At 39.8% G+C, this 72,089-nt stretch overlaps 2 protein-coding genes across 3 annotated transcripts; one reads left to right on the top strand and one right to left on the bottom strand.

Annotated features, from left to right (window-relative positions):
• Positions 1–18,339: 18,339 nt before the first annotated feature.
• On the top strand, positions 18,340–54,114 carry NRDE2 (NRDE-2, necessary for RNA interference, domain containing). Its single transcript, XM_068398712.1, is given in 24 exon segments — positions 18,340–18,431; positions 25,991–26,099; positions 28,122–28,340; positions 30,276–30,425; positions 31,912–32,374; positions 32,579–32,981; positions 36,638–36,771; positions 38,797–38,917; positions 40,979–41,154; positions 41,850–42,228; positions 42,758–42,765; positions 43,270–43,326; positions 43,328–43,403; positions 43,406–43,485; positions 43,487–43,651; positions 43,653–43,712; positions 43,714–43,755; positions 43,757–43,868; positions 43,871–43,992; positions 43,994–44,177; positions 44,180–44,201; positions 46,465–46,603; positions 52,587–52,658; positions 53,326–54,114. Coding segments are annotated over 24 exon segments (3,495 nt in total). The 5' UTR covers positions 18,340–18,352; the 3' UTR covers positions 53,449–54,114.
• Positions 54,115–57,100: 2,986 nt separating this feature from the next.
• PSMC1 (proteasome 26S subunit, ATPase 1) lies at positions 57,101–66,593 on the bottom strand. Of its 2 annotated transcripts, none has more exons than XM_068398977.1 (11): positions 66,527–66,593; positions 65,659–65,712; positions 64,708–64,804; positions 64,196–64,320; positions 63,128–63,313; positions 62,798–62,926; positions 61,756–61,852; positions 61,393–61,582; positions 59,871–60,022; positions 58,235–58,389; positions 57,101–57,412 (listed from the first exon to the last, which is right to left on the bottom strand). In XM_068398977.1, exons 1-11 carry the CDS (start codon positions 66,527–66,529, stop codon positions 57,278–57,280), a joined length of 1,323 nt encoding a protein of 440 aa, XP_068255078.1. In that variant the 5' UTR covers positions 66,530–66,593; the 3' UTR covers positions 57,101–57,277. The 2 variants fall into 2 exon arrangements, with proteins under 2 accessions (XP_068255078.1, XP_068255079.1); XM_068398978.1 differs by lacking the exon at positions 66,527–66,593 and adding an exon at positions 66,055–66,158.
• Positions 66,594–72,089: the final 5,496 nt, after the last annotated feature.

Here is a 72,089-nt window from a genome sequence, read left to right as displayed (position 1 = left end):
TGTCACAGGAAGCTCAGAGGTTGATACACGGAAAATACTGTTCTGGGTCAGACTTGAGATTCACTGGGTCAGTATCTTTCTACAGCTATGGCAAGATTAGGTCCTTGAATGAAGGACTCGCTGCTGGTAACAGGAGACAGTCTGTCCCCATAAAAGATTGTATTCTAAACTGTAACAGTAAGGGATTTTCTTAAATTTGAAGCGTGACATGTAATAAGGCTTCCAGAATTATTGTGAACAACCACAGCTCTGGGTAGTTTGTTGCTCATCTACATTTTTAGAATTTACTCAGTTCTTAACCTCCGTGGGTTTCTGTAGCAATATGTTTCACCATGCAATTACTCATTGATTTGGCAAATAGTACTCAACTACATTACTTCTACAAAAATGATACAAGATTTTATGTACCATTACAAAGGAGGCAGTATTTCAGCTCTCATGTTTTGTCTGAGAAATCAACACACAGTAAACTGCCGTCAGCTGACTATCAAAAGATAGTCAAAAGCTTGAGAAATCATATTGGGATTCTGATGTTAATTTGCAGTGTCAACATGTCTTAAGCTGGATGCTTAGTGTTTCACTCAAACATAATGTTTTCTGGGTTTTCTAATACTTCAAACAGCTTTTTCTAGTTATTTTCAGCTTTCCTAATTATGTGTATTTTTTTTTACCTAAATGCATATATAAATGAGTATCATTTAGTCCAGGATTTGTTCTACTCCTGTTTAACAATAAAAGCCTGCACAGATGGCTGCAAAACAGAACCTTCACACACAGCCAGATTTGTGCTGATTTCTTGCTTAAGGGAACTTGGTTCAAAATGCTGTACTGCCAAATCCATCCCTGCAGTAATTCTCTTGGCTTCAGTGGATGGCCACATGGGATTGCCTGTGATATCTGGCTAAGCTAAGAGATTCCATGCAATTCCAAAGGGATTTGTTTGACAATACGAAAAAATGAAGTCTGAAGAGCATGCTACTGTGTTGGGCGTTGGACAGTTCAACCATTTTGTTCAAAGTAGGGGCCATGGGAGCCACATGCCATTCAGAAACCACAAGAAACAATTAAAATTTACTTTGATTTAGATAACGGGCAGTAGAAAATGTTGTACTCAGGCTGGGTCACATGCAGGTCCAGACAATAGGAGCGTCAAACAATGCAGCTGGTTTTCTGAAGATTTAGAAATAATTTCAGAACTGAGGAAGTGATCTGGAAACTGCTGTAATTCTGTGTGGCATCAGAAATGCTGGAAGGAAGATTTTTAGAATAGCTACCTACAGAGAGTCTGGGAACTACAGGTAAATAAATTGCTCCTACTCATCTGAATTTCTTTGTGTTCCATAAATCAGGATGTTATGCCCATTCTTCCTAAATAAAGGGGATCCTATCAAATGTCATCAGTTTCTTTTCCTAATGGAAACAACCTTAAAGATGTGGAAAGCTGGCTGACTCTTTGAGCCAAAAAGAATTGGCATTACTAGAGTACATAATATCACACATTGCAACACAGGAACAGGCCAACAGCCTGTTTGGCTTCTTTGTTATTGCTTACATGGGGCAGACAAAACACACAAAAATGAAGCTGACTGATTTAATGAAATTGTGCACCTTCTCTGAATATTTTCAAAGAATTAAAATAATTAGTTTTGGATTTTTGATGTTCCGTTAAAGGCAAAGTGATAGCTATTACATTAGAGTAAAAATACTTGTGTTCACTTGGAAGTTGGCCTGCTTTTCTATGGCAAACTATATTCTTTTAAAATAATCCAAGTGGTAAACACATTTATGGAGCAATATAAATAATACAGAATAACCAGCTGCAAAGCTACTATCTAGCACTAAAATGTACTTCCACACTGAGAGGAGATTGTTGTATCATAGTTTGTAGGGAACTACTGTGCTTGTAAGCTTTGTGGTAGCGCTATAACAGACAACCAAGAAAGTCGCTTTGTAACTTCAGCTGGATCCTCTGTGTCATCCGGCTCAGTCAGGCTGGAGCTGAGCCAAAGACGGAATGCTTCTCAACATCCTACTCCTTATTGTAATGTTTCCTGTTTTCTTTTGCAAGTAATACTGGTGGTGTCACCTATGACATTTTGGCCTTTTCATTCTGCTCCCAGAAACTGGCCAGGCTTCTTGCTGCTGATGTTTCAATGCTGTCTCCTTGGTTCCCTGCAGGAGAGTTTGCTGGGTCAGATATCCAAACTGGATCCGTGCATGTGTATCGTATTCACCTGACCTAAAGGGCCTCCCATAATCCCGCGTGCTGGGGATCATTTCAGCTGTCTCCGCATGAAGTCAGCCGCAGCTGGCCTGAAGCCCAGCTGGGTTTGAGCAGTCTCTGAGGGGAAGCGGTGAGGTGTGACTGCAGCACGCTGTCTGTCACTCCTGGTTCTGGGAACACGGTAAGGAGAAGCCTCAGCTGTTTCTTCACCCAGACAACTTTGGTTCGACAGAATTTATGATCTCTGGCTCTGCATGAAAGGTGCATGTATTGTTTTCAGGCTGGGCACAGTCTTGCAAGAGACATTTGTACAGTGGTGGGCCTCAGCTAATACCTATGCCAGATACAAGGTGGTTTTACATTTGTGGCACAGATAATCTGAAACGTAGATAATCTAATCATAGATAATTGAGCATTGGCTCAATGGGCATTACAAGCCTGCTTTCACTTCTGATCTTGCATAGGCTGTTCTTTTACTGCTGTCCAAGCAGCAGTATCAGCTTGAGGTATTCCCGCTTCCCTTTTTTGTTCCCTCTTCTGTCTGTGGCATGCCACCCATTCAGTTGTGATAGCACAGCTTTTCAAGATCAGTAATTATTTTTTTTTAATCCAATCAGTTCCTTGATTTAGTGCTGACAACCTTTTAATGAGCCTAATTTAAGAAGCCCTACAACCAATTGTGTTGGCACAGCTGAGGGGTAGAGGGGGTATTAGAAGGCTTTAAGCTACTATTGCCTTTTTTTATCGTGAAACAGTAGCCACAGGGCAGCTGTACTCCTGTAATTCCACTAATTTTAATAGCTGTACCATTGTAAATTAGGAATCATCTCAAATAAAACAATGCTTCCAAGATCACTAAACATGTTTGCCCTGAGAAGGTGAAATATTAAAAAATGAAAAATGGTGGTAGGTAGCTGGAGATTTGGGGGAAGGCTTTTTCTCTCCTGCAAATAAAATAATTTAGGAATGGCATTAATAAATAGAACTATTCCATTTTAGCACAGGAAAATGGTATTCCCTTTGTTTTAGTACTGAACCACCACTTAAAAAACTGCAAGGTTGCAAAATTACAAACCACACACAGCACTCTGTGAAAAACTAGATGGCTTCACCAAGCCGCGTACCACTGTGCGCGTCATGGCTTGTTGGGAATGAAAAACAATAGAGCCTCGAGCTTCCCAGTCATCTTTGTCAGCGACTTCAATGGGGAAAAGGCTACAAATAAAGTGGCCGCAGGGGGCTCTCAGCCCCACAGGCATGGTGTCACAGGGCCAGAAATTGCAGAGAAATAAATCCCCACTTGTCCATGCTGCTGCCTCCTCTTGCTCCACCCCACTTGTGGGGAAGGAAAATGGTATGGGGTGAGGGGGAGAGAGATGATCATCAGGCTTCAGAAGTAATTTCTAGGAGTGGCATATGATAGGTCTAACAATGTTTTTTCTTGAGAGGGTGAGAATCCTTGTGTGCAGAAAACATCATTGAAAAGGAAAAGAAATCCAAACAAAGGGAATAAATACAGAGCAGGCACTTTGCCAAGGAGCAAAAAAAAAAAATTCCCTTGACAAGCAAAGGAACTGATGGCTGTTGAGCTGTTTCCTCTACAGGGAAGAAAGATGTCAGAATCTGCCGCTGGAGAAATCTCCCACCCAGTCCGGCTATCAAAACACAGCTGGCAACCCCAGGAAAAGAGGTCCCTGAACAACAGAGATCACCTGATTTCTCCTGATTTGAGAAGAACAAATTCTATTATCAGGAAACTCTTGGTTTGGTTACAGCTATTAATTTACAAATGGCATTCAGCAGCTCTCATTTTCTAACTCTAGCCTTTCTTATTACTTTCCTCCCTCCCTTTCTTCTTTAGCCTCTCCTTGCACCCCTCCCCAACTTATCTATGTTCCTGACAATTCACTGAACATATTGTGCTAATTATCTGAATGTGCTTCTCTCTGGGCTTGTCTGCAACTGCTAGTCCTATTAATTTACCTTTCTCAAATAGTTATTTACTGAATAGCAATAAAAAGTAATTACTTCTGGCAGCCAAAGAAAACCCATGATCTTAGCATTTTAAAATAGAATGCTTTCTAGATTAGGTCTTAAAGTCTTCAGGGTTCATATTTCTGTAGCGGTACTCTAGTACAGGGTAATCATTAATGATTATGGCTGTTCAAGGACTTCCGTAATGTCAACATTTGAAGTTTTTGTCCTTTCCAGTATATTGTTACTAATTTGTTTGCTAACAAATTTGGGACACCAACTCACGAACCCAAGGTACAGTGTTCTATAAATGAACTTGGATGAACCTAGCAGAGCCTGCTTTATGCAGCTCTTCCTAAATGAAGGCTGCTTTGACAGTGTTTAGAGGTTCCACAGTTCATATGAGGCTACTGTATGCTTCTGCCAAAGGCCATAACATAGTTTGGGGTGGAGTGCAGCTTCCCCTTTCAGTATGTAGGTGCCAGAAGTTTTTGATTTACGCACATGGTGTGCTTTCTTCATTAAAATGGCAATGTGCTTAGCTCAAAAGAAGTACTTCATTCTAAAACTCACTGGCATCCTTTTGGTAGCAAAAGTAGTAGAGTACCATTTCAGTTTCATTTGGATTTTAGGACTTTGAACAGTCCTAAATATCAGGAATCGACAGTTACAGTTCCTGGGAAATACAGCTGCAGTGTTTTATTCCTTCCAGGACTAGATTGTCTACTGTGGTTGGCTATACTTTAAAGATCAATGAAGTTGTTCTGGATATACTGATGAACACTACTAATAATTTCTTAGTCATTAATAAATTGTGTAAATATGTTCCGGTATGTATTTATGTTAGCTGCATTTCTCTTTACTTCTATATGGATTTTCTATATTTTTTTTAATATATGATTTCTAGTTTGGAATAATAACCTAATAGAATTGCTAGGCTAAAATATACAGAGAACTGCTCATATCTAATACAGATAATAACGAAAAGAGCAGATAGAAATTAATGGACTAAGGCTGTTTATCAAAATAAAGTGTATGGAATAATAAACTGTCACTGAAGCATTTTAGAGTTTTTCCATATTTAAATGATACTCTTCCAGTTGTACAAGAAATTTTGGACAAATAATAGTAAGTTATATAAATTCAGTAGATTTTTACTTTTTCTCACTCTTTTACCCTTGTAATTATTTTTGACATGACCTCACATTGCTCTAGAGAAAGACTTTATTCCTATTTCTACATGCTCCTCACAACTCTTTCTCTGGTGGCTTTTGATCAAGAGGAATAATACACTTGAAGTACTGAGATTTTATTGGGTAATTTTCCCAATACTTTTCCCTCAATAAAGCAAAGCTTTTCACTTGTTTGAAGAGGAAAGGAGACAATACTAAATGGAGCTTTTAATTATTTTTCTGGTCTAGTATTTTAAATCATGAGCAACCTTTGTCCTATAAAGTTCTGGGATCAAGTCTCATAGGTTTCCAGAAGTGTTTAAGTAGGATAAAGGTTAGTGTTTCCTTCCTTTTGTATTTTAACCTGCTCTATCACAAGACCTCAAATAGCAAAATGAACTATTTTTCTTCAAATCTATAGTCAGGAACAAGATAACCTATGAAAAAAACATCCAGCAGGTGCATACGAGGTATTCATCTGTTTGAACGGAGGTGCAGAGAAGCTCACATTCATTTCAATGGAAGTGGAACTGTGGCTTCATTTGTTAGAAATACAACCAGAACCTGTACCTCACCAATAATCTATCAGATGGCTATGCATATGTTGAGATACGTTTAGATGAGTAGTAAATGCCGTTGCTGTCCTTTTAGTCTAATGGAAGGACTCTCTGTATTCAGAAATTCAGCAACAAAACATGCTGAGAGGTATCCGCAGTGGTCCTATACAGATCTGTCTCTGGACTTGTGCTGTGCATCAGACATGCCTAATTTTTGCTTTGAGCTAGACACATTGGCTTACCTTGTCTGATATTTAACCTCAGAAATACTCCAGCTTCTAGCTAATTGGTAGTGTGGTTTGGAGCAGTAGATAAGGTTATTTTTTTCCACCTGCAAATTCCTAATTCCTCTAACAATGGACAGTGGAAAAGAATCCAGTCCCCGACCTGGCAGTGGTTGAAAGATGGAAATGCTTCTTTAGGAAATGGGAAAATCCACAATGCAAGATTGATGGACAACATAATATGGACTGTGCGCCTAAGCTTTGTTATCTAAGTATTGTTTTCCATGAACAATTAATATTCTAGAGGAAACACTTGTTATGTTCTGTATCAACCCGCAGCGTAGTTACAGCAGTAGTTTGCTAAGGCCTTGAGCAATGATGTCAGAGGGTCTTGCAGGGAATATGCTGCCTGTGAGCTATGAGTGGAGGAAAAACTACAGCAGATCACACTATATGTGGGAGTACATCTTATGGAAGAAAGATTGTTTCTATATTTTGTTTGTTAATTTGACCTGTGAATGAGAAATGGGGCTTTTTGTTTGCACTCCGTTTCCAACTAAGTGAATAAGAAATGCTTTAGGTTGACTATACCACTTTGTGTCCTAAATTTGTTAACAAATGTGACCAGCACAATCAATTGAAGAGGAAAGATCCGTAGCGTTTTGATCTATAGTGGGAAAAGAAATGCTAGAACCACTCCAGTTACCTCAAAAAGGTAACTGAGACTGTGTTATTAGAGAGGGGTCAGCAGAATGCTTGATTTATTGACCTATGTATTGACAAATTGATTTAGAAGAATTTGAGGAAGAGTATTCCACATTATTTCAATCATAACATAGAACATCTTTTAAGCAAACAACACTGGTTATAGAAATCAATCTTCTGGCTTCTTTATTCATGGAGTCACTCATTACAAGCTCTGGAGCACTTTTTTTTGCTGGCTTTGGTTTCCACTGCTTGACCTCTCTGATAGACTAATAGATATGAGTGACAAAGGATAAGATAATCTTTCACACTCCATATATTTATCAATCACATTCCTTCACCCATCTGAACCACACATAACATTTCTTTTGCATGCTGTTGAGGTCTAGCCTGGACTGATGTGGTGATGGTTGTTCCTTTGTCTTAGTAATGCCTTAGTTCCATCCCATTGATATGTCCAAGCTTGTATTTCTGAGGGTGGATTTCATGTGCTGCCAAAAGTGAAGTAACGAAAAGAGGTAAAAAGTCCTCTGACCAAAAAGGACTTACTTATGGCCAGATGGGTAGAAAGTATTTTAGATAATGGCTGCAGTTGTGACAATGAACTCAGGGTTCATGAAAACTCAACAGCTTTGAACAAAATTGATGATCTGAGAGAAAATGATGAAGAATCTGAGGGGAATTAAAAAAGAAAGTAACATTTATTAAGGGAGAAAAGAGTATTTGGGATGGACAGTGAGATAAATAATTGTTGTACAACGCTGAGTGAGTGGAAAAAGAAAAGGAACAATATGTGACTGACCATTTGTGAGCAAATGGTCATGTGTGGTGATGATCATGCTGAGTCTGAGTACCAAAAAGGGAATATGTATATATGGGAGACAGATTTAGGCTGTAAGCTATTTGACAAAGGGTTGTCATCTGGTTTTGTGCATGTCTAGATGTGGAATAGTGGTTGTGTGAGAGAGAATTCTAGAGGAAGGGAGAATTCATACATGATCATAGCATGGGTCAGCTTGGAAGGGCCTTCAGAAGGTCTTCTAGTCCAGCCTCCTGCTTATGGGGGAGAGAAGACTGTTGCAAACATTTTGTTGAAGTTGTGCATATTCATGTTTGTGGTACAGACTGAGTAGCAGATTTTTAACATACTCAGTTTTTTGGAAATGTGTAAACTTCAAACTGTTCCACTCCTGTATATGTGTATAAAATAAGCTATGAAACACATAAATTGTATAGACATGTATATATTTTTTCACTCATACCCTGATGAAGGTACATGGACATTCAAATTATTCTGGCTCAGGCTATTTTATTGCACTAAGAACTAGGTTTGAATTACCATCATCCTTACTTTTCTTCCTAATGCATTTAATGCATGTACAGCTGTTTTTTTTCCAGCCTTCTGAGACAAAAGAACTGCTTTTATGCAATTTAATGGGTGTAGGAAAACACTGAGGGACAGGTAAGGTGAAAAAGAAGTGCATGGAAGAAGCACGGTCGTACCTTTGAGGAAGGACTATAAAAATAAAATTGACATCTGTTCTCTACATGAAAATTAGATTTCCTAATGCTATTATCGCGCTTACCGAGTGTACTCACCTATGCATTCTCCTCTTCTCAAGGTTGTGCAGCATATTGCTGCTCTTCAGGTTGAAGGTAACAGCACTTCAGTAGAATAACTGCAGTTTGTATAAAAGGACTTTCATTGCTAATAAGATAGAGGATTTCATTTTAATAAATAGATAGTTGATTAGTCCCAGTTAATATATAATTGTGACTTAGTGATGCCATCCATAATTTAGGTATGTTAGATTGGTGTTTTTATAGGCGTAATAATCCTCAGTGTGCTGAAAGAACAGTGTGATAGTCCAGGACAGCAGGATTACAGTTCATTATGTTGTAGATTTTTTTTTTTTCACTGTGTATATATCAACTAGTTTCAAAGCCCATTGTATCGGTTGCCTAGTGACAGAAATCAGCATTCTGTCAGAGAGGTGACATTGCATGCAACTCAAGCATTACACAAATTGTCTGGTAATAAAACTTTTCAATACCAATAATGGATACCTATGTGATATTATTTACAAATTGAAATTTTCTAGAAAAATGGGGGAAAGTTTGTGAACTTGATGGCAGCTGAATTAATGGAATTTTGCAGCACAAATGGAGATCAGAGAAAGGAAAATCTCCTGCAAGCATCGCAGCTTAGTTGTTGGTGAAACACAGGGATGAGGGAGATTTCCAATGAGGTTGAAGAGAGATTCAAAAATGCAGATGTACAGTGGAAAACATGAGCTACTAATACCAGTACAGCCCAGATACTTGTGCAAGTGACAACCAAAGCATTTTTTTTTAACTGGGTACAAACTGTTGCTATTTTAGACTAATTTTAGGTAGGTAGTAATGATGGGGAATGGGGAGAGAGCTGGTTGCATTTGAAGTAAAAAGAGAGCAGTCCTTCCTCCATCCCCACACGGCTGAAAAATCCAAATTCAATGGAAGAATAAACAAAGCAGTTTAAACAATTAAAGTTTTGAAGGTATTTTTTAATACTGTAAGAACAAATACTTGTAGATTGGACATAGTAATTGAGGTATTTGAATGGACTGAATAAATCAGAGGCTTAAACATGACAGAGATCTGGAATTTATCTAACTCAGAGATGCAAAAACCATCTGGAATTTACATTCCAAGTATGAAAGCGGGATGAGTAACCGCCTCAGCAGAGTAAAAACAAGGCAAAGGTCTGTACAGAATGGAGAAGGGAAATAAATGAATGAAGAAAGCTATGACTTGGAGACTTGGAGGTGCAGAACTCAAGGAAGATTTGCCAAACTGAACCCAGAGCTAGATCTTGCAAAAGAGTAAAAAAGCAAGACTATTTAGCGACGTAGGTAGCACATTGCAACTAGCACAAAAAGAAGGAGGAGCCCCAGAGCACTGAGGTTATATATACTCTAGCTACATTCCCCACCCTAATGAGTAATTTTTGCAGCTTTCAGAACAGACAAAGATGTAGAAAGGAAAGTCAAAGCTAAGTTTGCTGTTAGAAGAGAATATACACGAAGTGAAAAGAACCATGGCATGGAAGTTAAACTAGGAGAGCTCAACTTGCTCAAATGTGGAAGCATTACTGACTAATGGAGGAACTAGGGCATGAAGTTTTATGGCTTGTGGTAGGAATTTTAATCCATCTGTTGTATTGTGGTGGTGCTATATAGCAAGCTTCTCTTTTCTTTTTATAAATATTTAATATATTTGCAAGTATTCTGCTAGTCTACAATACCACACAAAGCTTTAAAACAAATTCTGAAAATAATGAACACTCTGGATATAAATGGAAAATGGGATAAAATGCAGTGCAAGTTTCCTAAAGGTAGATCATGAGTGTACTTCAATGGCAGCAGAATTTTTATGGAGGAAACCTGCTAGATCCAATTGATTTTTATCTCACTAAAGCACTTGACAATGTAGTACTTCTGAGATTATTAGTTGAAATGGGAAATAGCACAAGAAATATAAGTTAGATAAAGAAGTGGCTAAAAGAGGGATGACAATAGGTCTGTGCTGGAAAGGGCACTATGAGACCAGAGAGGGATTTCAAGTGGGGCTCATTATACCAGCATTTGGCCCAATCTTAGTTAATAAAGGCAATGGCACAAAAATAAGAGCGTTCTAATTAAACTTGCTGATGGCAAAAACTGAGAGGCCTTGCTCACAGCAAGCCATATCAAGAATTTCATTCCTAGAAAACAGGTGAGCTAGCAGCCTGGAGTAACAGAAGTAAAGCTAAATTTAATACAAAATACAAGGCCATGTCCTTGGGGATTAATAACAAGATTTTCTGGTATAATAGGGGGATTCATCCAGGGGAAGCAATAGATTGGAAATGCCCGAGTGTAATTATTGATCGTGGTCATTGTGAGCCACTAGTATGATTCAGCCAACTAAACAATAAATGCAGGGCTGTAGAATATTTTCAGTAGAGAATGAGAAGTGGGCCATTCTGTAGAGTACCACTGCATCTGGAATACTGTGTACAATTCTAGTTCAGAATATGAACTGAGAAAAGTGCACAAAATTCAGTGGACTGAGCAACCAATCTTACAGAATTTTAAAATTGCTTAATGGAAGAAAGGTTGAGTGGCATATGATTACTGTCTGTGTATAGGGTACATCCAGGTTAGCGCCCTGGTGAAGCAAAGAGCTATTTTAAGCCATAGGAAAATGCTGGCCCAGAAACAGATGGATATAAACAGAGCATGAATGAAATTAAGGAGGAAGTCAGGATGTTGCTAAGCATCAGAAAATTGAGGTTCTGGACCGGTCTTGCAACAGGAGTTGTGGGTAGAAAAGCCCAACAAATTTCAAAATGGAATATATGAGCAGACATATGTGGTAAGGTTTTTTACAGAGAAGGCTGAACTCAGTGACTCAGACCATCCCTTCCAGACCTATGTTCACAAAAGGTTAGAGACTAGGGATAAATGGCTAGATAAACTTTATTTGGGGGAGAAGTCTAATGAGAAATTAGCATGGATTTTACATAAGAAACCATGAAACCCAGGGAAAATGCAGAATAATTGCTAACTGCAATAGAAAGTGGGAAATCCCGTCTGTTAGACAGTGCAGCCTATTTATTTTTTAAATACTAACTATTTAAGCATGCTGACTGTGTTTCATAGGCTGTATTTTGAAAGTTCATCAGGGATATGACCCCTCCCCCAAATTAAAACATCTGATCCTATGATCCCAAGACACAAAAAACCCACCCCATTACATTAACTGGAAGCTTCACCTGTGGCTGCACGATAAAGCCACAAAGCCACCTCAAAATGCTGCAGTAAGTTGAACGTTTTCTGTTGGAATGGCATGTAACACTTACTTGTTTTGATTTGAGAATAAACGAAGTATGTGAAATGCATTTTTCTTACAGGTAGATCTATTCCTGTGTTGTTTTAAAAAGAAGGATGGTGGGCCTGAAGGGGACAAGATATAAAAATAGGCCAAAAATAAGGGTGGGGGTGGAGTGGTTTTTTTGGTTGGTTTGGTTTGGTTTGGCTTTTTTCAGGAATCTAACTCCTTGCCTCTGTTTTTCCACAAAAATAAACTGGATAAAATTGCATGGTTTTGGATATATAGGATGTTCTGATCATTCAGAATTTCTTAAAATTCTCTAGTCTTCATCCTTGAGAAAGCTTGTATAAAATGCTAGTGGGCACCTCTAGCAAACAGAATGCTCTGCTTATGTCTGCAAAATACCTCCTTCCTCTTTGGTCACAGCAAAATTCTCAGTAAATGTACTGGGAACAATATCAAGACCCTCATGTTTTGTAATCTGTATAGAAATACAAGTTTATATTCACATATGCATACATGAACGTACAGCAGAAGTTAAAATACTTTACAAGTCTGAGGTTTATGTCTAAAAACCTAACAGGCCTATCTAGAGTATGGCTTTGAAACAAAAGTTTTTCATATTAATTTGGTTGCTGTTTCTGTTTTGTATTATGGAAGTGTATACATATTTCATACGTGCATACCGGGTCAGTCTGACCATGGCTGTAGTTCAGAGTTCAAGGCCAGCACTGCCATGCAGCTTGAGTAATCAAGTGCAAAAATCTCCTTTAGGTTTTTGACTTCTAGAATCAGAATGTATATCTGAACTGAACCAGTTATCTTTATTACATATGTCCATCACAAACATACCTGTAATAGCTGATCTACCCAGCAAACATTTGATAACCCAGCAAGCTTATCATAACTGAAGATTTTACAGATAGAACTTGGATCAGTAAATAAATCACCAGATTTATTAAAGCATTAGAAAGACAGCCTGACAGCCTTTGTAAAAATATTAGCAGTAATGCATCTCTGAATACAATCAACTTATATATGTTTATTTTCTATTTAATTTTATCTGTTGAAGGAAAAATGTTTGCACCACTTCTGTGTAATTTTATATCCCTGTTTTATTAATAATTTAAACTGCTAAGATTTTATTCAGGTATTATTTATTACATTGTAAGAAGAAGGCAGCAGCAGAATTGCATATTTTCAATGAGCCATAACACAATTTTCAAAATCTCTGTATAAAAGATTCTAGGAAGTATATACATACTGACCTACAAAATAGGTACTTAGAGGGTAAACTATGATACATCAAATTTAATAGCAGTATTATACAATATCCTCACCTAGAATACTTACTGTATATGTAATATAATATGTAATTAAAAACTGATGAAAAAGTTATTGGAATTTGTTGCTAAATACGAGTCAGCTCATTTCCCTTTAAAAATACAATAGAAGTGCTTTTGAAAGACAGACGTAAAATTATTATATCTTTGTATCAAACTATGTTCAGTTTTGTTCTGTCAGTTTTGAGGATTGGAAGAATAGTATCGAGACATTTAAGAGGAATTTTTTCTTAGAAGATGTCTTCTTGAGCTGCCTCAAACAATGGCAAAGCGTGAGATGATGGAGAGCTCTACAGTGTTTCCTCTGTGAAATGTTCCAGCCATGTCACGCCTGATGTTCACGGCATGAATCTCTTTACCTGGGAAAGAAAGCAGGCAGGGAGGAAAGCCAGCGGCATGGCAGTGGTGGCTGCCAGGCCACATCCAGACTCACAGAAGGCCCCAGTCTTCTCCCTCTTCAAGTGAATGGCAGAGGTGGGACGGGTGAAGGGGTGGGAGCTGGGGAGCTCTGGCCCTGGTCCCTGCAGCTCCTGGTCCCCAGGAGCTGCCAGCCCACACAGCACCCTGACAGCAGGGTAGAAAGAGGAAATAACAGAGCTACGGGGACCTTATCAGGCATCATTGAAGTCCCAAACACGCGATGCTCCTGCAGGAGATCATCTCTTCCACGTTGTTCTCCTGGTGAGGCCAGCTATGGGACGGTGCTGAGGTTACAGCCCAGCAGCAGCACGCCACACCTGGCAGAGCTGAAACCAGAGCTCTTGCATTTCTGCCTGCCGAGCAGGTTTCAATAAAAAATTAGCCTTGGTAAAATTACTCAGTAGATCTCAATACATCTGAGTAGCGCTGGCATAGACAAAAGGATTTCTTAGTGAAAGAAACCTGAGAAGGGGCTGGGAAAATGTAGAGGAAGGCTGGAAACTTGGCATGCCATCAGAACAGGAACCTGTGTTATTGGAAACCCCATTGGCTCCATAGGTCTCACTGCAGGGAGATAAAGCTATAGCACCCTCCTTTTACGTTTGCCCAGTTCCTCTCACTGTTGGAAGATGCTAAATGTGTCATATTAAAACCCCGTATTTTCTTATTAGAGTAAGCTGCATAAGCGTTCTTATCGTGATACAAATGCATCATCCCATGATGCTGGCAGCACTCGGTATGTCAAGGAGGTTTGCAAAGGCTGGTGGAGCACAGAGGTGGAAGCCTGCTAATCCATCTGTAGGGGTCATTCAGGGAAGCCAAAGAAGGTGCCCGTGAATACATCCAATTGTCCCTCTAGCTCTGTGGTCAGAATTCATTTCGTATCCTCCCTAATGCGACCTCTGCTCTTACAGTCTTTCAAAATTTTACAACATTTTAGGGATGCTTATTTCTTTAAATGAGTGCAACATAGCCCTTACTCAAAATGGTTGCCTTTATTTCTGATGCTTTTATTCAAAGTACCCACTGTGTATGCTTTAAATCACACTGCTTATAGTGCTGTATTATAAGGCTTGTTCTGTAGGTTTTTGCATATGAGAACAAAGCCCCCTTTGTGAAGAGGAGGGTCTCTTGACAGCTTATAGAGAGATGAACCTTCTCCTAGCCGGAGCTCCTCAATCATCAGAGTGGAAGGAAAAACTAACTAACTACAGGATTTACTAAAGAGGAAGTAGAAAGTGTGGAGAAGCAACAGAAAATATGAAAGATATGAGAGGCCTGATATCACATACAGTGTGGAGAGCGTGACAGAGCAGAATGTGAGTGTGTGAGGCCAAGAACCAAACTCGCCTGCTGTGGCCTTTCAGGCCCTGGTACGGGGCTCCGAATTACTGCATCATATGGCACCCATTTCACAAAAGTCAGATTCACAAATATCTACTACAATTTTATTGTAATAAGGAAAATGTTATGGACCTGATGAGAGGGGATTTTTTGTCCCTAAGTATAATGTTATGATTTTTGTCAAAATATACAAAAGAACTCAAGTCCCAAATCTACTGATAACTATCGCTCTCACATCTGCGTAGGCAGTTCAGTACATTATTCACTGTAAGGCTTTCCAAAAAAGAAAAATCTTTATCAAAGAAGAAAAATCCTTAAAATGGATTATTAATAAAAAATATTAACTATACCAGACTTTAATATGTTAAATAGGTAGATGCTATGTAAAAAGCAGACCAGAGAGTTCTTAAGTAAGGAACTTGTTGGTTTCTCTAGCTAGTTTGTTCCTTCTTATTAAAAAGGAACTCTTGTCGTATACAGCTGCGGTGTTTTTGTCTGTATTGTAAAAGGCTTGTGGTTTGCTGTTACTAGGATAGAACTGCAGAAACAATGCTGAGTGTTTCAGGTAACTTTATTCTAGACACCAAGAGGTGTTTTGGTCAGGTTCTTCACTAAATTCTATGAAAAGGCTTGGTTCATTTATATTTATATATATTTATTTATAATAGTACTTTTGGCCTGTAACGGCTTAGTAAAGTATTCATATAACATTATTCAAATGCATTTTGCAGAATTTTAAGACAGAAGCTGCAAAATAAAACTTGTGAGACGTGGCGCTAAAGACATTGCAGAAAACTACAGTTCATCAGAATGGGCATTGCTCACTCAGTAAGTCAAGGAAATGTCAAAGTCAAGATTTTACTGCAAAGCCAATTTCTAATAATGATAAATAGGAACTACTTTTACAAATAAATGTATAAGTCGAAAAGCAACTTCATACAAGTTTAACCTCCACTTGTGATAATGAGAAATATTGCCTGCATTTATGTGATAGTGTTAAATATGTTTTGTTGGGTTTTTTTCAATATATATGTGGCAACAATAACAAGACCCTTTGTTAATTTATCCCTCTCTTTATCCATAACTGGGGTTAATTTCCAGGGACACAGAGCATAAATCTGTATTTAGGATTCTTATAAACTCTCTCTTTGGTCATTTGCTTTACTCTCAAAAAGCACATTTTCTGTATTGTCTTTGTTGAGAAGTTGTTAACTACCATCACTATGAGCAGCTGAGAGACAACATGAATAATGACATTCAGCAAATAAACTGAATGCTTTTGTGATGAAATCCATTTAGTTTATTCTGCATCTAGAGCATCAGTATCTTGAAAGGGCTATGAGTCTGGTTCATAAGAGAATAGGGAAATAATTGATTTTCTTTAGATAGGTGGTAGTTTTCCCAGTGCTGAGGTGTGCAGAATAAATGCATTTACAGATTTCAGTAACTATATTATAAGAAATATTTCCATGAGCAGGAGAGTTCCGACTCAACTTTCCCAGTAGATTAGATTCCTGGTACAAACTGCGTGCACACTGGAGTTTTCCTCCCACTGAAAATCCTGCTCTGTGTTGCCACCTGTTTTCATGTAATTTGCAGTAATGTAATAACCTGTAACCTCCTGTTAAATTTGGTTGAAATTGGTCACGAGTTCTAGAACTACCTGGAGAAATTATCCCAGGCAAACAGAAAGGCAAATGCTTGTTCAGGTAGCATAATTACATAGGTTTTCTCTTCTCAGAAAAAAGGCTAAAAAGTGCATGTGACAAGATAATAATTTTTTAAGTTGTTTCTTCAGAATTTGGTCACAAATTGGTAATGTGCTTCTTTTAGATTTTTTCCCTATCTTGTGTATCAGTTCTAGGCAGACATATATTTCTATATATTACATACTTGCATTTTTCCACATTCTAATACTTTATTGCAAAAGTTGATAGATGTTAACAGACTTGAACAAAAACATTGCTCCACATCAGTATGTGAGCGTACATTTTAAAGCCCATCCTTTCCAAGCTGGCAATCAGGCCCCACTCATTTAATGACTTCCAGACTATGAGTGTCCATGACTACTATTTTGTTCTGAATCCTCTTCTCTTTGTACTTATATTCTTCTCTCTTGTTGATAAAAACGAATAGCATTTTATAGATTAATAATAAATTAAAGGTAGGAAACAAGGATTAAGAAATAGGTTTATGGTTTTTTAAAGGAAGAAGTCACCAGTTGGATTCCTTGGGATCTGACTGTTCAACATCTGCAAAAAGGCTGCAAACATCAGTGAACATAGAGTTGACAAAATCTGCAGATGGTGCAAAAGTATTCAGGATAATCAACTGGAAAGCTGACTGAGAAAGGCTGCTGAAGTATTTAAAAAATAAATTATAAAATGACCAAAAAAAATCATCTCGGTAAGTGTGAAGCGGCGTGTATAGGGAAGCTAATCCTAACATCCATACACAATAGTTACTCATTATCTTTTGCCACTCAGGCATGGGCTCTTAAGAAACATCGTAGCTCAGGAGAGGCCAAAAGGCAAACAGAATGATCAGAAGGTATTGGGAAAGGAGCAGAAAACCAACCAGTCATTATAATTCCATGTAATCCCTAAACCCATTGTACACCTATAGCTTCATCACTACATGAAATTCTGGTTGTGCAGTAGTATTACTGTAGGAGTCAGAAAAACTAAATCATTCAACAAGGAGAACATTATGGAGTGGCTTTAATATACGAAGAAAAAAGGCAGACTTTTCAGTCCAGAAAGGAGAATACTTAAGTGAAATATCTTAACAGCGCATAAAATTTTGCAAAGAAAGTGAATAAGGATGCTTATTTTTTCCTCACAATGCAAGACTTGGGCACTGGGCTTGAGACAAAAAGGAAATACTGTTTCAGACAACATGTAATTAAAAAGTAGAACATCTTGCCCAAGAAGGCGCAAAGTGTAAAAGCATAACAAATTTTTTTTGGAGTTCCTTTGTGGAGAGCAGCCTCATGGATACTGTTAAACATGATGGGTGACTCCCTGGTCAGGAGGCTTATAAAGGACTCACTGACGGCAGGAGGTTATTTCTTCCCTAAGCCCTCGCTACTGGTGTTTGAGACAGGCTGGCTGGGCCTTCAAACATACAGTGGATACTCAGAGGAAGGAAGCATGGCTTCCTACAACGTTCCCCTTTACACAGCTGAGCGTTCCAGTCTCAAGGAGATGCTGCTCAGGGTGTTCCCTCCCAGTAAATCCCATGAGGAAGAAAACGTGGTGGGGAAGGAAAGGAAACCCCATTCCGGCCTCTTCCCTCCTCCAGTCTCCTTCGTGACGGCGGCAGAAGGCGCAAGATACGCGGAGGCCTGGAGAAGGGGGGACGCCCGCATCAGCCCTAAGCCTCTCCTCCCTCAGCGCTCACCTGGCCTCGCCGCCATTTGAGGCGGTCGGGCGGACGGACTACATCTCCCAGTGTGCTCGGCGCCGCGGCGCCATCTTGCCTCGCCGCTCCGCGGGGCAGTTCGGGCAGAGTAGTGGCGGTAAGCTGAGACATGGCCCTGTTCCCGGCTTTTGCCGGTGCCGCCGAGCCCGGGGAGCCCCCAGCCGGCAGCAGCGAGGGCTCCAGAAAAGGTAAAGTCCCGAGAAAACCCTCATTCCCCCAACAGCCCTCCGCGGGCCGCCCCTCGGGAAGCCTTTCCGCTTCCAGTCGCCTTCACAGGGAGCCTTTTACACCGTGCCGGCCCTTCCGCGTACCCCATCGGGCCTGCTCCGGCCGCCAGCCCGCCCGCCTTCCGAAGGGGAAGCCCGGCCTGCCCGTGCGTTGCGGACGGGGCGCGCTCCGCCCCCGCCATGGAGTCGCGGCGTGGGCGGTGCTGCCGCTGGTGCCCAGGATCCCGGCGGCGGCGATTTGTGCTCAAGGCCTCTGGAGGCCGGGGAGCGCGGCAGAGGCGCCCGCCCACCCGGGCAGTCCCGCTGCGGAGCGCTCTGTCACCGCTGTTCGGAGCGGGGTGAGCCCCGCAGCCCGGGCTCCTCCCGGCTGTGCGCAGTACGAGCCGTGCACAGGCGTGCTCTGCGCCACGCGGGTCGCTGCCGGGTTGAATAAAGTTACCGTACTTAAGAGCAAAGTTAGTTTGCGTGAGGTAACCTTGGGGAGAACCCGAAATAGGGACGTTCCCATAAAAGTGTTGCTGGCTTCTTGGCGGGTTCACAGGTGTGTTCAGATTTGCTTCCAGCTATCTGCTGGTAGATGCTGGAGGCATGGCTGTACAAATACTCATCTTTGAGGAGTGTATCTTAACTTTGTGTGTGTGGTGGTGAAGGTTTGCTTTATGCAGAAAACGAGGGGTTTTTTTCTTCCCGCTAGCCTTGGATAACTTAAAAAGTGTTTTCTCATTTCTTTGCTTATTAAGCCAGAACCAAATTTTAGTTTGCAAAGGGTATTTTTTTTGGAAGGTCATGAGTGAGATTGTGATTCAGTTTATCATTTTGACTGTCATGGTTGCTAACAAGTTACACTTCTATTACATGAGTAAAGAACCCTGTATCGGGTATTGCCAAACTCTGAAGTATGCACAACATTTATTAATTCTACTAGGGAGATGTTTTGAACTATGCGTTTTGCTTGGCCACTTCCCACCACCCTTAGAGTCTGCCAATTCTCGAGACACCACAGCAAGGGGAAACTCTTAAAGAGAATTGTTTTACCTAGGCTAAATTTCTTGTGTATTTGATCCAGTCAGATATGGTGACTTTGAAGCTTTGAGCGATACAGGCTGGGGTTTAGCTTCTTGTTCTAACCAGTTCTTGCGTTACCCCTGATGGCATTGCAGCTGTCAATACTCAGTCTGCCAGTACAGAGGTGTTATAGCCACATTCAGGAGCCTTTCTGGTAATTACACTTGGTGCAGGGGATAGTGGATGTAGTAAGATCCTGAATTATAGCTTCTAGGAAGAGAAGAGCTGCTCTGCCAGGCAGAGGTACAGTAAAATTCTCTAGTAGTAAGACCTTGCTTATATTTTAAAACTCTGGGAATTTAGCCTTTAGGTTTGTTATGCATAGTCTGTGTCACTGCAGACCACCTGTCTGGAAGATCAAATTACACAGAAAAAGATGTTAAGACTGACTTTGGGATCTAGATTTGTTATTAGCACTGTTTGAGAGTTCTTAACAACTCTCACTGTTTGAGAGTTATGTTTTGGTCTACTGGAAGTTTTTCGTATAAGAATTACTGACAAAACTTTAAGGAACAAAATTTGTTTTATGTTTTAGCCAATGTTGTACTTTGTTTTTAACGAGCACATTTTAGTATAAGTTATAAAAATTAAGTATTAACTCAGAACCACATTTATGGTGGCCTATATCAAATTTCACACGTTCAGCTTGTGAGAACTTGAGAACTTGACAGGCAACTTTGGTATCTCTCTGATAGATGACTCCTCAGGGCTGATGTGAAGCCAAAGTCCATCATAATACAGAGATCATAGGGTATGTTGTATTCAACATGATATGCAAAACTGAGGTGTCTTTTGCCATCATTTAGGACTGTTTCATAATGTTATTGTAAAAGTTGAGGTAATAATGTAAATATGCTGGCCATGTTTCATTCCTCCGACCACCTCTGTCTCATACTCTTACAAACCTTCCTAAACCATTTATAAGTGTAAGTGCTGCCTGAAACTAAAGTATTGCTGTACACTCTTCCTATCCTGCTAGATTGCTGACTTGCAGCAGCCTCTAGAGTGCAAAGTAATTTAGTATATGGTTTCTTAGAGTTATGTTGTCAAGCTTAATTAGTTTTTGGTAGAAGATAAATTACAAATTTATCAGTAGCTGTACTGAACAGAGCAGTGGTAATAATTAACCCTATTCACAGTAGTAAGCATTATGCACAGCATGATTCACAGTCTGAGCTATTCTGTAGGTAAGACAATGCAGTGATTTTTGCTGAAAGCAGATTTTCAGGATTCTGAGAGGCAACAAAAGGCTTTGCATAACTCTTAAAAATTGTCTCTGTAGACATGCACTGTAAATTTTTAATTTTTCTTTTACTTGAGAAGGTATAAAAAGAATGCCATTGGATTGCTTCTGCTGTTGTGCTCATGGATGTGGATGGTAGAGTAGGACAATAAGAAGTACATGCATGTTATCACAAAAGAAGTCTTTTATATCTTTTATTCTTTATGTTCTTTAAGAATGTAAATCTGGTCTGTGAAAATGATAAACTTTTTAGGCACCTGACCAAAAAAAAAGCAAAAAAAAATGAAAAGGTAGAATTTTAAAGTCTGGAATGCATTTTGATGTTTGAAATGTTTGTATCCAGCTAACTGATTCACTGGAGATTATTTACAAGGAGGTTTGGACTTACATGTTGTGTAATGGAAAAAATTGTTCAGTTCTTTCCAGAGTATTAGGTCAGTTTGATTAAATTGTTCAGAAAACACTGTAGTTCGAGAATTCTAAACATTTCCCTGGTGTGTTCACAGAGGCATATTGGCTGTGCTACAGGGACTGGTTCTTGCAGTGTGATTCTTCGATGTTTTAAAAATGCAATTTGATCTTACCCGCTCAGGTAGAACCAAGCTACAGGCACAGTCAGGGGATTAATGTTTGTGGCTCCATTTCTCAAGGTGTGTTTTCCTCGGAGGCGCTAAAACAATAGTTTAATAATGTAAAAAGTAAACCTTATTCTCCTTGTGCTCACTTTTGTAATCATATTGCACCAAGTTAGTGAGTGACTTCACATCTCTAAGGGAATAACAGATACTTTCAGGTAAGGTTAAGTCAAAATGACATCTTGGAAGTTCGTTTCTAATAGTTAATGGCAGTAATAGACATTATTTTGTTATACTTAAGGCAAATGCCTTATGGAAATGAATCTCAGGCATGCTTGCTATGCATCTGTCTCATACTTCCTCAGTATCTCTCTCTTCCTCCTCAGGAGTTTTAACCTTTTCAGTCAAATTTGTTGTGGTGGGAGAGAGAAATGGCAAAAGTAGAGGAGGTCTGTGAAAATCTACGTTTGCTTAGAAAGGATACATCCAGATTAAGTGCCACTGCTGAGAGAGAGGCTGTAACGTGAATTGAACTGTTACTAGGGTAGGTGGGCTTGGCAGTGAGCGTATGTACGTTAGCCAACTAATAAACATCTTTGGAGATCACAATCTGACACAGCGCAGGCTACCTTTTGCCCAGCCAATAATTAAGGGATGTGGCAAAGTACTGTAGAAGGGTCTAGAGAACCCAGATAATTCCTGAAGCTGTGGCAGTGGTCGGGAGTGTAAAGGATGGAGGACACAACTCAGAAATCCTGGCTTCATCCTTTTGAGAGCTGCAGGATTCATTTGCTGGGAGGAGGAGGGAAATGACAATTTTGCCAACTCTCTCTTTATTTAAGAATGTGGTTCTGGTCTTAGAACAGCCTTTTAAACAGACAAATATAAAGATAACTGCTTTCTAATCTTCTGCCAGTTCAGGTGTAGCCTCTTCTCTTTAAAGTGTGTTTTATGCCTCAGGGAAGTTTATACGGTTGATCTGGACCGTTGTACTTTCTCTGAATTTGTCTGTGTTTAAGGAAGACCAGAGTGTGACCAGCGGAAAAACATTGTAGGGTTTCAGTTTGCTTCTGTGTTCCTTTACACCTCATCTTCATTACCAAAATGAGCAGAAATAATTGATTATAAGGAAGATAATAATTTTAAAAATCAGTATCACATTTAATAAATATACTTCAAAAATCTCAAGTATATAGTGGCTCTTCGTATACTGTGTGACATATATTGAATTATTAACTCCAGTTTGATTACGCAGTTATCAGGTGTGTGAATTCATTTAACTCCTGTGTGTTTTAAATATATAATGGTTACAGAATTATCCTTGAGAAACATTTTGGTATTTCATGGAAAATACTAGATACAATTCTTCTAAGAAGTCATTCTGATTTTAGGTTTGTTCTTAATACATCTATTACAGGATCGTAATAAGAAATTAACTTATTGTTGCATAATGCTTTATTCCCCAGCAGGGGGAATAATTATTTTGATAGGCGAGTGAAATGTTGCTTGGATATTATCCAGCATAAATCTTTCTCCTTTAAGCTCACGAAAGGTTTTGGAAGAATGCTTTGTGGTAGATTTACAGTTTTAGAATCATAGACACATACTTAAAATGAAGGCGTTTGTGCCAGGGTGGATTAATTTAAATTAAATAGTAGATTTTTATCACATTTTAAATAGGCAAGTAAGGAGTGCAGTTTTAAGATTTCCATTTTAATTCTAATTTTACATTAATATATCTTAAGTATTTTCCTAGAAGGGAAAAAAAATATCTCATGTTGATTTACAGCAATGTAGGGTAGTGTATTTGCCTTAGGTTTGGTGAATCTGATTGCCAGGCAGAAGGTCACAATAACATACATATATATTTTTATTTTTAGGGCTACATACAACATTTTGGTGAGCTGGGGAATGGTGCCTGGCAGTGTTCTGCAGCGTATTGGTTGGGGTGCTCGTGGGAAGTGTGTTTTGGTCACAGAATCACAGAATCAACCAGGTTGGAAGAGACCTCAGGGATCATTGAGTCCAACCGTTGCCCTGACACCACCCTGTCAACTAGACCATGGCACTAAGTGCCATGTCCAGTCTTTTCTTAAACACATCCAGAGATGGTGACTCCACCACCTCCCTGGGCAGCCCATTCCAATGTCTAATAACCCTTTCTGAAAAGAAATGCTTCCTAACGTCCAACCTGAACCTCCCCGGCGAAGCTTGAGGCTGTGTCCTCTTGTCCTATCGCTAGTTGCCTGGGAGAAGAGGCCAACTCCCACTTCACTACAACCTCCCTTCAGGTAGTTGTAGACTGCAATAAGGTCACCTCTGAGCCTCCTCTTCTCCAGGCTAAACAACCCCAGCTCTCTCAGCCGTTCCTTGTAGGTCAGACTCTCCAGACCCTTCACCAGCTTGGTCGCCCTCCTCTGGACTCGCTCCAACACCTCAACATCTTTCTTGAAGTGCGGGGCCCAGAACTGGGCACAGTACTCAAGATGCGGCCTCACCAGTGCCGAGTACAGAGGGACGATCACTTCCCTAGACCGGCTGGCTACACTATTCCTAATAGAGGCCAGGATGCCATTGGCCTTCTTGGCCACCTGGGCACACTGCTGGCTCATGTTTAGCTGGCTGTCGATCAGCACCCCCAGGTCTCTTTCCCCCAGGCTGCTTTCTAACCACTCTTCCCCCAGCCTGTAGCGCTGCATGGGGTTGTTGTGGCCGAAGTGTAAGACCCGGCACTTGTTCTTGTTGAACCTCATGCCGTTGGTCTCGGCCCATCTATCTAACCTGTCCAGATCCCTCTGTAGGGCCTTCCTACCCTCCAGCAGATCGACACTCCCACCCAGCTTGGTGTCATCTGCAAATTTACTGAGGGTGCACTGAATCCCTACGTCTAGATCATCTATAAAGATATTGAACATCACCGGCCCCAGAACTGAGCCCTGGGGAACACCGCTAGTGACCGGCCGCCAGTTGGACTTTGCCCCATTCACCACCACTCTCTGGGCTCAGCCATCCAACCAGTTTTTAGCCCATTGAAGAGTCCACCCATCCAAGCCCCGGGCAGCCAGTTTGTCTAGGAGGATGCTGCGGGAGACAGTGTCGAATGCCTTACTGAAGTCTAGGTAGACTACATCCACAGCCCTGCCCTCATCTACTAAGCGAGGTGCCATGAGTTGTGGGTTCTCCTTTGCACAGAGGTGGAGGTTCAAGACATACTAGGGAAGGTGGCCATCCCCACAGGGCCTTTGGTAGCAGGGGCAGTCACTTGGGAAACGCGAACTGGAGCTTTGCTTGATTTTATGTACTTCTTGATGAATTTAACTTAGGTTAACAAACTGTTTTGCAGCCTGCTCCATTTGAAATCCTTTTGTGGCTAACAGTTCAGGGACATGAGATGGAAGAAAGAATTTTGGTATGAAGAGCTATTTCTGAAAGAAATACTTTAGAAGGAGGAGAGATATATGGCTTGGCAGACAATGAGTTCATGCTATTTAAGGATTAGAGATCAGTGTAGTCAAAAGCACAAAGACAACAGTGTGACAGGGAGAACACTGAGGCAAAAATGGTCGTAAAAAGCATGGAGAACAGGCAGGGAGACCAGATTTGTTCATTTTGTTATCTCCCGTGGTCTGGCACCAGAGAGGCTCATGTTAAATTCTGTGCTTATGTGAAATAACGTTTGTTGTTTAATATGTTAGAAAATTTCACATACTTAAAAGAATTCTAGAAATGAAATCTCTATGAAAATTGTTATAGAAGTGTTAATATCAGAAAAATTATAAAAATTTCCCCCTCCGCATCCTGTCAGTATCTGATCTTATCCAATGACTGAAATGGCTGAGGTCTAGATGCAGAATACTTAATACAGACTAATATGTCAAAATGAGCATCAATTAGCCTTTTTTCACACTATTTAAAAGTCTGATGGTTTCGGTGGTTAGAGAACAGGGAATCCAGTGACATGTTTTGACCTTGTATGAAACACTTGAGTATTCTTATAAGTAGTGGGTGTCTCTAGCAATGAAATAGCGTTAAAAATATTTTCCATACAGTGAGTAAAGTACATTTTTGTAAGTTTGCGTAAGTTGTATTACATTCATTAACTACACCTTTCAGCTAACTATGTCCTTCTGTAATTTTTTCAATTTTACTCTTTAAAGTCAAATATGTAAATATCTATATTACATAATGTACATAATAATTATAAAATGTATGAAGATACAAGATCTTATATAATTATGCATGTATAACACATTTATACAATGTATAAATATATAGCTAGAAATTTTACATGGTAAAAATTAATATTGGACAGATTTTTTTAAAAAAAGTGTATAAGCAGTGTATAAAAGGTATTATCTGCTTTCAGTATGAACTTTAAAGTATTATGATGTAGTGGGGTTTTTAAAGCTTACATTGATGTCGGGGGAAGATTCCAGTTACTAAATATTTTACCTCATTAAAACCTAGTGTTCTGCTAAATGGAAATTTCATGGACTGCCTTCTGATATGCTCAATTATTACACATGACTTAGTGACATTTGCTGCGAATTTAGCTGTCTGCTCACTGGATTAACTCCCAACTTCAAAAAGCACAGCAAGATAATCTGTGTTGATCTCACACTTTTCTTTACCTGCAGAGTTGGACTGGCTTAGTAACCCCAGCTTCTCTACGGAAGATGCCCTGTTACTGCATCAGCGCACTACAGAAGTTGCAAATCTTGTCCCTGAAAAATCACCACTAATAAGGTAGAATATACTTCAGTATCTTCTACAATAGCCTCTGTCTTGTGTCCTGCTTATCTTTTGTTATGTGAGACCAAAATCAGGAGCTTTTAGGGCAGCTTTTCATTCCCCTGTTCAGTATTTAAAAAGGCCTGAACTGAGTCATATATAAAAGTATGAATAATGCTTCCATGTCCTTTACTTAAGATAATGAGAAATTACACTTAATGCAATTACATTCCCATTTTCTTTTTCTCACAGCTGCATTTAATCCGTTATTTCGGAATGGGAAGGGAACTGAGTGTCATGGATTCTTCATTAGCTTTTGAATGCCCTAAGTGACCCTTGAAATAATGTAAAGGTTAAGCATCGTCTTTGTGATTTATCTGTGAAAACCAGTTCAATCAGCCATTTCACAGTTGCGTTTTTTACTTTTTAAAAACTAGTTGAAGATGTGAATTAATGAAATATTACATGTATCTAGTTGTGCAGCTGTGTAGAACATGCTGATCATTGATGTGATTGACTACATTCCTTTACAAAATTGAGCTTTAAGCAGCCACGTTTGCTGAAGAACTAGTTTTAATACCTTCATTAGAATAGTTGCTATACTTGGCATGTCTACACTATAACTAACACTTAATAATTAATAGAATCAAGTTGCAGTTGCCAAGTTCAAAAATGTAGTCACTTTTAATTTGATACAAGCTCCTGTGTTTGCGATGACTGTTGGTGGTCATGACAGAGAATGTCTTTGTAGTAACAATCACAGCTGCACACGTATTTTTGTATACTTTTGTATACTATTTACATGTATTGTGTGATTGAAATGCAATCACTGTTCTGTTTATCAGTCATATATTCTACTTATGTGTCTTCAAATCTTTTCAGGACTTCAGTGTCATAAAACTAAGGAATTTACGAATTACCATTCAGATAGAATGACATAGTAAACCCACCGTATGTCATTAATCTTTGAAAAAGAATTTGTCAAAAAAATAGCGTACTGAGAAATGTTTGATCTTTTTGCCTATTACTAGGATACATTCTCAGTTCAATAAAAACTAGTTACTCCAACATAGTTGGTTGTTTTTTGGTTTGGGGGAGAGTGTGTGTGTGTGTGTGTGTGTGTGTTTGTTTTAAGGGCCTGCTGATGGTTCTCCCATAGCTTCTTTTGACTTAGTGCCCTTAAATAAATAGTGTAAGATTATTTTCTGAGGCGCCTTGCTTCTGAAACACTGCATTTTCTTTTATTGGCATATTAGGAATACTGAGACTTGTCACTCCTTTCTTTTATTGAAAGATTCCAGAAAACTGTTTAAAAAGAGCTTGTGCTTTAATTAAGGGTTAGAGAATACCTCCATTATTTCAGTTGGCCATTAAGCATGGGGGTGTATGTAGTATGTACAATCACATACGTGTGTTTTGTCAAAATTATCTGTCTGATCTCTCAGTAAGTCAGTTGTCTGTTGCATGTAGTGTTTGTTATTACATTATATTATATGATAACATTAATTCAGTAGTCATCAAAAATTGTTCGAGAGGCGAGATTTGAATTTCTAATATGGAAGTAATTTTAAAAGTATTTTTTTGACATTCCTTATGTAAATCATAAAGAAACAAGGAAAAAAGTGCAGACTTTTTTCTTTTGCAGGTCAGCCTGAAAGATTTCTCATCCTTTTGGCTTGACCTAAGTTGTCTTAGCAAAGTTAAGAAATTTTATCAGCTAAGTCATCTTCTTTAATTTGGTGATGATAACAAATGGATATTTATACAGAACACACATCAAAATGCCTTTGGCAATTGAAAATTTAAGACTGATTGTCAGTAATTCCAGCAGCTGAAAAAATATAGTTGTTATTTCATGCAAACTTATATAACTTTCATTTTATGTGTTGCTGCTAACTCTATTCTCCAAAAATACAGGGAGAATAAAGGTAAAGGGTAAAATGATTCTGAACTTTCTTACGGTGATATTTCTTTTCAGTTTTACTACCTGGATATATAGATGTATATAAATACATATATATACTTGTTTCTAAGCAGGACTACTTCAAGATCAGAGTTGTCAGGGGAAAGTGATACAGATGAGAGCCTGAAACAGTCAAGTAAGAAAACGAAAAAGAAAAAGCATCCCCACTATAAGAAGACAAAAAAGAAAGCCAAAGGGGACTCCAGTAGCAGTGAATCAGACCTGGACACTAAGCACATCAAGGACAAAGCCACAAGAAGTGGCAGAAACCATGAAAAGGAAGCAGCAGCTAAGTATGTATTTACTAATACTATGCAAGATGTAAATTCATTGTGTTCTTGTACTTGTCTCTTCAACTTTACGAATTAAATTCTTGCCACTGGGTAATTTTCTCTAAGCTATGTATGACTAAACTTGCATTCGAAGCAATGACAGTAGAATTAGAAGCACTTGCTTAACCATATCTGAAAAAATGTGACTAAAATATTCTGTGAAGCACTGTTCTGCAGAACAAAGCATGGTATGGCAGTAATGAAGTGTATTTTTAAAGGCACATAGAGGTTTATGTTGAGTTTTTGTAAGCATCTTATTTCCTTTCATGGATCTTTAAGATCAATGGAAGAGGGCTTGCATTAAACGTTATTCTTGATTAGTGCAAAAGTCTTAACATACAGCTGTGTTTGCCTTGTGACAGAACTTCCTCCTCACAGAGTTAACATTGCCTTTTTTTAATATATTAAGACAAAGTTTGTTGTATGATTTAACATTTCTTTTATGTCTAGCCATTTATTGCTCTGTGCTGTGTGCTTCATACTTCTTGCTCATGGTATATCTAGATAGGTATTTGAACAATTGAAATTATCTTGCTAGATCTTTTTTGTTAATTCCAGGAGCTCTAAAGTACTGTGTAATTAGTGGAGGTGTCATTTTTATATGGAACAAGAAAATAGGTATTTAGTGACTAGCATGATCTTTGAGCAGTAAAAGAGGTTCTGTGAACACACTGAGTATTCAGGTTTGGCATACCTTGCTGTGCTTTTCTCAGTCTGTTGTTTTTTAATCATTTCATTCAAAGTGGCCCGATCTGACTGGCTGTGTAAGTCACCTTTCCCTGTTTCTCCTCATGTTTGCTAGTTTGAGCAGCCTTTTTGCCTCTTTTTCATTCCCTAGTTCCTGTTTTTTCTTTAGCATCAGCAGCTCTGGCTCTAATTCACAGCACTGCAGCTGCTTCTGGGGACAGAGTGAGGATCTGGTGACATTGAGGAATTGTTGTTACAGCTGGGTGTAGTCCAGGCAGTCTTTGACTTTCCCCCAATTTACTACTTTTCCCAAGACAGATTTACCAGGAGCTGAGAGCGTAGGCTTGTGGGCATGTGTCTATGCCAATGGCTCTTAACATTGTTTCCCTGTGGAAGAATAGCAGTGATACCGGAGGAGTTGTCTACTGCCTGTAGCCACCCTCACCACCTCCCGTATGAAGACTCTTTGCTAGACTGGGCCAGCCAGCCAGTGCTTTGCCAAAATGAAAGGGTTGAACTTTTTTCAGGGTGTCTAGTTTCACTTCTTTCCATAAATTGTTGATGCTGAGAGAATGTTGAGTTTTCAGGAGACTGTTTTTGAAACCCAAACCACAAAATTGCTCTAAATGCAATAGGTCTTGTGAAATTTTAGAAAGCTTCTCAAGACTATAAAACTCATTTACTAAGTTACGTATTTGTAACATGAATTCAGATTGGAAGTTCAGTTTGGAGGCAGGTGGCAATTTCCACTTAAGTTCATTTGTATAACTGTAATCCATAAAGCACTTTGCACACTATTTTATCAAATGCACAGGTGTAATTACAGCTAATCAACATAAACCTCTTACAGATTATCCTCTTTTAGTAAGATGCTACAATTAAGAAAGATAAAAGTAAATTTTAAAAGTAGTAATATATGGCTTTTAGATTATAGTTTACCAAACAATTAGCTGGTTAAATCTGATTATTACCTTTCACAATCCTAAAGCCAGTTTTTGGAAGGGCAAGGAGTGTGTTTTGTTTTGATGGTACTGTTAGTGTTTTCCTAGTTGTTTCTTTCCCAGTGTGTGACTGACTTTACAATGATGAATCACGTACCATGACTTTGAGTAAATTAAATTATGAACTACAGAAATGCAATGTTTCCTGGGTTTTGTAAATGCTGAATATATTCACCAATGTTTAGAATATATTTCTCCTTTTCTTCAGTCTAGATAAGAAAACATCAAATCTTATCAGCAATCGCTTTGTTTGGCTTGATGATATCCAGGCTTTCACAGCAGAAACCTTCAGAATAGACAAGAAACCAGACCCTGCAAACTGGGCCTACAAATCCCTCTATCGAGGGGACATAGCAAGGTACAATACATTGGTTTCTATTGGTATTCAAACTATCACAGAGTCACTATCTCAAGATACATTAACTTGAGTCTGGCTGTGAAATTTTTATGTAGAAGATGAGAAAATAAGATAACTGAATGATTTATTTCAAAATTTGACTTTGCATTGGGCAGAAATATTTTAAAAGGCAAAAGATGCCATGAAATAATGGGAATAAAGTGCATGATTTTAATTTTTTTCTAAAAACATTCTCTGTGTAGTAGTCTGAAGGCATGTGAACTTGCAGAACTGCCATCTGGAGGTGGCAGCATGGGGAAGATGCAAAAGCATGGTTTGAGGTCAGAAATCCCAGGTTCTGTTACAGATCATCTTTGGGCAAGTGCTCCTTTTGATCTCTGTTGTTCTGTTTCTGCATCTGAAAGGGAAATGAAAGTACTGATTATTTCATAGTAGATTTGGCAAGTAGTTTGATATCCTTTCAAAAAAAAAAAGGTAGAGGTACTTTCTTAGCAAACAGATTCTGTGTTAGATCACCCAGACGTTGTACCAAAGGATATCTATCTTATGCATTGCTATGTTTCAAATGACTGTAGATGAAATTGTGTTATTCAACATCCTTTAGTAGGTTACTGGTACTGTGATAACCCTTCAGAACATTTCCCTGCATTAATGGAGAAGCCCATCTAAAGGAGCCTACACTGGGCTCATGCATTATGTATGTACCCTTACTCTTGATGTTCTCAAGGAAAATTGTTTACTATATATAAAAAGTAATTATTTGTGAAGGACGGAGGATTTATGGGTTTTACTTTTGTAGTGTGTGTACCTTTGCAGTAAAATTGCCTGTTTATAATCCATTCCAATTTTCTGCCACCTTTGGATTGTCAGCTGTTGCTAGAGATGAAAAATGTTATTTTTGCATTGCACGTCACTGTGTCTGCCACTGAAATTACATTCTTGGTAATATTTTAAGATGATATTTTCCTTTCATATTCCATGGGATTATTGTGGCCTTTATGAACCTGGTCTCTCTTTTCTCTCCACCGCCCCCGCCCCACTTCCTGGCATATAAAACGGATAGAAGCTTAGGGATACAGAAAGATATTACCAGACTGAATTACTGGTGTCTGATTTTTCAATTTAAAATAATCTAATCTAAATAGCCTCAAATAATGCTGTCTGTAGTTCTTTCTCCAAGTTTTGTCTGCATGGCTTAAAATGGTAGGAGGAAAAAAATTTTTCTTCTGCCGAGTATGACAGATAGTGTTGGAACTCTGAGGAAGCTTAGTATGATAATAGAAGTTGTGATGGCACTGAAAAAATATATAAATTGAAGTCTTAAATAAGGAGAAAATTACCAAGTTCTTACACTTTTGAAGGTCTATGCATACATTATTTGGGTCAATTTGAATTAAAGTACTTCTTCCATGCTTTCTTCCAAAAAGGAGGTATCTTTTTTTAATGTGTAGTTTAGAAGATGTTTAATTGTATTTTTCCTTCTAAGATATAAAAGGAGAGGAGAGTCCTGTCTTGGCATAGATGTAAAGAAACAGTGTATAACTTGGGACAGTTCTACATCAAAAAGAAAGCAATTACAGAGGCAACCTGAGCGCTACTTCACAAAGAGCAATGTGAAGATGCTGAACACAAATGGGATTCCTGTTTGCAGTAAAAGTTCTTCATCTGACCCAACTGCTTTTATACCAGTTCTCCAAATGGAAGCTGATGATCCTTCTGACACAACGGAGGTAAATCCTCTTGGGATTTATGATCCATCAACTACAGTGTGGCTACAAGGAAAAGGGTGCAAGAGTGCAGACCATGAGCCTGTAAATACTAAGCAAACAATTGAAGAGCCTGGGATAAACATTAACTCCATCCTAATGACAAAAGTGGAAGAACATAACAAGAAAGTCAGAGAAAACCCAAGAGATATTAATGCTTGGATGGAATTTGTTTCTTTTCAGGTATGTGTTCTGACAGACCTGGTTACTTTATAAAAAGTAATGAATACATGGATGTTATATTGTACTTTCATTTGTTTAGGACTGTATGTCTTCTATTGGTGAAGAATGAGCTGTTAATTCATCTTCACAAATGTCGGCATTCTTCTCGTGATTCTAGTGATTGATACTTCCTAATGTTGTAATGATTTTTCTTTTTGTTTTAAGGATGAATTAATGAGAGGACCTAGCCCTTATGCCGGTAAGGGAGAGCAGGAAGTAAGAAGAAAATCACTGAAGTTAATTTTAGAAAAAAAACTGGCTATTTTAGAGAGGGCAATTGAAAGCAATCCAAGTAATGTTGATCTGAAGCTCGCCAGGCTGAAGATTTGCACAGAATTCTGGGAACCACCGGCTTTGATCAAAGAATGGCAGAAGCTCATTTTCTTACATCCCAATAATCCGGAGCTGTGGAAGAAATATCTCCTGTTCTGTCAAAGTCAGTTCACTACCTTTTCTGTTTCAAAAATCAATAGTCTTTATGGAAAATGCTTGACTACATTGGCAGCTGTACAGGATGGCAGCATGGTATCACATCCTCTACTGCCTGGCACAGAAGAAGCTATGCTAGGTAAGGTTCTTTCTATTTCATATTATGGTCAGAATGGTCTTCATAGGAGTTGACTACATTCTCTGTAAGAATAGAGTTTCTTGTGTATTACAGGAAGTTTTTATTCTCTTCATAATACCTGGCATCCTCAATTCTTAGCTGAGAATTAAAGGAGATATTCTAACCAAACATGGATATAGCAGATGCTTTTCTTCCCCAGGACAGTTCGTGGATATAACATCCAGTAAAGTCTAATGTGCTGAGCGGTTTACAGTACAAATGTCAAGGCTGGAGAATTGCAGCCAACAGCCAAGAGATGTGCTTTTATCTTTTGAAAATGTTTATTAAAAAAAAAGGTTGGCTTGTGAAAGAAACAGTTATCTCTTGTTCAAAAGTTTTATAGATGATTACTTTAATCCAGAAAAGAGAAGGGACATGGGAAGTCTGATGTGAAATTTTCTTGAGCATCCCAGTTGGTAGATGGAGAATTTGAAACTGTAATACCATGTGATCATGCCTTTTTTATTATTGTATGAATATATCTACCACTTATAATTTATTATATAATTATCACTGGAAGGAAAATTCGTCAGATGGCTACGATGCTGGACTGGATCCAGGGAAGAAACGAGTTCATGCTCAGTTCTGGCATGGGCTTTAAATTTATTTGGAGCCAAATGATTTAACCTATCCCATTTCAATTTTGCTTCTCTACCTTGAGGGGTCATTGCAATTATTAATCTATGAATACTCTGAGTGGGGGGAAATTTTAGTGTCACCATGAATATGTTTGGTTTTTTTTTCCTTTTAAAATTTGTTTTAAAACTGGAGGAGACTATTATGAAGCAGTCTACATTTCTTCATATGTGGCATAGTCTAAGGAACCTCTGTTTTTATCCAAGTCCTGTAACTGCTGTTTGAGCAATGATGCTCTCTGTTATGCAATATCCAGTCTGGACTTATTGATTGAGAAGCTGGGTTACAAGTTAGTTTCAGGTGTTCAGATCTCTTAAGGTCTTCGGTTGATTCATCTTGGATCAAGCACTGGAAAAAGTGCTGTGAAGGAAAAATGCTGTGCTGGCAGGATATTGTACTGCCTGATAGCTTCTAATTGCTTCTGCTGTCTCTGATTTCCAACACTTCAATGACTTTGTGCGCTGATCACAATGAATATTTCTCAGGACAAATGTTTTATTCAGCATCTGTTTTGTTCAGACAGGAAGGTTTTTCTTTCGTTTTGTTTCCCTGCACAGAACGTATTTGACTCATTAAATACTGTTTGCCAACTGCTATGAGAAATTTTGTTTTTTTAATGGAGTTCCTTTAACTAGTTAACTATATTAGATTGACTGACATTTTTCAAAGTACCTGTTTTCTGGCAATGTCTATACATAGGTTAAAATGAAAATGAACTCAACTTTATTTGTGTTTCTATTCCACTCTTAATGTCTTCTTGCTCTGGATTAAGACGATAGTGATTTGTTTATGAATCCTTTGAGGGTTTTGACTTTTGGTGTGGTTGTTTTGTTTTTTTTCCCCTTTGGGATTCAAATGATAGGAGTGAAGAAATTTCCAACTTCTTGATCTGAGATTTTTTTTTTTAGTGACTCAGGTATCTAATTCATGGGCTGAATTTGAACTGTCAGTGTACTTATTAGGAAGATTACCAAATTGTTCATTAAGATAAATATACAAGGAGTTTTACAAATTAATTATGACGTGAATAGCAGTGTAGATGTATGGTAGGCTTGTATCTTCGACCTTTGGTCTTTGCTAACGATAAAGTATAAGAGCTAATTTTAAATAGTGGTGGACTATGCCATCTAGTGTTCAATTCAGTAAACGGTACTATCACCTTGGAAATGGGTGTTTTTTTAAAACATGAAATTTAAGAAAGTGGGTAAAAATTAAATTAAAATTATAGATCAGTTTTTACTTAAATTTAGAGATAACAATTCGTAATATGTTAAATTTACTAGGAACTGTTAATATAAAGCAGATGAAGGTAAGCCTTTCCACAGCAAAATTTGAGAATGGAGTCCTGTTTTTCAAATTATGCCTACTAGCTGGGGAGAAACATCCTTATCTTTTAGGTCAGTTCAGCTGCAGAAGTGTCTTAGTATCATGGACTGAATTCAGTTGGTATTTATGCTGTTTTCAGCTTTTACCACAAAGAAAATGCTGATCTTTGCATTTCTTCAAGTATCTTTTTCTTTTTTATCATGCAGAAAATCTTATGCTGTAATTTATTTTTGGCTCCAGTTTGGCAGCAAGTCCTGATGAGATATTTTCTACATCCAGACTATTTTAATCAAAGTTCATCTGTTTGAAGCTGAGAAGCTAGGAAAGGACAACTTTTTCAGTGTCAGTTGGGACACAGTGCCTAATTGGTTAAAATACTTTGGAAGATTCTATTATATACTTAAACATACTTTTTGTTGTTTAAATATCTTAAGAAATGTCAGAGTCTGTTACCAGAAACAATCATTGACTTTGCAGGAAAATTGGACGAAATGTCTAGCTTGTATATTCTATCTGAATTCAAATTTTTATGTGCACACATCTTATGTAAATCTGAATACAGGTAAAAGGAGTAAATGATCTGCCACTTCTTAGTATTAAAAAATAAGATGATCATTACAAGCAATTGATGCTAACCTATGTTGTTACATGTGTGTATCTAGACACTTAAATATTTTGATTGTTTAAAACCCTCCAAAGCCAATGCATTTAGTGAAGAAACAAACGTTTTTGAAGAGCTGTTTTCAAAACTATCAATGAATTACTTAAGTCTTGATTTATGGGTTTTGGGTTTTTTTTGCAAGCCAGTTAAGATTATGATTTAAAGCAATTTGGTTTTTGAACAGCCGCTGTTTTGTTAAGACTTCAGTGTAATTTGGAGTGATGGAATATCTCTGAAATGTCCTTGAACTGCCTAGTAATAGAGGTGTTTATTATACTTGTTATTTCTTCAGCTCTTTCATTTAAGACTCTTGTTGCAAATACATGAATAGAAAAACTGGGGCTTTGCTTCCCTTTTTAAGCTGAGACTTGAGGCTCAGTGTGTAGTAGGGATATGGCAGTGATTACAGAAATAATTTGTTGAAGAGCGAAGGATAGGACTCTTCTCTACTTTCAAGCAGTAATACTTTGACCAAAAGACTGGACTTCTCTTAACAGAGTTCCTCTGTAAAGGAAAATGGGAACGACGGTTGGAATGAAAATGGTATATTACCGACATATTACCAATGTAACTATCTCATGCAAAAATTAGGCAAAAAGGGTTTTTCTTGTATTCACTTACTGTGTGAATTGTAATAATGCCCAGCATCTTCAAGGAGGGCTGTGACCCACTCTGGCAGATGTTGGATAAACTGAAGCTAGGACCATTGCGTGTAACTTGTATTCATCAACAAGGACAGTGCATGTGTGGCATGAATAAAAAGTCATCTGTTTGGTGCATTTAAAGTGGGAGGTCTTAAAGTTAATTGAACTACAACACTTTTGACGTGCATTTACGCTAGTTATTCCCTGTGTTTTAGATTTTGATACTGTTCCAAAACAATTATGCTCTACAGCCCTTCATGTATGTCTTTTGTATATTTATGGGCTGTAATAAGATACTTTGCAACAAAATTTATTTGAAATATTAAAATTTTGTCTTCTTTACTTTACAGCTATATTTATTCAGCAGTGTCACTTTCTGAGACAGTCTGGCCATTCTGAGAAAGCAGTGTCTTTGTTTCAGGCTCTGATTGACTTCACCTTCTTTAAACCTGACAGTGTAAAAGATCTGCCGACAAGGGGACAGGTAGCAATTTCCATTTAAATGTGTGTATGTCCCTGTGCATTACAGAGAATGCTGTAACAGAAAAATGATGATGAATTTTTAAGGACATAAGGAAGTATTTTGAATCACAACTTACTTTGCGGTTCTTCAAGGTGATGCTTGCATTGGAGAAATACTTGTAGGTCCTCTGGAACTACATGCCAAATGGCTGCTTCTACTGTATATAATAGAAGTGTGATAACCAGTCATTTCATGTCTTCTTTTTTACTAATTGAAGATGGAAAAAAAACAGCTGGCTGACCAAAGTCTGTGTCTAGTTAGCATTTCCCCTGCTGCTTTTACCCAAAACTATTGTTGTTTTGTTACTGTTGATGGAGAAAGCTGATAGAACCTATAATCTTTCTGTTCTAGACAGTTCTTGCAAACATTTTCTTAGGTTCTCCATTTTCTGTTGTTTTCAGTAATTCTTTGATGGCTACATTAGGAACACATTCATGCTTTAAAGCATCTTTTATTTGACCCATGAGATTTATTCTGTTAAAGTACTAAATCACTTTTTCTCTTGATTGGCTCAGGAGAATGTTGGGCGTGCACCCCAATAATAATCAGTAAATTAATGAAGGGGCTATTGCCAGTGTAGCATCATCCCACTGAATTGTTGGGAGCTGCTTCCTTTTTAATGAGTGGTAGGGAGGGCCACCAGTTAGGCAGCTGGGCTACTGTAGAGAACAGAAGTTGAATTTCCTTTTATTACCTCCCCTTCTTCCCCAGCAACCACTACTGAGACTCCATTTTTTTTTCTCTCTAGATTAATGCTGTTGCACACCAATGGAGCAGTCTTGTAGTTTAAATAATAGTGGTGTCCTCTTAAAGAGCCAAAAGTTTAGAGTTCAATCATAATTATCTTGTAGGATGGGAAACTTGGCATAGTTACACAGATAAAGCTCGAGTTATACTTCCAATCATTTGAAAAACTGCAAGATTATCTGTAGTGTTTAAAAACTCTTAAGAAAGCAGGATGGAAAGGAACCTCAGTTTAAACGGACAGTGTTTAGATTGGAAAGTGCAGTTCTTGAAAGTAGGAAAATGCCAGATTTACAGCTGATCACACATTCTGCCCTCTTACAGAAGCATCATGACTCAATCTTGAATTGCTTGTTTTCGTACTGTTTTCACAGTTCACTTTCTCACTTGGAGCAAAGTCTACATCCATGAGGAGCAGAATTAGATTTTGCAGTGGCTGTAAGCCCTGCATTTTCTGATATGTTGGTGCTTGATTTTTCTTAGACTAAATTTTATTGTTAATACTTGTATTAACAGTCACATGTCCAAGCCAAGGTTTGGTACACAGCAGAAGCATATAATAGGAGACAGTCATTAGAGCTAAGTATACACAAAGCAAGGGAGGAATCGATGAATCTAAAGATGGTATATTGCATACAGGCAGTGACGAAGTCAGAACAAGAACCCTGGACATCTGATTCACTGGAAAGTGCCTTAAAGTTTTTCACCACCCTGAAACCTGAGAGATCAAAGGCCTTACTGATCTTTTCCTCTTGTCCTCAGTCCAGTCATATTTATGTCCAGCTGTAACATTTTGATTTGACCATAGGTGTATGATTGTCTGAATTATCATTCCATGAGCCAAGTTCTTCATAGTCCCATGGAAGGTGGGGAGGAGGGAGATTTGGCTTCTGAAAGCCATATCTTGGGGGCTTTGGATCCTTATCCTTAAAGGATTTGTATAGGACATTTGGCACAAGTGTCTTGCTTCCTTTAAAGACTAATACCTTTTAAAAACAATCTTTATGTTCATGAGAAGAGCTGATGAGAGTCCTGCTGTGCCACAGGCATAATTGAAGTACTCAGTTGTTCCTGCTGATTCTTAAATAGCATCTAACAAAGTCTTTAGCTACAGAAGTTGTACCCAGATAAGCAATTGTAGGGTCTGGAAAACCTAAGCTGACCCAGGTACAGCGTCTGTACAGCAGCAAAAAATGATTTTTCTGTATGTTTTTGGTTTGGTTTCCCCTGCCAAAACAACAGGTGGAATTCTTTGAACCCTTTTGGATAGCGGGAGAACCACGAATTGGAGAAAAAGGAGCAAGAGGCTGGAAAGCATGGATGCACCAACAAGAAAAGGGTGGCTGGGTTGCTCTTAAGTCTGGTATGCCTATGTCATTATGTGTAGTTGTATGTCCATGTGTTTTTCTGAACATTTTGATTAGAATGATACAAGCTGTTTCTTCTTATGTTTTTGCATACAAGTTTTAAAACATATTGACCAAGATTAAGATATATTATATCACACTTCACAGGGAAAAGCATGTATCAAGTGTTCTATGTATGATATTGTTTATGGAATATTGTCCTTCTAGGGATGAGAATTGAGGGAGAGGATGGCAAATCCTCCACTCTGTGCTGAAAAGGCTAAAGATGTGAGTACTTGGTTGAGACCCACGCCCATGTAAAGTGGAAGGAGCTACTTCCCTTAAGACCCTTTCATCATATTGGTAGACCAGGTGGAATTATAGTATTAGATGATAATTGCCTCAAGGATTCCTAGCTTAATGAGCTTCTATTTCTAGAATTTCTATTTCTAGAATCAGATTTCAGTTTCTTATAGCAAATAATATATTAGAAATAGGAAGAAAACCTTTCCTTGCTCTTTGTGAGGCAGAAAACAAAGGAATTGCATCTTCACTTGGCTGGAGTGCTTCTGGGTGACCAGGGATGCAGAAAATGCCTCCCTGCTGCTTAGTCCCATCTTGTCTTCTGATCTACAGTGCTCCCCTTAATGTCAAGGACTATTTCTCAAACAGATACATCTTGAAGGGAAGCAGGGGGCTGGAACGTATCTGACCAAAGATGAACTGTCTCTGCTTTTGCTGCTCCTGCTGCTGTAGCAACTCTAATGAAGCAAGTTTGGCTCTGCTTTTAGTAAACAAAGGAACTGAAAAATGATCCCACACTTTCTATCTTAATCCAGGGACAAGAGATTTCCTTGCCCCGTAATTGAGGTCAGCAGTTCCACTGTTGGTGGCTATATTTGTAGGCTATTTTGCCTACAAATTGAGACGACTCAGTATAGAGAAGAGGACCACTGCCAGCCTCGGGCAGGTCCAGCATAGAGCAATGCTTTTCCCCATGTGTATCAAGTCCGAAAGTTCAGGTGCAATCTATAATTGAGTGTAATCTCTAAAACTGACAACTTTTTTCAAACTTTGGTGGAAATGCTGTCATTTTTCATAGAGTTGCTGACTAAAGAAGAGGCCGTAGATCACAAAAAATACGTAGAGAGTAAAAATCTTGCCACCGCCTGTTTGTTTTACCTGAAATTTAAGAACTGGGAGTGGGAGTGTTTCACCTAGTTAATGGCAAACATCAGGATCAAGAATTTGGAGGTGGCATAGAAATTGCCTGATTTTTGTACCAAAAAAAAATAGCACAAGTAACCATAAATTTGAGGACTTCTTTTTTCCCCTCAAACAACAAGAAATAAAAAAGTATTTGAAAGATGTCTGCAAGCTTTCCCTTAGCCTATCGGTGCTCATCAGTTTCAGCACAGAATTAATTAATATATTGCTGTCACAGGAAAAATATGCTAATTGTATCTAACATTCCAGAAAGATCATAAAAGTGGGATGTGGTTAAGCACTTCCTTTTGTGTGTTTAACTACATTGGTTGTTTCAATTGCACATTAATTAAAATGTTGAAAATACCAGGTATTTTAAAGCAACATTGCCAAGCTTGGTTTGCGATGTTTAACATTACAGTACTACTTTTTACTTACAGTGGTTTTCTCAAAATGTTTTATGCGCATGAGTATTCATAGAGCACGTTTGAGGTTGTATGCCCAGGTATGAAGTCAAGAACCTAAGTTGCACAAAAAGATGACTGACTCTTGGCTGTTGCTTGCAAACTGCTGTTGATAAAAGTGGTCCACAGCCTGTCAGTGTTTCATTTTCTTCTCTATGAGAAAGTTTGAGTGCTGGCACTGATTCACTGGTGAAAAAAGTTTGGAAGCCTCCTACTCTGTTACAGAGTTGGTGTCAAAACCCAGAACTGTGATGTGGAAATTTTTGTCTCTGTCTTGTCTCTTTTATTAACACTGTATTTGTTTATATTTTTAAAGTAGTTAAATTGTATGTCAAGTATGGCCTTTGGATTTGGTGGATTAATTTTTCTTTAATGATTTTGTGTGTGTGTGTGTTGATTGGGTTTTAGATGATGATGATGATGAAGAGATAGATGAGGATCAAGAAATAAAGGATAAAACTCTCCCCAAGTGGCATATTTGGTTGGATATTGAATATTCTCGTGAAGCAAGGCATTGGTTACCTTGGAGGCCAGACAAAACCAAAAAGGAAGCTGAAGAAGATTGTGAAGATCCAGAAAGACAGGTCACTGTGATATAATAAAAAGGGGGAGATGATAAGACAAATTATCCTTTCGTTTTAATTCATTGCCAATGGTTATTTTAGAGGAGTAATCCTTTTCTTCGTTTGGAAAAAATTATTTTCTTTGTTTGGAATTCAGAATTTACCTGAGCTTTCATGCAGAGACTTCTGAAATCCATGGGAAGCTCATGGTAAACTTTGGAAAGGGCTGTAGGCAAATAGTCTGTCTTTGCTGTTCTGTGATTTCTCTCATCTGTATGTGGAAATGTCACAGAAATCTGTGTTTAAGGAGGTAGATGCATTAAATAAACAAAGGTTTTGTTATCTTCAAGTCAGCTGGATTTTTTTTTTTTTTTTTCTTCTTGGGAGATAGGTCAAGGCTCAGACATTGATTTTCAAATAAAAATGTCTAAATGGCATAAGCAATAATATCTTTCAGACCTTCATTGTGTAAATTTTCTGTGGAGGTCTCTGATACTCAAGGGCAAAGAAATCTTTTGATAGTAAATTTACAGTCTGACTGAAAGAACACATTGCTTGTTTAACTTGTCTGTTTTTAATTTAAATGACATTCTGTTACTATTTAATAGTAGTTATAAATCTTTATTGACTTGAAAAGGTCAATTACATAAATTACAGGTTTGCTACTTTTGATTGCATAAAATAATGCAGTTTATTTTAATTTTAATTTTTTTTAGGTATTATTTGATGATCTTGGACCATCTTTAATTCAGCTTTCTAATCCAGATCTTCAATGTCAACTACTGTACTCATTTTTGCAATTCCTGGGAGTTCCATGTACAAGTAAACTCTTTCCTTCCAACCTCTATATTGCCATGGATGAAAACAACATCTTTGACAGTGTGCTTTCTGATGAAAAGCCACTGACTTCTGTTGATTTTCCGCTTTCTGGATTCAACAGTATTGGTCTATAGGACACGATGCTACGACGGAGACATCACATAGGCCACTATAAAGAAGGAGAGGAATTCATACAGAATGTTTTTCATGTTCTATTCCTGCTATTTTCAGGAAAGGAAAAATCTAACCTGTCCATTTGTTGGTTACAATATGAAAATATCTAAGGTAATGAGGAATCTGCATCTAATCACTTCTGTGACGTGTGGCTTTCTTGTATATTAATGTTTTATATTGAATTAAATATTGATGGAAAATTGAGTCCTTGTAGGACTAAGTATTCAAATCAGGAAATGCCAGTTAAGATTGCACTGGGCGTAAAAAAAAAAAAACAAAAACCCAAACCCTTTTCTTCAGTACATGTTACACACAGTGGCATAACATGTAACAAAAATATTTTTTGTTAGCATACATTGTATGCTAGACAGGAATGGATGCAATGTGATTTTTTTACAAGGCAAAGTGAGTCAGCCAGGTACTTTTACCAAACTCTTCTGCTAATTGCATAATCCCCAATACCATGATAAGAGCACCTTATCACAAAAACTTACTGCTTCTTATACAAGTTATATTTGTAGTGTTACTGAAGAAAATAACACCTTATCACTTGAATATGGATTTATTTAAGTAAAATGCTACTAATAGATGCCCACAGAAGGATGAGGAGACCAGGCTGTCTTCCTAACACTTCAGAAAGTTTGATACTGTGTTTCCTTATGGAGAAGTTCTTGCCTCTTTCCCAAAACACTACTGACCAGAAGATCTCCTGGAATCTTCCATCCAATCTCCAGATTTATCTGTCAGCACATTTCTCAACTGTGGAAAAGCTGCTTGGAGGTTTAATAGTGCTAGTCATAAGTTCATTCTGGCCAGACAGGTTTGTTTATTTTACTTTTCTGAACAATTGCAGGTTACAGCTCTCTTTTTGAGCAGCTGGCCTTTTAAAAGAGTGAAATTTGATATGATTTAATGGGCAGTGACAGGAGTAAGAATAAGTCTGTACAATTTGGCTTTGTTAGAGCGAGCTGACAACAGGCAGTTGTGACAAGCGTACAGTACTCGGTAGCAACAATCTGGCTGTGGTGAAATATGGAACAATATGAAAACAAACATGGTAATGAATTTAAAATGCTATGAGGTTTTTTTTTCCTTTCTTCCTCCCACCCCTCTCAAAATTTGTTCTGTTTATTCTCCCTGCAGGTAGTTCAGTGTCTCCAAACAAAAAGAAGAAGAAGCTGAAAGCACAAGGGAAGAAAGAAGTAAAAAGTTGGCCAAGAATCTCCTTAAAGCACCTGACAACCGAAACCATCTTTCTCTCTGGAAACTGTATGCCTACTAGAATGGCTGCTTGGTAACACTGATGATGCCAGGAAGGTGTTTGACACGGCTCTTTGCACGGCAGGGACAGAAGGATTGGAAAAGTCCTCAGCTCTGCAGCCTCAGTCTGCTTTATGCTCAGCTGGAAGTGGAACTACTAGAAGTATAGAAGGAGCTGTTATTGTCACGTGCTGTTCATATATTGACCAAATTGGCTGAAAGTGGACCATATGTGCCCTATAGTGGACAAGTGTTATCTGTGAATGGTCTTGAAAGCTCGTAAAACATATGAGCATGCACTGCAAGATTATTTAAGTAAAACACCAGGTTTCTGATCAGGATCAGGTCAGTGATGCTAATCAGCTGGTTAAACTTGGTTGGTTGTTATGCACTGTTCCAGTATTTGACTGTTGGGATTGATGCTGCAGTATTAATATATGCACAGACTTTGGAAAAACTTGAAGCTCCTGGTCCACAGAAAAGTGAAATACTGGAGAGAATTTTGGCATTCAGAATTTTCCACTGCTCTTGAAGCTGTGACACTGCTGCATACAAAATTTACTCAGATTCCACATGAAAATTAGCATTTATCCTTTGAATCCTCTGCCAAGAGGCATTAACAGAGGCTCTGAAACGGTATCCTAGCAACCAGTCTCTTTGGAGGTCATATATCCACATCCAAAGGAAGTCTCACAGTGCTAGCCAAAGCACGAAGATTTTTTGATGTGTCACAAGGTCTACTCACTCTTTAGAGCCGTGGATGTTTGCAATCCAAGCAGAGCAGATGAGAAAAACCTCATTGAGACTGTCCAGAGGTAATATCTTGCAGCTTCTTATGATTATGCCTTTTTGATCCATCCTAATCACTTAACAGAGGAGAGAAAATGCTATCACAGTTCTCGTTTTGCAGATGAAGAAGCTGTAGAGCTAGGGAACATTATTTATTCAAGGAACTGAACAGTGAGTCAGTGGCAAAATCCTGAATAGAATTAAAGACCCGAGATAATAGTTTCATGTCTTTTCTACTGGATCAGATTGTGTGTTGCTTTGTGTTTGATTACTTGCTGTTGACATCAAGATGGTACACGTTTCTTTAAGTAATTTTTAAATAACTAAGAGCCTAACTTAGATGGCCAAGGTAGACACTGTGAGCTTAGAAGCTCCTGCATTTTAATACTGCAGCAATAAGGAGCATAATACAGAGCTACGCTGCAGTTTCTGACTGAGTTCGCTGCCCTGCTTTACTACTGGGATCACAGAATACGGTTTGTGGCAGACCTGTTTCCATAGTGAATACTTGGGAGTTTAGTTTTCATATGGGCTGTTGCTAGGTAGAAGAGGCTGGAAATTTCCCTGAATATCTCAGTGTGGTCTGGGCTCAGGTTTTTGCTCCTGGGGAAGGAGGAAAGGGTAGATGTGGGGAGCAGAGGTATGTTTGTTCATTCTTAAAGCTTAGTCTAACTGTTGTCTACCAGTTGCTTGGAGCTACCTCTCCACTGCTACCTACGTGTCTCTAATAACCACTGGCAGCTTGTTCTTTGTGTCTGCACGTAGCAACAGAGATTTCTAGGAAATTGTTATCTGGAAGCTTTACATAGCCGTAAGCTTACAGTATTCATGCTTGATGAAATTACAGAATTATCAGTATACTTTAAAATGACGGTGCGCCCGCTGCTTTGATTGCCCCAGTCTGGCAGCAGGCATGCATATGTGATAGTGACGTTCCTGAGCTGTCAGTGTAGGGTCATCCTAAACAGTAAGAATTCTACAGCCACCAAATGTAAAAGAGGACTGTAATTTGATTTACTGTTAATTACAGACTGACACTATGATAGGTTTTCATTCTTGTACTGGGAAACTGATGTTAAAATTCCAGAATGATGATCTTCTCTGTGACATTTAGTTCCTTCCCAGAATGTTCTCTGCTAGCATAGCCTTTCCTATAGGTTATATTTGTATAGGGACAAGTTGAATGTTGCAAAGGAGCAGAACTGAACTACTCCTAATAAAGAGATAAATGGCCTGTCAGTCATGCATAAAATCTAATGTTGTGTAATGTTGTGACAAAACAAGAGAAATGTCTGTACTATGTGTGACTGTTTCCTATTCTATTTTGTATTTCTGCTTGTTTAAGTGCAGAATTCATTTGAAGAAATGAAGGGTAAAACAGTAGCATATATAAGTCAGTGTGAGGTACAATGTTTCAAATGTCTGACTTCGTGCAGAGTAGATTACATCCTTTGTCCTCATGGCAAAGGTTAAGATGAGAGGAAACATGACCTCGAAGACCCTTGAAAAAAGAGGCAAGTTAGAAGTGAGCGTTAAGGACGCGTGGAACAAACTGTCAGGCTAAGAGAATGTGCGCAGACAGAAGTGATATTGCCATGAGTGCTTCAGGCTGTTTCTTCAAGCATCAAAAATAAGCCAGTCTGTATCAGCTGTAGACAGAAATCAGTGCTTTAGTGAAAAATACAAACCTGCTTTTGTGTTATGCCTGGAATTTAGGGGATTTGAATCTCTGGGTGAAAAAGAAAATTAGTATTGTAATCATGGTTGAGATCCAGAGCTGTAATCTAGGCCTTGATCCGTGACTAACACATGGTCTTAGAAAGGTGACGGGGTAAATTTGAACAGGCTTGCCTGGGCACCAGAAGGCGGCTTGCTGACCTGGACTTGATTTTGGTTTGAACTGCTATGCCAAGCTTGGAATGATAAATGATCTTGAATGAAGACTAAGATAAGTGTTTTAAGATCACATGATAGTGGATTATAGTACTCAAAGAGAAATTATCTCTGCCAGTTGGACAGGGTTAATTTTCAACGTACTAAAGAATTTTCACAAAACTACCTAATTTATGTTTTTTAACTGATTTTCCTATTTAGAAATGTGTTGATTAGATTAACAAGTGCTAAAAATCTGGTTTATAACAGAGTGTTGTAACATGAAATGCAAAAACCTGGCTATATACAGTGCAATGTGAACAGAGACAGTACATGGATCTTTACCCTCTCTTACCTGATGTGGTCCTTTAGCTTGGGTTTAAGGGATTGTCATTTCTTTCTCCCTCTGTGTTTCAGGGCAGATGTTGGTGAAGTACATTCCACTATTCCTGAAACTGGGTTAACAAATCGGATTGTAGCTCTATTTGAACATGCCGTTCAGAGTGAAAATGGTACCCATTGTCCACTGCTTTGGAGAATGTATTTGAACTTTCTGGTAAGAAGAGAGTATCAGTTTTATTATTTTTTTAACCATATTTGGAATTTCTCATGAACACAGCTACAGAACTGTATAAAAAAAGGAATACTAAATGCTCCCATACCTATATGATTTTCAAGGGCGATATCTTTCAATTGTAATGCTCCTTATTGCTGGGAATATTAGGGAAAATGTAATTCATATGGATTAGAAGGAGCAATAGCTTCTGACAGTGTAATTTTAATATAGATGCAGGCAAGTTATTATGGCTGCCATCTTACATAGATAACAAAATACATCATAGATGTCAGTAGATGGATTCCACCCAGACTTACAATATAAAGGTAAGTGGGCAGGGGAGCAAAACTTGAGAAAAGAGGAAGCAAATTGTAGGGACTTAGGATTTTATTATTTTTATGTAAGTAAAATCAGCAAAGATGACTTGTACTTATGTTTTAGACCTGCTTTAGGGTTCTGTAGAGGAAATTATAAAGGCTTTGATATTTGCATTCAAATCTAGATCCTGATTTTTATAGGCTTTCACAGAATCACTGAAGGTTGAGGTTGGAAGGGACCTCTGGAGATTGTCTTATCCAACTCCACTGTTCAAGCAGGGCCACTTGGAGCCAGTTGTCCATGCCAATGTCTAGATGGCTTTTGAATATCTCCAAGGATGGAGACTCCATAACTCCCTGGGCAACCTGTGCTAGTGCTAAGTAGCCCTCAGAGTAAAAAAGTTTTCCTAATGTTCAGAGGGGAGCCTCTTGTTTCAGTTTGTGCCTGTTGCCTCTGGTCCTGTCACTGGGCACCGCTGAAGAGAGCCTGGCTCCTTCTTCTTTACATCCTCCCTTCAGGTATTTGTAAACATTGGGTAAGATCCCCCTCCGAGCCTTCTCTTCTCTAGGCTAAAACAGTCCTGCTCTCTCAGCCTCTCCTAATAGGGAGAGATGCCCTAGTCCCTTAGTCATCTTAGTGGTCCTTTGCTGGACACTCTCCAGTATGTCCATGTCTGTCTTTACTGGGAAGCCCAACAGCTGGGCACAGGATGCCATATGTGCCTCACCAATGCTGAGTAGAGGGGGAGGATCACCTCCCTTCACCTGCTGGCAATGCTTTGCCTAGTGCAGCCCAGGATACCATTAGCCCTTCTTTGTTGCAAGGGCACATTGCTGGCTGCTGTTCAACTTGCTGTCCACCAGGACCCTCAGATCCTTTGTTCCCAAGCTGCTTTCCAGCTGGGTGGCCCCAGCATATATTGGTGGATGGGGATTGTTCCTCCCCAGGTGCAGGACTTTGCACTTGTTGAACTTGAGGTTCCTGTCAGCTCATTTCTCCAGCCTCATGTGGTCCCTCTGGATGGCAGCATGACCCTGAGGTGTATTAGACATTCCTCTCTATTTTGTGTCATCTTCAGGCTTGCTGAGGGTATACTATGCCCTATCAGCCAGATCATTAATGGAGATGTTAAATGGGATTGGACCCGATATTGACCCGAGGGGTACACTGCTAGTTACTGGCCTCCAACTAGACTTTGTTCCACTGATCACTACCCTCTGGGCCCAGACATTGAGCCAGTTTTCAATCCACCTCACTGTCTGCTCATCCAGTTCTTCTATCAACCACTTGTCTAGGAGAATCTTACAAGAGACAGTGTCAAAGGCCTTACTGAAGTCTAGACAGACAACGTCCACTGCTCTCCCCTCATCCACCAGGCCAGTCATTTCATCATAGCAGTTTATCAAGTTGGTCAAGCATGAGTTTTACTGAGTTCATGCTGACTACTTCTGATGATTTTCTTTTTGTTCATGTGCCTGGAAATGGTTTCCAGGATTAGTTGCTCCATCACCTTCTGAGGGATCAAGGTGAGGGTGACTGGTCTGTAGTTCCCTGGGTCCTCCTTCTTGTTCTTCTTGAAGATAGGAGTGATATTTTACTTTCTTCAGTCTTCAGGCACTTCTCCCAATTGCTGTGATAGATGGAAGATTATCAAGAGTGGCCTTGCAATGACATAGAATCATAGAATCGTCTTGGTTGGAAAGGACCTTTAAACTCATCAGGTCCAACCATTAACCTAACACTGCCTAGTCCACCACTAAAAAACCATGTCCCTAAGCACCACATCTACACCTCTTTAAATACCTCCAGGGATGGTGACTCCACCACTTCCCTGGGCAGCCTGTTCCAATGCTTGATAAACCCTTCCGGTGAAGGAATTTTTCCTGATATCCAATCTCAACCTTCCCTGGCACAACTTGAGGCTGTTTCCTCTTGTCCTGTAACTTGTTACCTGGAAAAAGAGACTAACACCCCCCTTGCTACAACCTCCTTTCAGGTAGTTGTAGAGAGCGACAAGGTCTCCCCTGAGCCTCCTTTTCTCCAGACTAAACAACCTCAGTTCCCTCAGCTGCTCCTCATAAGACTTGTGCTCTAGACCCTTCACCAGCTTCGTTGCCCTTCTTTGGAGTTGCTCTAGCATCTCGATGACATCTGCCAGCTCCCTCAGCACTTGTGGGTGCATCCCATCAAAGCCCATGGACTTAGGCATGTCCGGTTTGCTTAAGTATTCCCTGACCTGATCCTCTTCCACTAAGGGTACATTTTCCTTGCTCCATATTTTCCCCCTGGTCTCTGAGACCTGGGATTCCTGAAGGCCAGCCTGGTTACTAAAGACTGAGGCAAAGGCAGCCTTCCGTACATCAGCCTTTTCCATGTCCTGTGTAACTGGGTCCCCTGTCTCATTCAGCAGTGGGCCCACATTTCCCCTACCCTTTGTTTTGTTACCTGTGTACTTGCAGAAGCCCCTTTTGTTGTTTTCGACATCCCTTGCCAGGTTCAATTCCAATTGGTCTTCAGCTTTCCTAACTTCATCCCTGGAACAACTACCAGATCTGAATTAGAAAAAAATAATGCATGAACATCTGTATGGTTTTGATTTATGGTGGAATAAAGAATATGGTAAAAAGACTATTTTATGTGGGCCCCTCAAATATTTTCTTCTATTTTCTCCATGCTATAAAAACTTTCCCAGACCAAGATTTTTTGTTGATTGACATTGGAGCAAGCAAGGTGCAGTCCTTATGCAAGTTAAATGCATGGTAGGGAAAACATAGCTATCGCTTTTATAACTTGCCTTGAATTTTCACAATCTTTTTGAATCTTAAAAGCTGCATATAAAGGTTCTGCTAACTGACATTGCAGAATAACATCAAAAAGCAATAATGTTCGTTTCTTCTGCAGTTCACCATGGAAGTACATAAATAAAATCAACTTCACATAGGCAGTTTTGTCATCTTGGTTCTTTTTTTCCTTCTCCAAAGTACAATATGGAATATGAAAACACAGAAGAAATGCTTGGAACTCATGTAAGGGGAATTTAATTCCACAGTATTACTCATCTGTTCACATACTTTGGTGTAATAAGTTGTCAGAGGGGAACAGCAGTTAGCAGGCTGTGAAATATGGAGGCGAGGAGAAAGAGAGACTTTGTTGTGTTTGAGAAGATCTCTTGTGTGGGACTATTGCTGTGATCATTTCTACTCAAATACATGCTTGTAAATATTTATACAACCTTTGTATATCAAAATGTATAATTGAATTACTGTTTATTCTTCACAAACTACTAATGAGACTCCAGTATGCAGAAATGCTGAAGTAAAATCACCCCGTGTTTTATCACTAATGATTCATTCATAGACGATACCTTTTTCACAAGAACAAAAAGGAATATTTATTAGATGCTAATAAGATGGAGGAAAATAATACTTTTACAGTAATGGCTTTGAATAACATTGTTCAGAGAAGCAAAATCAATTAGAAAAATTAAAATTTTCAGATATAGTCATAGAAGAAGAAGTTGCGATTGACCGGTATTACCCTAAGTTCTGTACATCTCTCTGTTTCTCTTTGAGTTTGTCTGGATATTCAGGCTTTGGTATTTTGGACAAAAGCTTCTCACTGTTTAAAACACAAAGCTTTTATATAGAGTTTGAAACAAAACTATTTATCTTAAATTCCTATTTATTTTTTACAAAATCATGCTTGACCAATCTGGTAGCCTTCTACGACAAGTTGACTAGCTCAGTGGATGAGGGGACAGCAGTAGATGTTGTTTAGCTCAACTTTAGCAAGCCTTTTCCACTGCCTCCCATAAACATCCTCATAGACAAGCTGATGCAGCATGGATTAGGTAAGTGGACAGTGAGGTGAACTGAAATCTGGCTGAACTGCCAGGCCCAAAGGGTGGTAATCAGCAGTGTGAACTCCTCCTGCAGGCCCGCCACTGGTGCTATATCCCAGGGACTGATAATTGATACCAGGACCAGTGCCCTTTGACATCTCCATTAAAGATCTGGATGATGAGAGAGTGTGCTGTGAGCAAGTTTGCAGATGATTGATACAAAATCAAGAGGAAGTGGCCGATGCACCATGTTTCTGCTGTTTTGCCCTGTCCAGGTCCCTTTGAATAGCCAGATGAGCCATGAAGATGAATAGGGGGTTGGAGTATGTCTTGTACAGGGAGAGGCTGAGAGACTTGTGATTGTTCAGCCTGGAAAAGCGAAGGCTCCTGGAAGATAATCTCAATGTATATAAATACCTCATGTGAGGGTGTGAAGACAGAGCCAGACTCTGAGTGCTGCCTAGTGCCAGGACAAGAGGGCAATGGCCACGAATTGAGATATAGAAAATTCCATTTAAACATGAGAAAAAGCTTTCTGCTGTGAGGGTGATGAACACTGGAACAGGTTGTCCAGGGGTTGTGGAGTCTCCATCCATGGAGGATACTCAAAACCCAGCTGGATGTGGTTCTGAGCAGCCCTGCTTTGCTGGGCCCTGCTTTGAGCAGGGGGGTTGGAGCAGAGGGTCTCCGGAGGTCCCTTCCAACCTCTGTGGTTCTGTGAAAAACTTAGAGGTGGAATGCTACTGCAAAAGATGTGTGTGCATCTTAGTGCAAAGCTCTGACGGCAGGGTTTCCAGTCAGTGGAGTGCATTGCTGTTCGGTAAAGGGAGAACATGACACCAGAACAGCACAAGTTTCTACAACCAATATATCAATAATATGAAAAAGAATTTCTAGATTTTAAGAATTGACAAGGGAACCTGCTGATTTTTAGCAGCAGTACTGATGTAGTCAGAACAAGAGAAAATGTAAACTCATGATTGAAGATCTCCTCTTCTCCAAGGATCTCAAAACATTTAATGTATTTTCAGTTTTATGGAATTACTGCTTTTTTTTTTGGATTTGCCATAAAATCCCGTTTGTCAAGTGTTTTTTAAAGTAGCCCAATTGAAAAGATTTCTTCACAAGAAATCATAAATATTTCTACTTGTAACTGGGATGACTGAAGCTAAGGAAACTGTTCAGCATTCTGACCTTTGCTACCCTTCTCTTTTTAAACTTCATGATAGCTGTGTGCTCTGCACTTGTATCAAGTAGCTGAACAGGTACTTTGAGGAAGAAGTTTTAACTCCATTCCTTTCAGAGAGATGCTAATTTGACATATCCATTTTTGTAAGGGGATCCAGCCTTAACAAGCTTCTGCTGAGTAAGAAAATGCATGTGCATGATCTCTTCAGTGCACAGAAATAATGTATTACCACCTTCACTGTACCAAAGATGCTCTTGTGTAGCATATCAGGTGTAAGTTTTAGTTAATGATTTGCACTCTTGCCCATTGCAGTATTATTGTCAAATATAGGCAATGGCACTGAATTTAACTGAAGCACTCAGGAGAGGCTCTTTCTGCCAGTCTTTGTTCTATTACTTGTCTTACAAATAAAGCCCTGAAACCTGTTAAAGACATTTCTTCGATTACACTGAAGAGTGTAACCAGTGTCACCAGTGTAACCTATCAAATTGCATAGCTACCACAATGTATAGCAATAAGGATTCCTCAGCAGAGGAACACTGAGCTTTTCAGCAGCAATTTCTTTGTCTCAGAGATAATTGTTTTGTTATTTCAGCTATTACTGCATTGAAGTATGAACATTTTTTTTCACACAGGCTTCAGCAGGACAAAAAGAAAAAAGTAAAGGATTGTTTTATAAAGCCCTTCAAAACTGTCCTTGGGCAAAGGTAAGCATAGAAAAAATATAAACCTGTCATCATACTCTTAATTTTTGAAGTGCTGTATTTAAAAAAAAATAATTTAGTAGTTGTTGTAATGAGATATATGCAGATGAAAGGAGAGATTTCTGAAGGAGAAGTACTGTAAGATTTTCTGCAAATAAGATGCATCTGAAATGGAAACAAACATAGTGGTCAGTGCTGTTTGCGTTTCAGAACAGAAAGGTGTTGCATTGCGTGAGGCAAGGAGGTAATAAATTCCTCTCTGTGTGATCTAGAAGTGATCATGTCTTTCAGACTATGTGTTATCATGAGCATGGTAGTAGTAGAAATATATAGGCAAATAATAACGTATTTAGTTAATAGTATAAGTAATTATCAGGAGCGCCTGCAACTCCTCAGGTGATGTCTGTATATGCTGCAAATGCTCCAGTGCCTCTTGACCTACATTTTATCTTTTTGAATAAAATTATTTAGTAAGAGTTGGAAAAGACTCGATTAAACATATACATTGCTGTCACTGTAGAAGTGTTAATTCTGTTTGTATTATTTTAAAGAAGTATATTTTGTTTCTTATGTTCTTCCTAGAGAGTTGTTTGCATATCTACGTACTTTATACTATGTTTCTTGCTATGATAGAAAGATGGCACAGAAAATGTGTTCATTGTCTTTCTAGGTACTCTATATGGATGCAGTAGAGTACTTCCCTGATGATCTGCAAGAGACGCTTGATCTAATGACTGAAAAAGAATTGAGAGTGCGGGTACCTATGGAAGAGCTGGATCTGCTATTAGATTAGTTTAAAAGAAGGCTGTAGATGAGTGAAGAAAGTACAGAAGCTGGTTCCAAAACTAACAGTTAGATCTGTCTCTTTTCAAACAGGAACTCTGTTGGGACTTGGGTACTATGTACTTTTTTTTTAAGTGGGTTTTTTTTGGGTTTTTTTTTTAAGCTTTTATATAAATTGCTATCAAAAGGGAGTTCTACTAGCTGCAAGTATTCTGGAATCAAGTACTGCATTTTGCCCACAAAAATGCATCCATTTCCCTGAAGTATTGCTGGCTCCCACAGAAGGATACCCTCTTATAAATATCCTCCTGTTGAATGTTGCCCACATTTCTTATTCTATTGTTTGAATTTACATTCCCTAGAGTTCAGTAGAGATCCAGTACATGCCAACTATGCTTTGGTGAGCAGCACAGGAAATAAACACCTGCCAAATGGATGCTCCACTGTCCTCCAGTTGGCAGACTTCAGTAATTTCCTTCAGCTTGGTATGCATGCATGTATATATATATAACTACCAAGTCAAACAGCAGTTACAGCTGTACATAAACTGTTAGTAAAAGCTAAATCTTTGCTTGAGCAGGCACCTATTTTGGACTTGTATTTGTATGTTTTGACAGATGACCATTTTAATATGAATATTTATGAAAAATATACCTGAATATTTGAAAATTCAAAAGGAACTTGAATTATTTTTTATTTCTTAATTTAACAGAACTGTGAATGTATTAAAAATTAAATTGTATCCATAGTGCATCTCTAAGCAGCTCATCTTTAAACAAGTTTTTCTAATTGATTACTCTCTTTTGACCTAAATACAGGCAGTCATCATAAGAGAAGTAGAGGTCTCTTCTGTATTTAATCCTCACCAAAGAAGGCAGAGTAGTGAAAACCTGACTGTTTAATTAGTAGCTTCTATTCCAAGAGTCTTTAGGCAAGCTCCTAGAGAATTAACATGAAATACGGTAACAATTTAAAGATACAGTTATGTTATATATTTATTTTGTAAGACAGAATATGCTGAAATATGTGACAGACTGTTTAGCATCTCTGCACTTGTGCTTGAGACACAAGTACTCAGAAAATGGATCTTAATCTGGACGAGGCTATCTGCAGCCACAGAATATCCAAAACTCTTTCAGAGGTTTTTCAGGAGGAAACTAATGACTGTTGCAGCACTAAAACAATTGGGATCATCCAGCTGGTGAGATCTGATTACACAGAAAACTATGGCCAAAGCCATACAATGTATGGCTCGGTTTTTGCCTGTGGCAGCACAATGCAAGATATAATACATTTTAGTTTAGGCTGCACTTCATTTGTTCCTTTCTGAAATTATTTTAAATATTACTGGGAATATGCAGAATTTTAAAAGGCATTACAGCACTTCTGAAGAGCCTTATAATGCTGTGGTTGCAGGTGATGCTAGTTTTGCTATAAAGTAATTGGTTAGTCTTTGTAAAAAATACCTATTTTTAAAATCCATACTTCTTTCAGGAATGACAGAGCTCCTGAATTGGAGGTAGGAGTTACTCTGTGCACTGAACAGTAGCATCACAATTTTTATGTGTGCGTGTGTTTGGTTTTGCTCTTCCTGTCAAAGCAGAGACATTTCCTCTAAAGCCCTGGAAGGTACATGGCCAGGGGGGAAGCCTGATGGTGCTCCTGCTTGTGTTTCTCTTCATAGAGTCATAGAAGGAGAGAGCAGCCCAGGTTGGGAGGGACCTCAAAGGATCATCTGTTCCAGCCTTTTGCGGGACGGGGAGCCTAGGTGAGATTATCTAGCACCCTGTCCCATCACATCTTGAAAACCTCTAGTGACAGCAGTGATGACTCTTACGTCAGTCACTTTTCTCCTGAACATCCCCTCCCCTGGGCCCTTTCTTTGGCACAGCTGGTCCCAATGCAGCACTCATGCTACTTCCTTCACTGGGGGTGGGCAGAGGCTGCTCACTTACTTCAGAAGCTCCAGTATGTCCTGCCTTTTAATTCAGACCCCAGTAGGTTTTTCTGCCCTTATGGGGGATATACTCACTGTTCACTTTCTGCTGAACTTTATTACTTTTGTCTTGTCTTTGTGACTCAAATTCAGAAATGTTGGAGAAAGTGTCAGAAGTTAAATTCTGCTGCAAAAGTAAGAATTTAATTTTCAAATATGTTTCTTTTTCAGTTACTGCTGTGGCAGACAGTATACCACAACTTGGTTTAGCTTAATACAGTGCAGTTTTCCTTCCGTCAGTGGAACCAACCTCTGTGCGGTTGGTGCTTTTAGCCAGCACTAACAGCCATGTCCCAAATACAAAAAGCCTTGCTCACCACACACGTCATAAAGTTCTTCAGCCCCTCAAGCGATGATGAGATCAACTGCCATGATTAGAAAGTGCTAAAAAATTACTGGTTTTGTTGTGACCTTTCCAAGGAGATGGATCTCATAAGGTTTATAAGAATGGGTAATAAAACTTTGCTTGTTGTTTTTCTGTCTCCAGCTGAAAAACAACTCTATTTCAGGGTTCCTGTCATTCAGATTAAATAAAAGACTCCATTCATCTGTAGGGTTTGTTTTTAACAATGAACCACATAATTTTAACATAGAAAACCAAAATCTCTTGGCCTTGCTGCTACCATTGTTGTTACAGCACTGGCAGTTATCAAAGGGATTGCACTGTGCAGAGCTCTCAAATGTCTGTTCCTGGCCAGCATTTGCTCCCACAGAAAGTTTCCAGAACAAAGACTGCACATCATTGCTTAACTGTGGTCTGTATATGGAACTTTATATAAACCTTAAAAAATCACATGTACAACATTTGGAAATTAAGTTCTAAGCAATTAACAAGCGCTTCACAAAAGTACACACAGAATACTTAACGAGCAACTTCTATTCCTTTTTGCCAAGTAACTCCTATGGGATGGAGCTGCAGCCAATAGCTTGTTTAGAGGGGAAGAACTCATTTTAGGGTGACACTGCAGAATACCCAGCATGTGACCTGTAGTTTGAATTTCTCTCTGCATGCCTGTACCAGGGCTGGTCGGTGCCTGTACCCTCACGCTATGTATGCCTTGCCTTGGGCAGCGCAGGGCTGTAGAACCTCCTCCTCTGTTGGTTCCTCTTAAAGACATTCTCTTAACTCAGAGTAAAGAAAGCGTGGTTATATAATGAACTCTAACCCTCTTGGGAAAAACAAATTTATAAACTCTTTAATGTGACAAGTACCTTCCCCAAACATGTTTAGATCATTAAACTAAGAATACTAATGAGTGTCCACCTTGCTTGCGTGTAAGCACAAGTGCTAGCTAGAGATGGGTATGTGTAAAGTGTGTCTGAATGTTACTTAAGGTTGCGTGTTTGTCATTAAATTTTATTAGGACACTGAGGTACTCAAAAGTTACTTTTGTCCTAGTTAGTTAGCCCCTAAAGAGAGATATAGAAAAGTAATTACTTTAAGAACAGCAGCAATTATGTAGTAGCTGTAAAAGACTGCCTTGCCTACCAAGGACTGACACGTGGGGAACCTGCTTTACGCGCTCCTCCCTGCACACTGCGCTGTGTCAGCAGGGTGGTTTGGATCACCGCGACAGGCCCTCTCACGTCACTAGCACTTCTTGGATAGAAGTCTGACCAAAGCAACAGACAGTTCCATGTACATAGGTCTCTGCCACCAGAACAGTTCAATTCAAATACATGTTTTATTGGGACATGAAGTGTTACACTGACTGAAAAAAACCCACAATCCACCAGGATTTAACCTCTTCAAGAATGAAAATTAGCTACACTGTGGTTTTACACAAGACTGTCATCCCAACCACAGAAAGAGTTCCCGATAGTCCCCAAAGAGATGGGTGACTTAAAGATACAGTCCCTCGGGGGTTCCCTCCTGCTTCTTATAGAGAACGTTCTCTTTAGACTTTTTGAAGTCTTCATTTGTTACTTTCATTCGCCGTTCCCGCAAAGCCATCAGTCCAGCTTCTGTACAAATGGCCTGCAGCAGAGAAAGCAAGAATAAGTTAAGCCTCGGTGCAGCCCCTTCAAGCCACGCCTCAGAAGACAGCTGCATTTTCATGCTGCTCCAACTGACTCTGCAGTAGGAGCGAAGAGCATTAATGCAATTTACATTCTGAAGTTTGATACTGTTCAGTAGCACTGAAGCATGTAAAACTGTCTGGATAAGGCTAGGTGAGTTATGTCCTTCTGTAGCAGAGTAATGCTTCCATGACAGAAAGGCAGCTTCATAGTAACGGTATTTCCCGCCTGCAAGGAACAGATGCAGCCAGCTCTCTAAGAGTGGGCTGTGTTATCCTTCTGCAATGAGGTGACAGAGTAATGTCATGTTTGGTTGAGCTCATTAGCATGGTAACTAGCAAGGGCTCTATCTACTGCAGAAAAGCAGATGATGTATGTCTGAAGCTTCCTGACGTACAGTTGCATTTTTATCTGCTTGCAACATAGTGCAGGGTAAGAAGCATTTTTAGAGACTATCTTAAGTAATATTTAAGATACCCTGCATGTTTGTGCAAGATTCCACATTCCACTAATTTCCACTTTGCTATTTCTAAAATTTCATATTCAGATAACAGAGGGACATACTCTTATCAACACAAGCTACCTCGTAGTTACAATTTTGTTAAGTTTCCCATTTATAAAGCTGAGTATGTGGCACTCATAAAAGGTATTTTAAAGCCATCCAACTGTCCCTCAGTGATGTAACCACAGGACATGAGAGAAAAGTTTCATCATACAGTGTTTTTGGATACAGTAAAATGGGATTTGTGTTCTGAAGCACAAGCAATGGTGATGTACAGACCTTAATATCTGCACCACTGAGATCATCTTTTGCCATAATCAGCTCATCCAAAGTCACATCATCTGCCAGTGTCATCCTGCTTGTATGAATTTGAAAGATTCTTTTCTTGGTCTTTTCATCAGGTAGAGGGAACTCGATTTTCCTATCAATTCGTCCTGTGCAAAAGAAGAATTCAGACTTAGGTTTTTTTGCATGCAGCTACTGGAAACAGAGCAGGAAGAACATTTCAAAGTTTTATCCTACTTTAAGATTACATTTAGCTCTGAAGATTAATTTTCCGCCACATACACACACACAATAAATCACTGTGGCAACTTGAAGAACTCTTCCTCCTTGTGTAGTGTGGTTAAACCTAACTGAAGAAGGAAAGTTTTGCATAAGACGTTCTGTTGCAAGTCTCTACCAGATGCTTCCTTTGGATGTGCTGGTACTCATTGTTCCAACTTCAGAGAGCAATCTTTTAAGGATATTTTCCACCTCTGGTTCACTCCTGTTTTTCTTTAGTTTTACAGGATATTTTCTAAATAGGGTTGATGGCACCACATAAGGTGTTCCAGACTAATGTACAAAATGGTAAATCAGTGTACTGAGCTGCTAGAAGTGCCCTTGTTGCTCAAGCAACAGTTATAATTTACATACCTGATAGGTGGAGGAAGTTTCCTTCCAACAAATTTTAGATCATCTTAGCTTGTCTTTTAATATTGGTATAGTATTTTCTCCTCTGCACTCTAAGAGCACTGTTTGAGTTGGAGGGGTACGGCTAACATGGTGACAAACCCAGCCTTTTGAACAAAACACCTCAGCAGCTTCGCACTGTGGAGGTGTTTTCTGAACTCCTTGGGTCCATACAGTCTAGTGACTGCTCAGAGTAGTTCTTTAACAAATTCATCTTAAATTCTCTTTGCTCTCTCTCTTACCTCTGTTACTTTAGAAGGAACATCTTTACAACCTCTTCAATACTTAATGTTTACTTGAGGACACTAACGTGAGGCTTAGCTTCCTTTGATCTCCGTGTTGCTTTCACACTTCTGATTTAACAGACCCACAGATGTATTATGTTTTGGTACATTTTTAGTGGCCATTTAAAAGTACTCCTCGTGCCTGTTGAAGCTCTTGGCTCAACATGTAATACATATGTCAAAATAAGATATTATTTCTCCCTCACTCATCCCCCAAAGGAGGGTACCGTGCCAGGTCAGTAAGGAAGCAGACCGGTTTCCTTGCATCAGAATCCAGGCGCTCGTTGTTTAGGCTGAAGTTCTCATCTCTGAAGCACAAGCAGTACTGCCCTATACCTCGCCCGGTTGCTGAACATGGTAACAAAATGCTGCTGCACTACAGCTTGCCTTGACAATTACTTAAAATAGCTGTGCCAACTTAATACAGAGGAAAAATGTTCAAATTTCTGATGTATATATAAAAGGAATTAACACATTTCTTCCCTTCCATAGATTTTTCTCCCATTTCAAAACTTGTGAATGGGTTCTGATTTTAACAGATACATCAACACAGATGGGATGATGACTAGAGACAAACCAGTAACTTGCATTCTTCTTACCAGCCCGTGTTTGATGAGTTATAACAAGTCCTTTCACAAGACGAGTGACTTAAGCATACACAGCGGGAAGTCTCTTACCTGGCCTAATTAAAGCTGGGTCCAGTGTTTCTATTCTGTTTGTAGCCATGATAACTTTAACATCCCCGCGAGAGTCAAAGCCATCCAGCTGGTTCAGCAGCTCCAGCATTGTACGCTGGATCTCTCTCTCACCACCTGAATTTGAGTCATACCTTTAAGAAAATAATATAGTCAGAAAAAGCACTATGCAAATTTAAGAACATACTTCACATGACTGCTGCAAACGTATAAACAAAACAGTGTATGGTGGGTTTTTTTTTTTTGAAACACCCATAACAAATTTTTTTTTAATTTAATGTTCACCCATAGAAAACAAAAAGCAGGTTTTCAGCATTGTACTGTGACATCCAGGTAAGTAAAGAGACAGTGAACTATTCTTGTAGCTGGGGAAAGTAACAGCAATCACGTGAAGGAAATCTGTCCTTTTTCCATGTTTGTTATGTATTTGGAAATATCTTTTTTTTCCCCTTAACAAAATTAACAAATTAACATAAAAAAGAAAAAAACCCCTAATTCTTGAAAGCACATGCATCCACTTCATCGAAAACAGCGCTTGTCGCTCATTTTTCCATTTTGGAGTTTTTCCTTACGCACGCAGTTTTAACTGTACGCCCTTTAGCCTTACCAGGGTGGATCCTGCTTTAACACTGCCCTTAATGGAACACAGGGACCAGTGGCTGTATATCTGTGCTCTGTAGCTTTGCTATTTCAATTTGCAAACACCAGACCAGACAACCTACATCCAAAAAAAGCTCACCCGTGTTTAGGAACAGTTTGAAGCAACATAACATTTATGAAGAATTCCGTGTGTTACGCACTTGACCATCGGTCCAATCCTTCCTACACATGCTGAAATACATGGGGCAGAAGCTGCCTTATCCCGGAGCTTCAGGCTAGTAGCTGTGTAGTAATATGGAGGAGCACCTTTTTACTTATTTTAAAAACATCTGACTACTTTAAAGACTATTTGTATTGGGACAATTCCAACCAGCCTAAGGAATTTTCAAAGCAATACAACTTGGATACAGGCTGAACAATAGTTTTGTGTGAGACAAGCAATGCTCCTCCATGACATCACACTCTGTAACTTACCATATAATATTCTAAGAACATAAGTGTTTACCCATCTATCTGAAGAGACAAACAATAAATGGATATATTCTGTATTAAGTAAACTGCTCTACTGTTGAATCACTGAAGCCAATTACTGCATATTTGGATTTGCGCTTCAAGCATAACATGTGAACTTACACACAGTGTCTCTTCCTGTTTAAGACATTCTATCACAGAGATGCTACCAGGCAGCAGGAGAACAGAGGTTGAGTCTCCGGTTATATCTATTTAATATGAAAAGGTTGTGATGTATTTCAGTTTTGAAGAAGTTATTTGAAGTTTTACTTGTTAAAAATGCTTACGTCAAAAGAAACTGAGTATCAATATGGTTGCAAAAGAAGCGTTTCTAGTAAGCCTTTTATCATCCCTGACAATACTTGCGTGTGAAGTGGAAGCCAGAACACTGTACCTCTTTGTTCCAATGGCATCAATTTCATCAATGAAGACGATCGACGGAGCGTGCTCTTCAGCCACACGGAACAATTCGCGCACGAGCTTTGGACCATCACCCAAGTATTTCTGTATAAGCTCTGAACCAACCACTCTCAGGAAGGTTGCTGAAGTTTGGTTTGCCACTGCTTTGGCTAGTAACGTTTTACCTATATTTAGTTGGAAAGAAATACCGTAATTAGTTTTGGAGGGGGCAAGGCGGGGAAAAAAGTGCTTTAACATATGAAATTTGTCACAGACTTGGCAATGCTTTACTACTAAGCAGGTGTAATATATTTTATTTGTGTTAGCTCAGCACAGTTGTTACTGTACTGTAAGATACCTGTGCCAGGTGGGCCATACAGAATGACTCCTTTGGGTGGTTTTATACCCATCTCTTCGTAATACTCAGGATGGGTGAGAGGAAGCTCCACAGACTCCTGCAGCACGAGAAAAACAAACCTGAGTTTTTATACAGTGAGCGCTCTCCACAGAACTTCTGTGGGGATCTCAAGAACAGCATTAATAAAAGTAATGAAAGAAAAAAAGACCTTAACTAATTTCAAGATAGACCTTGAAAAACAGGTGTCTCTGCTGCCTCCAGTTTGAAGGCAGACAGCTACTCTCTCTGAACAGGTCTTCCTATTGTTTCCACTTGACATGTGGAAGAGAAGCAGTGAGTGTTCCCCTTCCTGCAACCTAAGCGCTGAGTTTAGAACCCAGGAGTTCCTGACTCCCAAACACTCATGGAGGACCCTGGGGTGGGGGGACCCTTTATGAAAGGATGCCTTCCACCATGAGCTATCAGACACTACAGATCAATACTTTAAGAGCATTTGTGGTTTTGGATGCCTACCCAAAGCAAAAAAAAAAAAAAAAAGGTTGAGTTTTACCAGGGTTCAGATAGAGCTCTGCTGGTAGGGAAAAAAAAACCCCACACAAACAAAAAACAAACACAAAACCCCCAACCAAACACAAAAACAAAGCAAGCAAAACAAACCCCTATCCACCAAATCCTTAGACTGCAAGGCAGCAGGCACTCAAACCAACCTCTGCACTTTTTACAATTTAACTCTCACCTTGCAACAATAACTTCACATGTTGCAAAACAGTAAGTTATTGCATAGATTTTAGCAGCTCAGGGCTCTACAGATTCCACAGCAATTGTGAAAGGTTTCCGTGCGTACAGGTTGTGAATGGGTACGCTGCCCACTTAAGAGATTTAGGTCCGTGAGTCTGCCTAGCAAAATCACATGAAGAAATGCACTGGCAAGATACAAAAGAACACTACACACACAGCAGCTGGTCCTGCTGCTACACGTCTGAGCTCCCAGCACAACAGCTATGTTGCTTACTTAACAGTGTCAATTAGTACAACTGAATACCTTGATTTCTTGAATCTGGTTGTCAAGGCCACCGATGTCAGCATACGTTTCTTGGGGAGCTTTCTCCACTTTCATCACAGTAACTAATGGGTCTGTGTCATCCATCAGGACTCCTATCACAGCATGAACCTAGTTGAAGCATTAAGAGTTGTCAAAGAAAGCAAGTAGCATTATTAACACAAGCTCAAGCCTAAAACCAAAACCCATCTATTTAGGTGTGTGAAATAAACAGCATTAGCTCTCAGACCCTATGATCCTCTGATCCTCAGAAAAAAAGGCCAGTCAAAAACAGTGCAAGAACTTGCGCTTCATTTTATACAAACAACTCACCTTATGATTTAGCAAAACAGAGCAGCCTGGCTCTAGCAGATCCTTGTCCACAAAAGACAGAATACTGACGTAGTGTTCCGATCCTACTGATGTGGACACAATAGCATGGTTATCGTCGATGATCTCCTCCAAGGTACCCACGGACATCGGTGTTCCCCGCAGATCATCCACCTTGGATCTTTCTTCCTGTTGTCAAGAAGAATACAAGAAAACAACTCAAGAACACCAGCAAACCCATTTCTGCTAATGGGTTGGGCCCATCTATCTATTACCCCAACCTGAAGTACAACACGGCTAAAAGCTGCTGCACATTTGGGAGATTCATTTTACAACTGTTTAAAGACAGGTTGTCCGATTCTTGTACAACCCCGGCGCAACAGTTTACACCAAACAGAACACAACCAGTCTTTGCTACTGCTGTTTCACTGCCCCAAAAGCCATAAAAGCACAGGCCAGTAACAAAATCTACTATTACTTTAGAACAATCCTATTTAGATTAGGGTAGATTTAGACTAGATATTAGGAAGAAATTTTTTGACTGTGAGGGTGGTGAGACACTGGCACAGGTTGCCCAGAGAAGCTGTGGCTGCCCCCTCCCTGGCCGTGTTTAAGGCCAGGTTGGACGGGGCTTTGAGCAGCCTGGTCTAGTGGAAAGGTGTCCCTGCCTGTGGCAGGGGGGTTGGAACTAGATGATCTTTAAGGTCCCTTCCAACCTAAACCATTCTATGATTCTATTGAGACACTACTATATGGATGTGCGTAGCTAGAACATTGTTTCTTTCTCTACTGATGGATATCTGGGAGCTGCCCTGTGACAGACCACTAAGAAACAAAAAACAAATGTGGCCTCATCTGTAGTAACCCACACTTGGACTAAAACCCTTAAACAACCAGGAAAAAAATCCTCTGTTTTCTGGACAGTAATTGAGATTTAATGAAGAATTGTAATCTACATAATGCGTTTGTACTGACTGACACATTCATGGCACTTTATTTCCAGTGCTTTTGTATGAAGTAGTTTCCATTAGAGAACTCCATATGAGAAGTAACCGTTCAGTCAAACCTCACCTCTTGTTTTTCTTCCAAAGGTTTCATCTGTTCTTGATTTCTGATAAATTCTTCCTCCATTAAGAGGTAATCTTTAATCCTCTCCAACTTCAACAATTTGAGTCTACACTGTGTGTGAGGAGTCACTGTAATCACAATAGAATCACAATATTTTAGACCAAGTTTGACATGGTACCAACTATTCACTAATTCATTACCAGAAATTCTGCTTTCTTTTCAGACAATAACTTCTGTATCAGCAGCAGTCACTATTTTACTTGTCCCACTGTAATTCTAAGTAAAAAACATTTTTATAGATAATGTTTCCCCTCCATTTCTCCTCATTTCAGTTGCTCTCTCCCTTACCCGGGAATGCATCTTGCATAACAATAATCTTATTTTGTGTTTTTTACGTTAATTAGAAATAAAATTACATTCTTTTCAATAATGTGTGTCCTACATACAGCCAGATCTAGGGGGAGGATGGCTTTGCACTTCTCAAAGAGCAGACAGTCCACAGGCAGAACGCTTACCCAGGGGGAGTTTGCTGGCAGCATCTGGTCCCTTTGTTTTCTTCTTCTTTTTCCCCACTCTGGTTGGAACTGGAGGTTCATATTTCTTCTTCTTATCCTTATTCATAAAGAGAATTCCATGAAAAAAGATTCAGGATATTAATAATGAAAAAATACACACAGATGTTAGGTGCGCAGACTAAGGGTGAGCTCAACTTAAGCTGTATAGCTACATAATAAAATTGTCTCCTTTATGATACACAATGAGAAGCTCAAAAGGAACATTATTCTTATTTTTTAAGAAAGTTCAATAATTTTTTCTCCTGCTTATTTTACATCCCTTTTTTTTAAAATTTAGATTTCTGCCAGTTTTCAGTGAATATAGAACACAGAAGGCTCAAGCCTGACATAAATCAGAAACAAAACTGACATGAAAGGATGAGGAAAATATTGAATCTGAACATTTCTGTTGCATTTTAATCATTAGGTACCATGCATTCAGTTTGCCAGCTTAGCCGTAGCTCACCATGTACATTATACTTCCGCCTCCAAAGGAAATTGGAAAGGCCTCTAACGGTCCATCACATGGAGTACAGACCTCATGCAGCTGACCATATGATGTCATTTTCAAACCAAAACCAGTTACTTAAGTGACAGCCTAAAGGCAATTAGTCTTTCCTAACTCAGACAGATTTATAGTATTTTTAAAAATAAATTGCTACTGCCAAATAATTGCAGTTTTCCTTTACAGTTAAGCCCCTTTTCTGTTTTTGAACAGCAACCTATTTTCTCCAGTGTGCAACCAGAAGAGATAAGACATTTCATCAAAACAAGCAAAAGCATGATTTTATACAGTTCTGAGTACAGGAACGAAAAAAAAAGGGTAAAATAAAGCCTATTGCAGCCAGCCTCTGTAGTAGCACACCTGGAGTTCATCCTCTAATTAAAAGCATTTGTTTTGTTTTCAGTTACCTTGTCATCCTTCTTGCCACCACCAGGACCATGCCCACCACTCTGACTTTGACCCTAATAAAAAAACCAAAACAGCCATACCTAAGCACACTACTATGAATCTTGAAACCTACATACAAGTCCATGTAAACAAATGCCACAATTAGATTTCTCCGATCTAAACAAAGTACTGATGACATATTCCCATTAATTGTCAAAAGACAGTGAATAAAGAGAAGCGCTGAACTGTGAGGCAGGGAAGGGAATGTTTATTTGTACGGTTTTCACTCGTATGGCATTGCACTGTCTTGCTACATCCTCGTTTTAGCTCACTCCTTGCTAGTGCTCATTAACGAGCACCCCTAAGTAACGTGTGCCACGGAAAGTTCTCCTTCACTCTGCTGTCAGCTCGTTTACCTGCCCGTCGCAGAACAAAGCAGCGCTGCTGCCGGCAGAGGCCGGCTGCCGCTCCCCGCAGGCCGCCTGACCTCCCCGGGGCGATGCCCAGACCCACGGGGCGGTGCCCGCGCTCCCGGCCGCCGGGGCCCTGCAGACCCACGGCTACAGAACCGCTTTCCTCTTACAGCGCTGTAGCGAGCAGCCAGGCGAGCGCCCCGCGGCAGCGAGCACCGGCTCACAACCCTGCCCGCCCCCAGCGGCACCGGCCGCGCTCCCCGCGCCGCTGCCCCGCCGGAGGCGGCCTAGAGGCCCAGTGCCGACCGTGACTCCGCAAAACCCCGCGCGACGGCGGCGGGATGCCTGACCAGGCCCGGGCCACCTCCCCGCCCCGCCCCGCCCCGCCCCGCGCCGCGCCGCCGGCACAGCCTCCGCCGCCGCACGGCAGCGCTGCCCGCGCCCCGGGCCTGGGGACCGGCCGCCGCCGCCTCACCATCCTGCCTCAGTGCCGCACCGGAAATCCCGCCCCCGCGGTGCCTGGCGAGGGGCGCGGCGGCGGCGGCGTCACTACGGGGTTCGGCGAGGGCCAAACGCGACAGGAGGCGCGGGCGGGGCAAAGGCATACGGCGCCCGGCGGAGTGGCGCGACGCAGCGAGTCACGTGACTGCACAGCGCGCGGCGGACGTTGGCGGTCGCGTGTACCCTCAGCTGGGCCGGCGGCCGCCCGCCCCCGCCCTCCCGCCTCCGTCCCCGCCCGGCCCGGGCGCTGGGCCGGCCGCTGCCCACCCCGGGCTCTGGCCGTGCCCGTCTGCCCCCCGCGGAGCCGCCCGGGTGTCACCGGGGGCCTTGCGGCGGCCGTGCAGGGTGTGAGGCCGGCCCCAGGCGGCAGAGGGCCCCGTGCCACCGCAGCTGGCTACCGGGCCAGGGCGGGAGCCGCGGCCGCCTCGGCGGGCACCGCCCCCGCAGGTGCGCGTCCGCCGCGCGGGTTTTGGAGTTGCTTTGAAACGCCCTTAATTCGTCAGGCCTCTGGGTTCCGGGCGGTTTCAGATTAACAGCGCTTTTCACTTTCTTAACAGAACCATAGAACCATTTTGGTTGGAAAGGACCTTTCAGATGATCAAGTCCAACCGTTAACCCAGCACTGCCAAGTCCACCACTAAACCATGTCCCTAAGCACCACATCTACACGTCTTTTAAATACCTCCAGAAATGGTGACTCCACCACTTCCCTGGGCAGCCTGTTCCGATGTTTGACAACCCTTTTGGTGAAGAAATTTTTCCTGATATCCAATTTAAACCTCCCCTGGCACAACTTGAGGCCATTTCATCTTGTCCTATTGTTACCTGGGAGAAGACCAACACCCACCTCACCACAGCCTCCTTTCAGGTAGTTGTGGCTAAGTGGAGAAGTAATTTTCAACAGTCTGCTAACAGCAGCTTTTGCGTCGAAAGTGTGAAACTGCCTTCTCTGCCATAGAAACCTAGAAGAAAGCAGAGTTCTTTTCCCATGAGAGATTTTTCAGGTATTTTTACACTTTAGTTCACATCAGAGCACGAAGCTCATGCTACGTATTAAAGCTCATAATAACCAGCTGCTGCAACGTTAATATCCATAAAAATTATATTAAAACCTCTGAATATGCTGGGAAAGTATGCCTTAATCCTGGTAGTTCAAGTTATCTCCCTTAAGCACTGCTCAACCGCTAAGAAATGGGTCTTCCTGGAAAGATCAAAACATTCTGGTTGTGTTGTGCCAGAAGTGGAAATGTTGAAGAGTTTGCAGCTCTTGCCTGCCTGGGGAATGGTCCTGCTCCTGTCAGGTGGCATGGGAGGTTCTTTAAAATATGCTGTCTTGAAGAATTCATCAGTCACAGCTTAGCCTTGCACATACTGCAAACTCCACTTTTAATGTGTGGCCTGGTACAGTGGAAGAAGGTATTTGAACACTGTGGAGGACGGCCGCTGTAAAGCTCAGGAGAGCGGCCTGAAGTACAGAAAGGAACAAAAACAGAGCTAATGTTTTACAACACTGAGGGAAGGATCTTCTACTGAGACCATGTCGGGACTAGTATCCCAAGCACTGCTTGCAGCAAATGTTTTCAGAGTGCTACTGGTGCTGGTTCTCCACCTGTAGCATGAGCTGCCATGTGTTTCAACTGGTCCGACAACATAAACAGACATTCATTCTGTGTATAAAATGCCAGTAGCTCTTCTTCCAAAAGTTTGTTGTACTGTAACGTTTTTCCATCTGTGTTTTCAAAATAAATGAAGGCAACCAACCTTGTTTTAAAGTTATTTGCAGAGAGAGTAACCAGAAAAGCTTCTCAGTAATAAAAGAATGGAAATGGAAGGAAGTGAGGGGAGTTTTGTATGTTTAGGAATGAAATCTAAGCTTCAGGAGTTTTAACTGCCAAGAAAGAAGAGATGCTGTGACCTTTCTGTTAGGACTTGTTGCTGTGAGCTGACCTGTGGGAGAGCATAGAAGCAGAGGAGGAAGCATGGCAAATATTCTTTGTGCCCTTTATTTAAAGTTATGGGAGATTTTTCCTAGACCTGATGCTTCCTTTCATCTCTTTCATCGGCTAGTCAATATAAACACTTTTTTTTTTTGTGTAGGAATTGCCTTTCGTACAGGTAGCACTGTAAGAAAACTGGTAAAGTTTTCAGGAAATCCCTCCCTCCAGATAAACATGTATACCTACAATGAGCTCTACCTGTCTGTAACATCCCTGGGGAAATGCAGTAGAAATTTTCAGTGCCTGCTTTTGACATTCCCAAAGGTAAAGCGCAGACTGAGCACCGGCATGTGCTCAATCCAGAACCAAACGGCTGCTTTGGGTCGAGGCTGGTTCATACCATGTCCTCATACCAGCGGCCCCATCCTTGTTTGGGGCCCACAGCGGCTGCACCCTGTCTGCCTGCCGCAGACCCGGGGTGCCTGCCAGCTCTGCAGGAGCGCTGGCTGCGCCACTAGTGAGCCTAGGGGATCTTCATGTACTTTCTCTTCTTTGGGCTGAAAGCTCTGTGACAAGATATTGCGGGGTAGTGTGGGGATGGTAGGGGAGGACAGGGTCTTCTTTGAGCATCGCTGTCAGCACAAAAGTTATAATCAAGATGAGGGTATTGTCTAAAAATACTTATATTCTGCTTTCACCCTGTTAACCAGCATATAGATCACATTTACGTCCGTCACTGTTTTCAGTGTGAAGATCAGAGCATTCATGAAAAGGGCCTTCACTTTAGAGCGGTCAGTAGGACGTGGAGTATGATTTGTTCTTGGCTTTGATGTTCTTTTTTCTTTCACACTTTCTCTAGAATTCATGTCTGAGTAGGGAACTTTATTAAATACTAATGTAACTGGCTGAGCTGTGTAGAAAGGTGTGAGGTTTTGGTCGTTGACTTGGGTTTGGTTCCGTTTGTTCACAAGGGTTACTGTTTTGTACTGTGGATTTAATCTGACTTTTCTATTATTTTTCTTCTTTTATGAATTAGCTGCATTTTTCTTATGGTATCAGCTGTTCTGTAACTTTTAAGGACACTTGGAATGAAATGAAAACAGATGTTCTTTGCTCTAATAACATTCACTTTATGGAATTTACTGTCTTGCAGGATTGTATCTGTATGTCTTTTAACCTTATAGTGTGCAGATGCTAGAACATACTCTCCCTCAAATATATGCCATTTTTCCTCTCTTCAACCTTACTTTAGGTTCAGGCATACCCATATTTATTTAGAATTATACATGTAATTGGTAGTACTGGTTATGATTCAGATTTCTTGTCATTTTTTTCTTTTAAAACCATGATTTTAGTGGCTTGTAGCTTTGCAGTCATTTGAAGTGGGAGAATTCTCTTCTCCCAGGTAACAAGCGACAGAACGAGAGGAAATGTCCTCAAGTTGCACCAGGGGAGGTTTAGATTGGATATTAGGAAAAATTTCTTCACAGAAAGGGTTATCAAGCCGTGGAACAGGCTGCCCAGGGAAGTGGTGGAGTCGCCAACCCTGGAGGTATTTAAAAGACGTGTAGATGTAGTGCTTAGGGATATTGTTTAGGGATATTGTTTAGTGGCTGACTAGGCAGTGTTAGGTTAATGGTTGGACTCCATGGTCTTAAAGGTCCTTTCCAACCAAGATGATTCTGTGATTCTGTGATCCTGTAATTATGTCCTAAGCTGTCCAAAATCGTAGGGGTGTAGGGTGCACCTAAAAGCTCAGCTTTGTATTTGTAAGCTCACAAGACACATCTGTGAGAGCATACCTGGTTTTGTAGCCTTTATAAATATTAGGAAATTATAGATGGGAGCAACAGTAAAAGGATGTTGTCAAGATTGTCTCCCAGCTCATTCGCTTAAATCTGTGCTGTGGAACAGCTGTGGCAGAACACGTGAATCACAGAAGGAAAATGCTGTAGTTTTGGAGCCAACTGCCTGACAGGGGGTGATCTTGTTACTGGTTTTCAGTTCTTGGGGTTCATAATGCTGGCTAACTGTAAGTGCTATAGAAATGAGTTTCTGTAACCTGGCTGTGTGGCTTCACTTTCCACATCCAGTTTTTTTTTGATTTGGTTGCAGAGTACAGATAATGTCAAATTAGGAAGTTTAAACAATAAATATGTTTAGTGATCCAAGTGCCTCTGCTTTTTTGTGTTACCCTCACTAGAAAAAAAAACAAAAAAGTGAGCGAGCAGGGGTAACAGAAAAGAACACACACTCCTTGTTTGTTGAAGATGAACATAGCCTTGGGGGCGTCAAAAAGCTTCTCTTCATATCAAAAATTATTAAGAGCTGTTCAGGGAGGGTGGGCGTTTTGTGCTTTGTTTTTCTTGGTGTTTTCTCCTCCCTCTTCTTTATTCTGCAGTAAGCTTATTGCTGATCTTTTAGGCATATTGTAAAGCCCCCATCTGTGTTCCCAGGCTTTTGAAGAGGAAAAGGGCAGCTGAGGGCTGGGGGGATATTGGGGTTGGGATTAGTACACAGCAGAGAGGTTTATTTTCCCTTTGCACATAGAGGAAATTACTAGGATTGCTTGTGTTGTTGATGTTAATTTGTCTTTCTTAATATATGTCTAGGCGTCTAGAGCTTTTTATGTTTCCATAAATTTAAATAAACAAACCTACAGATAAGAAAAATATTAATTTTGCTATTGTAGCTCCATATAGTGGGTTACATTTTCAAAAGTTGCAATTTCGACTCCCTCTTTTCATAAGTGGGTTATGAATTTACATCCCCTTCAATAAATTAATAAAAACGCGGGTTATTAAGGACCATTTGGAAAAGGTTTTTTTTTTCCAGTGTGTATGTGTCTAGGTACCCAATTAACCATTAAGTTTCTGTGCTGCTTACAAGCTGTTCAAACATTTCAGCAATGGAAGGTATTCCACCACCTACTCACGGGCATGTAACTATATGAAGGGTAGTTTTTAGCAGGTTACTTACTCCTTGTAGGCTCCCCACAGGATCAACTATTAGAAGTTTCTCCTCCAGTTCAGAACAAGGCTCATCACCTTCTGGAAGAGTCTTTTACTTTACATTGCCCATCCAGGGAGCTCATTAGCCATAACTTCTGTGACTTTCCTTGACATAGAGTTGTGTTTCTAAACTGTGAGCGGTGGTGGTCCTTATGCCCTCCTGATCTCTGGGTTATTCTGTAACCGCCTTGCTCCCGGTGTGGAGGAGAGCAGCTCTCAGCCTCCTCTGATCTGCAGTGACTCTGCTGCATCCCCAAGGCACAAAGAGCTCTTGCTCTGCCTTTCTTTCCCTGCACATAACCGCCCTGCTATTACTCAAGAGAAAAGAGTAAACAGGAACTGAAGGCAGCTTGCTGATTCCTCATTTTGGTGGAGAGCCCCAGATGGATCCCAGCTTTAGTGCTGCTTTATGGTAGTGAATTAACACCAAGTGGCTGTAACAGAACGGAGGATTAGGACTGCAACTAGGGGCTTATCCCTCTAAAACATTAATGCATGTTCCCACCAGTGGTACCAAAGACTCCAGTGAGACTGTTTACCTGCTCGAATTGAAGCAAATGCCGAAGTGAATAGATTCTACTGTGCATTG

This window comes from Nyctibius grandis, chromosome 4 (genome assembly GCF_013368605.1).
Source record: "Nyctibius grandis isolate bNycGra1 chromosome 4, bNycGra1.pri, whole genome shotgun sequence".
NCBI lineage: Eukaryota > Metazoa > Chordata > Aves > Nyctibiiformes > Nyctibiidae > Nyctibius > Nyctibius grandis.
Note: the sequence above shows the minus strand (reverse complement) of the source record. Positions and strands in the feature narration are given on the sequence as shown.

Bases quoted from the DNA above. Each gene is read 5' to 3' on its own strand.
- PSMC1 (XM_068398977.1), bottom strand. The intron at 64,321-64,707 runs GTAAGCGTTCTG...TTGTGATTACAG, and splicing joins TGCCAGCAAACTCCCCCTGG to TGACTCCTCACACACAGTGT. The intron at 63,314-64,195 runs GTGAGGTTTGAC...TCTTGACAACAG, and splicing joins CTTTGGAAGAAAAACAAGAG to GAAGAAAGATCCAAGGTGGA.